The 72,089-nt window shown below is 33.4% G+C and overlaps 3 protein-coding genes across 3 annotated transcripts; 2 read left to right on the plus strand and 1 right to left on the minus strand.

The window, feature by feature from the left end:
* The first annotated feature begins 243 nt into the window (after positions 1-243).
* LOC110698841 (uncharacterized mitochondrial protein AtMg00810-like) lies at positions 244-1,465 on the plus strand. Its single transcript, XM_021876360.1, has 5 exons — positions 244-360; positions 444-629; positions 690-733; positions 880-1,189; positions 1,271-1,465. Exons 1-5 carry the CDS (start codon positions 244-246, stop codon positions 1,463-1,465), a joined length of 852 nt encoding a protein of 283 aa, XP_021732052.1.
* Positions 1,466-25,748: 24,283 nt separating this feature from the next.
* Positions 25,749-30,450, plus strand: LOC110698768 (sulfite exporter TauE/SafE family protein 3-like). The gene is made up of 12 exons (XM_021876291.1): positions 25,749-26,348; positions 26,454-26,613; positions 26,998-27,198; positions 27,293-27,357; positions 27,449-27,476; positions 27,572-27,624; positions 28,119-28,205; positions 28,285-28,335; positions 28,440-28,661; positions 29,634-29,727; positions 29,809-29,949; positions 30,080-30,450. Exons 1-12 carry the CDS (start codon positions 26,142-26,144, stop codon positions 30,163-30,165), a joined length of 1,395 nt encoding a protein of 464 aa, XP_021731983.1. The 5' UTR covers positions 25,749-26,141; the 3' UTR covers positions 30,166-30,450.
* Positions 30,451-48,675: 18,225 nt separating this feature from the next.
* On the minus strand, positions 48,676-62,236 carry LOC110698770 (protein disulfide isomerase-like 1-6). The gene is made up of 12 exons (XM_021876292.1): positions 61,294-62,236; positions 61,061-61,190; positions 56,742-56,907; positions 56,389-56,507; positions 54,157-54,237; positions 53,988-54,077; positions 53,831-53,902; positions 53,674-53,742; positions 53,062-53,142; positions 52,462-52,596; positions 49,194-49,247; positions 48,676-49,109 (listed from the first exon to the last, which is right to left on the minus strand). The coding sequence occupies exons 1-12, from the start codon at positions 61,794-61,796 to the stop codon at positions 49,014-49,016; spliced, it is 1,596 nt and encodes a 531-aa protein (XP_021731984.1). The 5' UTR covers positions 61,797-62,236; the 3' UTR covers positions 48,676-49,013.
* Between the last annotated feature and the right edge of the window lie 9,853 nt (positions 62,237-72,089).

The raw sequence follows: 72,089 nt of genomic DNA on the forward strand, positions 1-72,089 counted from the left end.
AGCCCACAATCTAATACTACTCCCTCTAATTTTATGCGGACACACCAACAACCCCCTCCAGTTATTGGGCCTTCCTCCCCTAACCAACCCATTACTCCACCAACACATAACACAACTTATACATCCCCTCCATTACGTGGTATATTGCCAATTCGGCCTACCCAACCACCACCTCCTTCACCTCGTGTTACACGGAGTCAACACGAAATTTTTAAACCCAACCCCATATATAACTCTGCAAATATGACCATCACTTCTCATAAGTCACCGCTCCCTAAGTCATATAAAATTGCTCTTAATGATAATGCGGCGATGGAAGATGAATATAATGCTCTTATTAAAATAGGGACTTGGGATCTGGTACCTAGGCCTACGGGATTGAATATTGTTAATTGTATGTGGTTATTTAAACACAAATACAAGTCTAATGGTGACCTTGAAAGGCACAAGCTCGTCTTGTATGTGATGGCAGGTCGCAAAAAGTTGGTGTGGATTATGATGAGACTTTCAGTCCGATAGTTAAACCGGCCACTATTCGTACTGTTCTAAGTAAAACTATGGCTAAAAAGTGGTCGATTCATCAATTAGATGTTAAAAATGCCTTCTTACATGGTGACTTACAGGAAACTGTTTATATGCATCAACCCCCAGGATTTGTTGATTAGCGTGCACCCTCTTTTGTTTGCCAGCTCCGAAAGGCTCTCTATGGTTTGAAACAAGCTCCTACAGCTTGGTACCAGCGATTTGCGAACTTTCTAATCAAATTGGGTTTTGTCATTACCAAAAATGACAACTCTCTCTTTACTTTCCGGTAGGGTGATGATATGGCATATTTACTTCTTATGTTGATGATATTATTTTAGCTACCTCATCTGACAGGTTGCGTGCAGAGATTATATCTCAGTTACAAACTGAGTTCCCTATGACTGATTTGGGTCCTATGAGCTACTTTTTAGGGATTGCGGTGATCCGTACTCCTTCTTATTTGCTACTTTCACAGGAAAAGTATGCACATGAGATTTTAGAGCGTGCGGGTATGAGCTCTTGTAAACCTGCAGCTACTCCAGTTGACACTAAGTATAAACTTAGTGAAGATGTAGGACCACCTTTTCGGGATCCTACTTTATATCGCAGTTTAGCAGATGCTCTTCAGTATCTCATCTTCACTAGGCCAAATATTGCCTATGCGGTATAACAGGTATGTCTTTTTATGCATGATCCCCAGGAATCTCATTATGATGCATTGAAACACATTCTGTGTTATGTTCAGGGTACCATTGATCATGGCTTACATTTATATCCATCTGCTTCTCATCGTTTGATTACTTACACTGACGCTGACTGGGGAGGTTGTCCCGATACCCGTCGTTCTACATCGGGTTATTGCTGCTTTCTTGGGGACAACCTCATTTCTTGGTCATCTAAGCGTCAGCATACATTATCTAAATCGAGTGCAGAAGCATAATATTGAGGCGTCGCTAATGTTGTCTCTAAGGCATGTTGGCTCCGTAATCTCTTACTTGAGTTACATTGCCCTCTTCGACAGGCTAATATTGTCTATTGTGATAATGTCAGTGCTATCTATCTTTCTGGCAACCCGGTACAACACCAACGCACCAAACATGTGGAGATGGATATTCATTTTGTTCGAGAAAAGGTTGCTTTGGGAGAAGTTCGAGTTCTACATGTTCCTTCTAGATATCAGTTTGCGGACATTTTCACGAAAGGCTTACCACGGAAGTTATTTTTGGATTTTAGATCCAGCCTTAGCGTACGACCTCCTCCCGCTATGACTGCGGGGGTGTGCTACATATTATAGTTATGATAATATTTGTCGCAGATTAGGATAATAATTGTATGTATTTTGTATCCTTATCGTACTAGGTTTACGAAATTTGTAAAACTCTATATATATTGATCAATGGTACACACTCCACATTGAGGAGTTTTCTCGAAATCTAATACAAATAAACAAACCAATGTCCAAATATTAAAAATACATAAACATGCAATATAATACTAAGAATTATCATCAACAACGAAACTGCGTATCAAGAAGAGACGACAAGTCGACAACTCTACAAAAAAAAAAGAAAAAAAAAATAGTAAAGTATACAATTAATATAAACAATAAAATGCAGAAATTATAACATAATAAAAGTAAAAAAAAAATGCAGAAACTATAACATTAAAAAAAAATAATACAAACCAATAAAATAGTATTACCTCTAATTCTAAAAATAATCATCGACGACTGATACCGAGGGAGGATCAACAAGAGAAGACAACTCTACATTAAAAAAAATAGTAAGTTATACAATAAATACATACAAATAATTGTAGAAAATAAAATAGAAAAAAAACAAAAACATTTTGTAAATTTCAGCTTAAATAAATAATAGATATTAAAAAAAAGTTTCTTCAAAAAAAAAAAAAAAAAAAAAAGTATTACCCTCTTCAATTTGTTGAATATCATCAATACTTTCTTCAATCAAAAGTGAACCACGTGTACTACGCATACTATCTTGTGCACATATCAAAGCTTCAACCATATGTGAAGAAAGAGAACTACGAAACACATCAAGTACTCTCCCACCAGTGCTGAATGCAGATTCGGATGCAACCGTAGAAACCGGAATGGCTAATACATCCCTGGCCATAAGACCAACAATAGGATATCTCTCCACCCCTTTTTTCCACCATCCCAAAGCATCAAAATTCTTACCCGTGATAGGCTCTTTATCATCCATTAAGTACTTGTCCAAGTCACTTTTTTTTTATCAAAAATCTTTTGTCCACCAATATCCTTTTAAAACTCATAATCAGCCACATCATGCCAATCATTACAAGTTTCCAAGTCTCTTGCACTCAAATCAATATTTTCAGAAACATTTGGCACATTTTGACTTTGTAAAGAAGCATAATATTCATACAACGAAGTCAAAGTATTCATGACCATATCATGCAATTTTGCAGCCTTCACAGAGTCATATTGATCATTAATAGCCCACTTCACATAATGCACTTTGCGTCTAAGATCAAGCACAACAGCAACATACAACATCATGTTAATGTTATCCACATTTTCCCAATAATTTTCATGCTTTTTCTTCATCCCATAGGCCATTAACATCTCACCACTATCAACACTTTCACAATTTTTTTTAATCATCTTCCAAATTGTCACAAGTTCAAGCAAATACACATTAGTAGTAGCATAAAAAGATCCAGAAAGTCTCAAAGTGGCATCATAAAATATCTTAAGGAAGGGAAGCAAAGAAGCAACACGATCCCAATCATTATCAGTAGGAACACCAGAAAGTTTTGTTAGTTTAGCAAGAAATTTACCACCATCAGAATTTTCCAACAAATCAAAATCTTTTCTATAAACCATAGCATATTCTAACATCAAATAAGTGGAGTTCCACCTAGTTTCAACATCCAAACAAAGTTGACGTTTTGATTCAATTTGTTCTTGATTAACACAATTTCGAAACTTTTGCAATCTAGCAGGGGAAGATCTAACAAATCTCACAGCATTACGTACTCTTTTTATTGATTCATCACATTCTTTCAAACCTTCCCTCAATGTTAAATTAAGAAGGTGGGCTACACATCGCATATGCACAAATTTACCATCTAAAATAGTCCCATCTTTCCATCTTTGCAACCTCCTCCTCAAATATTGAACACCTACATCATTTGAACTTGCATTGTCTACGGTAATGGTCATTACCTTGGTGATACCCCACTCGAGCAAACACTTTTCAACCGATTTACCAATAGCCTCACCCGAATGACCACTAATTGGACAAAAATTTAAATTTTTTTGTGCAAGTTCCAATTATGATCAATAAAATGGGCTATTAAACACATGTAAGACAAATTTTGACAAGAGGTCCATGTATCGTAGTGAGACAAAAACGAGAAGAACACTTGCTAAAGTAGCTTTTCAGATTTTTTTTTTCATCCAAAAACACACGATAACAATCACTTGCAACTGTGAAACAAGAGGGAATAATGAAATTTGCTTGAACAACAGACATAAAATGGCGAAAACCCTCACGCTCAGAAAACCTAAATGGCATTTCATCCATTATTATCATTTTAGCAAAAGCTTTTCGACCATCCTCTTGCCTAAACTTCCAAAATTCTAATTTCCCTTTCTTTTCACATTTTTTTATTCATACTATCTACTAAAGTTTGTTGACTTTGCTCACTAGAAAAAGTAAGAAGCCTTTGTGATTGCTCAATATTAGGGGGATAATCCTTACACCTTGAAACATGATTTTTCATAACACTTGTACCACTTTTAGAGTCACCACACACATCAACATGACAATACCAACATTTTGATCTTTTATCCCCACCTTTTTTTATCAACTCAAAATGATCCCAAAGCCAAGATCTTTTTTTCTTACCTTTATTTTCAGCTCCTACATCATCACTAGTCCCAATTGAAGGTCTTTTTGCTGAAACTGTTGATGGTGGATTTTGATCTCCAACAGGCTCGGCAGCAACAGCACTTGAAGCCAAGGGATCCTCACTTGACGGGTTAGTTGGGGCAGCACTTTCAGCAGTAATATCATGATCATCCATTATCTACAACACAACATTAACATTTGACCACTTCAGAATTTAAATACCCACATATTGTAGAATATTCACCCACAAAAATTAAATATTAAAGCATACTAATTATAATGAACAATCAAATATCAACCCACAATATTGAACACTAACGCCACTAAGTCACTAATTGAACACAAATCAGCATATAGCAGTAATTGAACACTAAGTCACTAATCAAATATATTGGCAGTATGAACACATGCTAATTGAACCAGTAATTGAACAAAAATCAGCCTATATTTATACTTACAAAAACGAATTGAAATCAACAATTTATACTTAAAAAAACGAATTGAAATCAACAATAGAAGGTGAAAATGAAATTCAGCCTTTATTTAACAAATTGAAATCAAAATCAAAATCAAATGACCTAAGGGAGCAAAAAGAGGAGAAAATGAACAAGAGAGCAAAAAGAGGAAGAAACTTACCGAAGAGGAAGAAGAAGCGAGGAAGAGAGGGGAAGAACCCAAGAAATGGAGAAGCCGCTGTCACCGCAGTCGATTTGGGAGTGAGATGACTGAGATCTGAGAGGAGCGCATTCGATTTGGGAGTGAGATGACTAGATCTGAGAGCCTTGAGACTTTGAGAGGAGAGAGAGAAAGGCGTGAGTGCCTAGTGGTGGGAAATGGGTTTCTGTTTAGGGAATTAGGGTTTCAATCTCCAACCTTTTTTTTTTTTTGAGAAGGCTGAGAAATAGAGAATATTCGAGAAAAAAAATTGAAAAACAAGTGATTTTTCGGATATCGGATCAGATGTCCAACATCCAACTTTTTTCGGATATCGAATATCCGAAATCCAAAATTTGGATATCTGATATCCGAAATATCCAGATTAAATATCCATAATTTTCGGATCGGATACGGATCGGATCATCGGATTTTCGGACTTTCAAATAGTTTTGCTCAGCCCTACTAAATAATATAAACTTTAATGTTGAAGAAGGGAGACAAAAACTCGGGTAATTGTTTGTACGTGTAGTAGACTAGTAGTTGCTAACATGTTGCATATTCAAACATGATTTATTTTTGTAGTCTACCAAGTGCAATTTATTTGTCTCCCACTATCATATTTTCAAACATTAGTTTATTTAATTACAGAGTACAACAATTTAGGTTTTGCTTACACTTATTACACCAAAATTTGAGAGGCGCACGCAATACGTGCACGATTATCCTCCACTACTAGAAATAGGTCGATTTTCGACGGACTGTTTTCGACGGACACATAATTCCGTCGGAAACGTCAGAAGTTCCGATGGATTTTTTTCCGTCGGAAATTTCCGACGGAATTAAAATTCGTTGGAATATAAGGCTTTCCGACAAAATATTCCGTTGGAAAATTACATTTTCGGCGGAATATAAATCCCTCGGAAGTTTCCGTCGGAATGTTAACATTTCCGACGGAATAAAAATCCGTCGGAATCTTCCGACAGAATATTACGTCGGAAAAAAGTAATATAAAAAAAAAACCCTAACATCTCTTCTCTTTTCTCTCTCCTCTCCCCTTCTCTATGCGCCTCTTTTCTCTTATTCTCTCCTCTCCTCTCTTCTTTCCTCTAATATTTCTCTCTGAACTCCTCCCTCCTTCTCTCTCCTCCGCCATTCTCACATCTCCTCTCTTCACCTTCTCCTTTCTCACTAACAAGACCCACGCACCAATCGCCGCTACGCAACACCACCACAACCATTGTCGTCGTTTCACCGTACTTCTCCATCTCCTTTCTTCCTTCTCGCCGGCGTTCCATGGTAATACGGCCAAATTCGACCATGAAACCTCTAGATCTAGAGGTTTCATGATCGAATTTGGCCGTATTAAACCAAATTCGTGTGACATTCGAAGCAAAATTCACCGTTTAAGGTATGTTTTTTTTTTCTTTAATTTTTCATACGTTTCGTGTGGTGGTTGTGATTGTGGGTGGATTTTGGGTTAGGGGGTTTGGTGGGTTCGGGTTAGGGGGGTTTGGTGGGTTAGGGTGGTGGTGATTAGTGGATGTGGTAAAACGGTGGTGGTGGTTAGTGGATGTGGTAATTCGTGGGTTAGTGTGGGTCTGGGTAAAGGGGTGGGGTGGGTCTGAGTAAATGGGGTTAGGGTGGGTCTGGGTAAAGGGGTGGGGGTGGGTCTAGGTAAATGGGGTTAGGGTGGGTCTGGGTAAAGGGGTTAGGGGTGGGTGTAGGTCTGGGATAGGGGTGGCGTGGTTAGGGTGGGTTTGGGTTAAGGTGTTAGGGTGGGTGTGGGTCTGGGTCTGGGTCTGGGTAAAGGGGTTAGTGTGGGTCTGGGTCTGGGTTAGGGGTGGCGTGGTTAGGGTGTGCGTGGGTTAGTGGTTAGGGTGGGGGGTGGGGGTGAGGTGGGGTGGTCTGGTGGGTGGTTAGGGTGGGGGGCAGGGGGTGGGCTGGTCTGGTGGGTGGGAAGGGGTGGCGCTGGGTGTGTGGTTAGGGTGGGGGGGCAGGGGGTGGGGTGGTCTGGTGGGTTGGAAGGGGTGGCGCCGCTTGGTGTGGGTGTGGGGTGGGGGGCTGCTTTTTTTTTTAATTTTTTTAATTGACTTTTCCGACGGAAATTTCCCTCGGAATATTCCTTTTCTGACGGAAATTTCCGTCGGAAAATTGCGACGGAATTTCAATTAAAGTAAAAAACGCCGCCGACAGAATTAGATCCGTCGGAATCACCTGTTCTGACAGAATTTCCGCCGGAAAAGGTCGAATTTCCAACAAGGGGTGCTGCGACAGACTACTTCCGACGGAATTCCGTCGGAAGGCTTGATTCCGACGGATTTTCCTATGTTTCCGACGGAAAAATTCCGTCGAAATCCAGCTGTTTTCTTGTAGTGCTCCATGCTCTTAATACTTCATACATAAAGTTATTTTTAAACTTTACTTATTTGCATAATGACATATTGATATAATTTATTACTCCTTATTTTTTATGATTGGTAGATGTAAAAATCCATTTAAGGGATGAGCTAAAAAAGAAAACCATGCAAAAAAATCCTACTCCATCTGTCCCTAAATGTTCGACCCTTGTGGCCAAAATTTAGCCCAAAATGATCATCCCATTTGCAATAAAATAACCTCCAATTTGCAATAATATTTGTGCAAAATTAACTTCCCCATGTAAACTTTTGTGTTTCCATGTAATTTATTACTTTCTCTCTCTACTTTTTTGCAAATCTCATGTAAACTCCTATTTTCAATGTACTTTTACTTTTCATTTAACTTTCTTAATACCCGTAAAAATTGCCCATAAAGGTCGATCTTTTAGGGACGGAAGGAGTATATTTTACTTTTACACGTGGTTAAAATTTTTTTTTAAGCATTACACGGGCTTAAAACAAATTTCATTGTATTTATGTATCATTTAAATCATACATACTTATAAAATAAGTTTCAATATAATTCTATCATTTAAATTAAACATTCTTGTAAAATATGTGCACAATATAAATATTAGTACTACTAATTAAATTATACTACTAACTTTTAAAACATCAAGTGTGAATTTTATATCACCAAATAACTACCATGAGAAGAGTTATCATTATAAATTTATGGACCAATTTAAAATGAAAGTTATTTTTTAAAATTAGACTTTAAATAAATTTTAATTTTTTTATTAATTATAATAAATTTTTTGAAGAGGGGTAAAATGGTCCACTCAAAAATTCCCAACCAAAAACACTTCTTCTCTTTATATATTATATTACATAGATAACTCCCAATAAGGCAATAATCCTATGAATAACTGAATATGTAATTGGCTTCCTTACCATTAATTTAAAAAAAAAAAAAAAAAAAAAAAAAGGTAACTGGATTCCTATTTTGAAATAATGAAAAGTTATTGGATTCCTATTGAGAAATTATGAATAGTTTATATAGTGGCAGCTCTTGAAAACAAACTAAGTGTATACTTCGTATTTTTTGTTCAAGGTCAAGGTCTAAGTGTATGCTATAGGGTCAAGGTCTAAAAATTTATACTTTGTATTTTTTGTTCAAACTAAGTGTATTGCCATATAGCCGTATAGGTGTATCTTGAACATGAACATAAATATTTTTAGGGCCAGGTTCCAACCCATCTCATGAAAATTCTGCTCCTATTAAGATTTTTTTTCTATTTTTCTTTTTTTAAATAACTCATAGTTCTTTCGTTCAACAAATATTGCAAGTTTGCAACAATTACCATTTTAGTTAGTTTCACAAATATTGCAATATGTCCTTTTTTTACGGGAATATTGCAATATGTCCTTTTTTAACGGGAATATTACAATATGTCCTTATTTGGAACATCATGTTTTCTCTCCTCATCACATAATTCCCTATTTTTATTTCTCTCATGAAGTATGATATTAAAATAGAGAGTGTATGAAATACTCATATGAATCTGACATTGAAAAAAAAAAAAAGGCATAAGTTGATGCTATCTCATGTTGTGTATTTAAAGGATTTGTGTTGTAAGATGACTTATATTGGTTCATGCAAATGATGTATTAAGCCGGCCCAATATGGGATACAAAACAAGGCCGAAGGAACCTATTAGACTAGGGTGTTTGATTAGGTTTTTTTTTTTTTTTTTTTTTTGACAAATAATTAGGTGTATGTTAATTGTTAAACATTTTTCAAAAAAAATCTTTTTTTCTCAAAAAAAAAAAATTTTGGTATGTAAAGCGGTGGAAAGTTCTCCCAGTGCTAAAAAACATTAAAAGAAGGCCCATTTGGGTAGCTTAACTAAGGTTTATTAGTTTCTAATTAAAAAAATATATATAAAAATAAAAAATAAAAAAAAAACATTAAAGGAAGTCATTTTCATCAAACTCCTTACTGTTTTTACTCCTTATTCTTTCTCCCATCCATCATCTTCCTTCCACTATAATACTTTCTACAACTAATTTACAATTTTGTTAAAATTGGAAAAACATTTCCGAGGATAACATTTTCCGTCAAACCAAACCGAGCCTTAAGCACAACTAGGCATTTCCTTGGATTTTGACTGGAAGATTAGTTAAAATGTTGGTGAACTGGTGTTAACAGCGCTGCATGTGAATGGGCTTTACGTGGACTTGGCTTGGTGGGGCTGTAGATGGGCTGATTACGAGTTAGCTATGGGCTTGCCTAAGATTTCTCAGGTAAATAGATCTTGGGCCAGGGAGAAAAAACTAGTATTAGGCCTAGCAAAACAGCATTTAAGACTTCAAAGGGTGAAGTAAAGGGTATAACAAGCCTACCAACCAAGTGAGAATAGTTCATGGTGAAAAATGAAAATGCTGAATGTGTAACCTTTAAACATAGAGTCTTTTAGTTAGAAACTAGTAAAGCTTAGTTAAGCTACTCAAATGGGCTTTAAATTTAGAGTCCAAATTGATATAACATAGATAAAAAATAAAATAAAAAAAAAAAAAAAAACCCAGTGAATATTTGGACTAAAACAAAATTGAACATTAAAAAAATAAAAAATTTAAAACGAATTAACACAAACTCAAAAGAGACAAAGAACATATAGTCGATTATTCAAAAAAAAAAAAAAAACATATAGTCGATCTAAATTTAAAACATGTCTAATCTCCACGCATAAATAAATAAATATTAAATTAAATTTATATGGAAAGCAACTTTAACGTAAATGAACATTTACCTAAAATCCAACTAACATGCCTTTCAAGCATAAGAAGTTAAGAACATAAGAAATAAATAAACAAATTACTAACTAACTAACAACAACAATAATAGTAATAGTTTTCATTTTAAAGTCCGTGGCCCGAATTTGGGCAAGTTTTGGGTATATTTTTCCGGCACAATTTTTAAAATTTTTGGGTGGGCTTGGGAATGCGTTTTTATGTAATTTTAGTTGGTTTTTTTTGCCTGACCTGAAAAGCCCAGATGATCCAGCCATTTTGGGCAGGTTTGGGAACGTAATTCTAGGCTCGAAGCTTTGCCTAGCCCAATCCCGCCAGAGAAATGGGTTGGTTTTTTTTTTCGCCTCGGCCCAACCCGAGGAAATGGATGTTTTTTTTTCTTTCCTCAGCCCGGCCCACCCAATGATCACCTCTAGGCTGGACACACCATATGGTTAGACCTGGCAATCCTAACCCAACCCGTGACCCAAAATCATCAATCCGAAAATTTACCTAAACCCGAAATTTACTCGACCTGACCTGAAACTGATCCAATGCCCAAAGCGACCCGACCCGAAATTGTCCTGATACCTGAAGCGACCTCACCGAATTTGATTGACCCGAACAGACCCGATACCCAAAATGACCCGAACCAAAAATAATTGATACCCAATATGACCTTACTGATTACTCCGTATTATTTAGATACATAAGTTTGTCTATTTCCTTAATTATTAAATATAAGAAAACACAGTTTGGTAAGAATGATAATAATAGTAAATTTTACCGATTTAAGCTTGACCCAGAGTATCGAATCGAAGCGGAATGACCTGAATTGACCAGACCGGAACTTGACCCGACAATTGAACCTGATAATTGACCCGAACCGAACTTGACCTGATAATACCTGAGAATTGACCCGACCCAAAACAACCCGACCCGAGCTCAACCCAAAGTGTTGACTCGACACCCGACCCGAACTCAACCTAAAGTGTTGACTCGATACCCGACATGACTCGATTATTTGTTGACCCGAAACCCAAAGTGACCCGACCCAACTGGAACTCAACCCGATTCTTTAGTGACCCAAAATTGAACCGACCCGAATGACCCATTTGCTAGGTCTACATGTGGTTGCTTGTAAAACAATAAAGTAACCCCCATAACACTAACCGAGTAACCTCTACAATATTGACCGAATAACCTCTATCATTGATAAAGTAACCCCTGTAACAATGACCGAATGACCCCTAGAACACTAACAAAGTAATCCCCATGGTAGTTGACACCGTGTGGCCTGTCACATATAAAATTGGTAGTGATCATTTTATATTCATTATATTAACACATACACACAAAATCACAACATATAATAATAGTTCATAATTAATAATCAAAATATATGTCACATATTGAAATCAATTCTCCCGTTGTATCACTTAGATTGCAACACTACTTCACCTTTTACGTTTGTCATTACATTACTCATATTTATTTTTTTTGTGAAAACCAATGCATTATTTTAATTAATCAATAATATCTTTAATTATTAATAAGTAAAACTTAATAAATTTTGATACTCCATAATAATATAAAATAATAAATTGAGGAAAATCTAACAATATGACACATAACAACCATACATAATTCATAAAAGAGTTTTAAAACAAAATACGTGAAATTGTGAATAGTGTATAAATCAGAATGTTGCAATAATAATGAAACGAACGAATGAAGTATAAATTAAAAATAAAAATATATATTATTGCATATAATTTATTCCAAAAAATATATAGTTCAACCCTATTGAACATCTAGTAAAACCACAAATGAATGTAAGTTATTATTTGACTAGTGTAGATATCTAAAAATGTCTCAACAAAACCAAACCCGATGATGAACAACTTTTCACCGCCATTGTTGGTCAGGCCGATTACTTAATCTCAGGAGTGCTTAAAATCCTTTTTCAATCAATCACAGTTTACAAATCAGTCCACATTTTTAGTCCAAGTATTTAGTCAAGCATTGTCCAATCCTCATTTTAGCCCAAACCATTTTAATCCATTTTATTTATTTATTAATTGAGCCCGATTAATGATTATTATAAAACACTAAACCTAAAATGAGTCCGGAATAAATTAAACGACACCCAATTGTCACGTGCTTTTAACTAAAATAAGATAAAAATGAATTTAAAAGAATTTTTCATAAACACAATTGCCGCGCCACGGCAGTTTCTCCCATGCCACAACAATTTCTTTGACCCGGTTTTATCTTTTTACGCGTTTTGACTTTCAGAATTGATAAAATTTACTGCCGCACTACGATACAACTACCGTGCCACGACGCTTTATTCTGCTGCAGCGCCTCATTTCTAAGATTCCGGACCTCCCCTCTCACATTTCCTCTATAAATACGAGGCTGATTTCACAGTTTTAGGGCACCAACAGACATTTTCTTTCTTTCATAGTACACACACATTCTAAGCTTTAAACCTATTCTCCTAATTAAACCAATTCAGATTCTCTCTTTCTCTCTTATGCTCTAGCCTTTACACTTGCCTTCCCTAATCTCACCATTCATTCCCTAAGCACTCCCCGGAGTCCGTACTTTACCCAAAATTTTGTTCTTAAGTCAAGGCGTAAAAGGTAGAACTGTTTGAGGGTTTGGCCCCAAATCAACTTTACTTTCATTTGATTTAATTTCCATTTTATTATTTATTTTCCTTGAAATTACTAACGTGTTTATTGTTTTATAGTTGCAAACAAACGTAATCAAAGTAGTTCCTATTATATTTCTAACGATTTTTGTTATGTTTGTCATACATTAAATAGTTAGATTTATGGTTGAATTGCTTCCAATATTAGTGTTGATTCTGTTATTATTATTGATCACCATATTTCATGTTAAAGGGAATATGTAATTACACATCACAACTAATAAGATAATTTGGACGACCGGTTTAGGATCCTTTCTAATCTTGTTGCTAATTAAAGTGGTCACTAATATTTAGGATTACGTGTTGCATTAACATTCAACCAATTTAGCTTAATATTAGTTTGGACCAAATTGAATCTTTGTATTGTATGCCTTTGAGATCGCAAGATTGTTTTTCGCTATAAGAATCGAGTAGAGGCCAATACGGGCGAATGTGACTCCATGACTCAATTCGTGCCATCATCCCTGTTCCTCCTTTTGTGGTTTTGAACCATATCGAGTTAGTAATTAATCTCATGGATTATGAATGGAGTGTAACCTTCACAGGTCAATCGTTGTTGCCTATTGTTGTCCCTTTAATCGTGGTTACCTTAAATGATCCATGAACAGTTTACATGTTCCTTAAAACTTGTTGGCGGCTACCTACTTTGCTTTGTCCCTAATCGTATAATGTCAATTCCCACTTCCTATAATTGCCAAGCATATTCACAACATGCTTAATTAGGCGCGCTTCGAATGACGCCTACAACTAAGAATACGTACCATGAACATTGTGCAAACGGGTGTACCATATAATTTGCACCTTGATGGTTGTTTAAAAAAGGTTTACTAATACAAGACATATTATAACATCATACAATCGAGTGCACCAATTAATTTACACTTTGATGGTTGCTCAAAGAGGTTTACTGATACAAAGCATATTCTAATTTATTAATATATTATTATTATAACATGCATCACCATCATCACCATCATCATCATCATCATGGGCTTCCAACTATACAAGCTCTTAACATGCTATATATGCTAACCACTATAGACAAAAATTAAGGAGTATTTGACCTCCACAATGTACAATTAATGCAATTAATAATAGTAACTAATTAAATAATAACCCACTCAATTTGTTAAAAGTTATGTTTAGAGAAAATGTGATCATACGAAGTATATCAGAAAAAACAGGGAAATTATCATTGGTATACCCCAGGTTTGGGCTTTTATCAATGATACACCTGTTTATGTTTTTAATTATCAGCGGTACACCTGTACTTTCAACTAAGTAAGCAGTCCGTTAATTAAACATTAGTAATAGGTTAATAATTGCAATTTTGATCAATTTTAACTCCCTCCTTTTTTTTCCCCTCCTTAACTTGTCTCCTATATTTAAAGAGGAATTAACCAATGATAATTTCCCTTTTTCATTTAATAGAAAGATCAAATTTCACTCAACCTTGGCAAACAACCAAGAAATACACCTATGGTGCGGCACTTGATTCTAATTAAACTAGCAGCACTTAGACTACTTCAGCTTGGGTAGGAGACGAAAATTTACAGATTACAATAGATTTCTTGATTTCATAAAAGACTATTTGACAAACCAAATATTAAATAACTACTGATAGAAAAATAGATAGATACAAAAGATACCAAGATATTGCTTAACAGCTGCGGAACCAATCACAAGATCTGTCTCAAGGAACATTGAGATTGCTGTACACATGAGAAATATAGGTGCGAAATTAATGAGGGAAAAAAAAGGAGGGAGTACTTAAAATTACAGTCATTAATTAATTACTAATGTTTAATTAATAAAATACTTATTGTATTTAATTAGTTAAAATTATAAGTGTATCGCTAATAATTAAAACTAAGCAGGTGTATTATTGATAAAAGTCCAAACTTGAACTGTACTAATGATAATGTCCCAAAAAATTAAATTAAATGATGGCCCTCCATTCATACTTTAGTTCATTTTTGTACGAAATAATGACGGCACATAAATAACGCGGGAGTATTATAATTATAGAAGTACTGTAGTAAAAATTACGAGTAGCCGTTGAATATAATTTCAACTCATTGGGTCCTACACGGTGGAGGACGGCGTGATGGCTTCTAATTTCACGCACGTGAATAACTCAATTTTTTATGAGTTTTTTTTTTTTTTTTTGAATAGATGTTTTTTTTAATGAGTTTTAAACTTTTAATGCTAATAATAAGTTCAATTTGATGATGTGTAATCTTAATTATTTGTTGGGCTATATTCTCATTTTCTTAAATTTATTTTAAACAAATTCACCATGTGTGAAATTATTTGGCTTTGATTCTAGATAGATAGACATGTAAGGATATTGTTAAATTTTGAGATAATAAGAAATGGACCTAGGCAATTCGAATGAAGAGGAGAAGAGTTTGAACCACAAACCAGGCAAAAGAGGTTCCATACTAAAACCCATTGGTGATGTAGGATTAACTCCTTTATCTTATAAAGTGAAATCATCTCTCCTCTTTCTCCAATACGGAACACTCACAGGTGGGTTTACAATGGGTTTCAACACTCCCTCTCACTTGTGAATGTCATTGAAAATTTAGAAATACAGAGCTAACTGGAAAGGCTAGATTAATGATCCTGTTAGGGGTTGGACATCCTGTCGTGGTAAATCTTTATCTAGTAGCGATTTATTACCCAGTTTAAAAGAAACCCACAATCCAAGCTCTATTTCCATGTTAAAATTTTGAGATAATACGAAATGGGCCTGGGCAACCCGAACGAGGAGGAGGAGAGTTTGGTTCACAAACAAGCTAAGCCAAGGAGGTTCCATACTAAAACCAATAAACTGGCTTAGGGTTTGTTTGGCATCGCTATGTTTTTCTTTTTTTGGGTTTTGTTTTTCAAAATCATATGATATATATCATATAATGAATAAAAAATTAGTCAAATCTATTAAAATCGTGATAATTTTGAAAACAGACAACTGAAAAGTAGAAATACCTTTTTCTTGTTTTCTGTTATTAATTTTTTAATTTTTTTTATTAAAAAAAAAATAAATAATAAAAAAAAAAAACCAACCTGAAAAAACGACGCTAAACAATCCCTTAGTTTTTATATTTGACTCAAAAGCTAAACCTATATAACAATACAGAGTATGATTTATTGTTAACTATGTGATTGTCTTTATTGATACAATCCATACCTTTATAGTACTACTATATTAATTTAACGTCACAGAACTGTAACACTATATAAGAAATGTTGGTGTAGAATTGAAAAAGATAAAAGTTATGGGATCGCATGTAGTACCACAAGTTATGGGACAAATTTAAGGGATATATCAAAAAAGAAAATTGGGAAATACAGCCGATTAAGGGCTAGATGTAGTAGTTATTACTCACAAATTATATTAAAAACTTGTACCACTGCATAAGAAATGTTGGTGTGGAATTGGTGTACAAATTAATACATCAATAATAAAAACAACTTAAATATAGTGACACAATTAAGTTTTCCTTATAATTTATGGTTATGATTATGATATACTTCTTATGTAGGCTCATAAAATTAAATATAATCTCTAAATTGGTTTTAGTTAAGAAAATTTTATGGCAAACTTTATCAAGCATTAATCCGGTGTAATTTATGCTTAATAATATTCCTATCTATGTTATATTTTCTTATGAATTATGATCAGATTTTGAGAGTAAATCAATTAAATCATTTTGTATAGAGTTAGTATTATTTATGAAAAGTATATTACAAGAAATCAATTAGATCAGGACACTAATCTCTTAACAACTACCAATTACTTAATATAATTATTCCACCTGAAAGTGGGGGTAGATGAGATCTGAACTTGTGACCTTTGTGTAACGTTGGCTCTTGTATCATGTTAAAGGACCAACTCAACCAAAAGTTTAAGATAACTAATTTTTAAAATAAATATATAAAATAAAGAAAGAAAAGGAGAACATAACACAATTAAAATCACTCATTTAAGTCATTCCTAATGTACTTAATGTAGGATTGTTATTTCTTTAGTTGCAAATTACGCAATATTGATTATACTCTAATTATTTATACTTTTTTTTTATTTGTTAAACTAAAAGATTGATTCATAAATAAAAAGTCATGCGCAATTACAAAGAAGTTTATAATTAATAAATACATGACAATGAGAAACATCATTTCAGCAAAACTACGATCATTGTTTTTTTTTCATTTTTCATACCCTCTTTCATATTGGTGTGATTTACAGCCTTCTTTGACGAGGGGTCTATCGATCTGTAACAGTCATGAAGAAAGTTTCCGCCTGATTCATCTTATTGTAATCGAAAGATTAACCTTTTTTTTTTTCCCGATCCCACACAAATCTTTATCCATGAAACAATTTTATAGCAATCCATCAATTAAAAAAGCAAATCCACCCTCAAAAGAGAGAAGAAAAACTTTGTCTTTCAAAAAAGAAAACTCCTCCCAAAGAAGAAGGGAAACCCTTTCTTTTGAGGTAAAAATGTTCCTCCTACAAGAGGAAAAGTTATTAAAAACCTAAAAAACAAACAAATAAAGAGAAAAAATGTACAAGAAACAAAGATTAGGGCTTTTCACCGGTAAAAACCGATGAAAGCCCTTCCAAACTTCAACAACTAAGGCTAAACTAGGGTTTTAGGGAGAGGAGAGAGGAGAGAGAGGCTAGATATATTCAATTTATTTCTATGCTGTTAAACTATGTTCCTATTTACGAATTACGAGTACTATTCATTTGGTTTTGGTTTTTTTTTTTTTTTTTTTTGGACGGGCTATTCATTTGGTTTAACTTAAACAACTTTGATTACATTTTGTAAATTTATATATAAGAAATAAATTACCATGAGGAATGAAGTTAGATTCGTCTAAGTACAAAGTATGTACGTAGTTTCATAATATCAATTCTTAAATTTTAAAATATGATATGATATTGTATTACAAAAATTAATGGACAAAGTTGTACAATATAAAAAGGGATTATTCTTTTTTTTTAAAAAAAAATGAAAAATACGGTCCAAGTGTGTATTGTCACTCCAAAGGCGTAGAACAGCCTTAATTTGATCACTTGTTTTGATTTGGACAGGTGCTTATAATTTGATAAATGATTGAATATAATTTAATTAGGTGCATTGAATACTCTGCTTGTCTAGTTGCCCAAAACGTTTCTTGTGGAGAACTTAGAATTGACCTCTTAAATTGCTGGGATGTCATGGCTCTTATCAAGAAGAGGTTTTCCAATTAATTTGGGATAAATGCTTCGCTCAATCATCACTTCTAATACGAAAACTATGATTAGACATGTAGATGAGACTGATTCTTGTGGTATACCCGAGTTTGATTCCTCACTCACCGTCTCGATCTCCTGTTCTTATTCTTACGGTTAATAACAATACTCTCTCTGCCTCTAATTGTTTGCTTTTCAAGTTATATGTTCCCCCCCGTCTCACAATATATTTTTTGTTTTCTTATTTTAAAGACCCAAAATGTTGTTCCTATTTCTATTTTAGGATAGTATGTAAAGACCTGATACCCTCATCTTTTTAACTCTATTCATTGAACTTCCTAATTTAAATTTAATTTATCTACTTGCATTTTAGATTTTTCCACTTTCTCTCTCTAACTTTTGTTTGTAATTGTACTTTCTACTTTTTTCCCCCTTAAATTATTCACTTGCCTTGTACTTTTGTCTAGCTTTTTTCCACTTTTAATGTACTTTTTCCACTTCTCCTCCTATTTAAATATCATGAAAAAAACACAATAGGAACTATATTATGGGACGGAGGGAGTACAATACTTGTTACTTTGTTAAATTTTGTGATTGAAATAAATAAAAGTGAAATTTGGTTGGACCAACCGATTAATAATAGTAAACCCAACTCCTGTAAACATTTAAACTCTGTAGTATAGAGCAAATTATAAGAAATGAATAGATTAAAAAAAGATATAGGGATAAGCAAAAAGGGACGAAGGGAGTATTAATAATTTTCATACTTGAGGCTTGCCCCTCTATTGCAACAAAAAAAATATTTTTCATACTTAGCTATATTTTAGTACCATAATAAAATACATTTTTGATACCTCTTATAGAAAGTAATCCATTACCACGTGAAGGTTATACTTCCTTCGTTCTATTAATATTGCAACAATGGACCTTTAGTACTATTTATCACTCTTGTTTGAGCATATAATATGATTTATACATTAAGCAAAATACAGCATATGGGATCTTGTTGGATTCGTCTTATAACATACTTTCACAATATCAACTTTTTATAATTTTTACTCTTACACAATTATAGATATTTACCATATAAAATGTGTTTTGAAATGCGTAATTTCATCCATAACATGTAAAATACCAAACACCTTATAATGAATGATACTTATAACTAACTATAACTCTCTAAGCATTGTACTATGTATGAAAACTAAAACAAAAAAGAAAAAAAAAAGCTCTCTAAGTAGACAGTCAAATCATTGAAGTATAATACTTGTGCTTTTCTTTGGATAACGCTCTCTTGTTATGAGAAAAACTCACAAAAGAACATTTGAGCTTTATCTATTAAATTTAAATCAATTATCATTTTAGAAAAGGAACATTAAAAAGTAATGACGTCAAACATTTCAAGTTTTTCTTTTTTTTTTTTTTTTTTAAAGAAAGGAACATTAAATTAGTTGAGTTCAAACATATTAACTTTTTTTTAAAAAAAAATTATATTAAAAATAAAAAATTTGAAAATTAATGACCACCAACATTGTTCTCAAACATAAGTTATCTTCAATAAATTAGTTAAATTTCGATCATTACAAATTCAACGAAAATCAGCTCATCAAAGATTAATTAAACACAACGGAACCTAGTAAAATTTCATCAAAATACGGAGTAATTAATATGGAGTAATAATTAGCAAAGTTATCAGATCAACAAAAACTTTTGTATACATCATATTACTGTACATTGGGGTAACTTTTGTTGAATTTAGGGTAACTTTTACACTTTTTATGGTAACTTTTATTAATAAAGCATAAATAACTTTTATTTATATTAGAGTAACTTATATATATTGGGTAACTTTCATTCATTAAAGGGTAACTTAGTAGCGGATATATAATATTTTATTGTATATCCGATTTTTTTAAATGTTTGTGTTAGATCAATTAGTCCCGGTTGCATATTAATGAACTAAATCTTCAATTCCCACTCTCAACTTTTTACTTTTATCGCTTAATTGTTGTCATTGTCAATTAGTGCTATTAGATCCAAATCAAATTGCATGACAAGAAACAAATCTATGAATCTCATGATTTTTTTTAAGTACATATGTACATGGGGCCAGTGCCAGCTTAATTTCTAGTTAAAAGGGAAAAAGTTCATGTACATTATATATTTATATTTCTGATAACAGATCTGGTTATCCACTAAACAACTTGGGTTGCCAGCTCAAACAAAGACTTGTTATCGCATATTCACACACCATCATCATTCACCAACCATTATGTATAGACGTATAGTATTCGCATATGCAAATTGATGCAGATAAGGTTAATTACCGCGTAATCTCTATGTCCCTATTTTTTTGCCCCATAGCTAATATTTGAGTCAATTTTTAATAACTTTGACCATAAATTCTCATTAATTTGTAAGCAATAATATATCTCTGTTCTATTGTTTATTTCATTTGAAATATTGAGATATTCTAAAATAAATGAAATCTTATGGTTTAACGGTTTTTTTATGATTAAAAAAATAGTCACATTTATATGGAATCCTGATAAACTCGACTCAGATTTTTTTTTTTTTTTTTTCCAAACATATAAGTTTGTCTCTTTCTTTTTCTAATTTTTTTTTTTTATTAATCCTCCTTCTATGGCTCTATCAACAATCGACTATGACTTTGGTCCTAATACAAATTGTCCATTAGTCCTAGACAAAATGTATCTTTCAATTGTTTCAAAAAAGAAGCACCACGTACATCGTATTTCTGTAAATTTGATTCTCACCCAAGCCGTCCATACTTTCTTTATGCTCTATCGGCTTTAAAATAAATGCTTTAATCCAACTTTTGCATTATTCATGTACACTAATTTATTTTATATTTTTAATTTGTTTTTTTTTTTGGATGGGATATACACCAATTTATTACTTTAACCGTCGATGGTACTTTATATACGAAGTATAAGATTAATCATGTCGTCATCATATGGGTACTTGTTAGAATCATTTAAATGTATAATTTTTAAATATAAACTTTTTATAGCTTATAGTAGTTGATATTTAAAGAATTTATTAGTCAAAGTTTCGGGTGACAAATATATCAGTTAAAACATACATCTATACTAATATTTTAAAACAGGAACTTTTGCAAATTATACAAAGTGCCACGTGGCATTTCTCTAATATCCATCATATTTTTATATTTTTTTTATTACTTTAAATAAAACATTTTCATTCATTCCTTTTCATCATATAATTTCCCATTTTCTTGGATAAATGTACTTTCAATGCTTATCATGATTCTGAATAGCCTCCAATAATAATTACTGAAAACTTCAGTTTCCAACTCTCATTCCAAATGATAGTCATTATATATAAATTCGAAATTCTCTTCCTTTTTCCCATTTTATTTTCATGTCTAAAATTTCTTTTCCCTTCCTATTTTTCTAATTTGAATTATACAACCTTACACCGCAATTGAGTTGATTTCCTTCCTTCCTACGAAGTATTTTTCTAATTTGAATAATACAACCTCATATCGCAATTGAGTCTATTTCATAAGTTTATAAGTCAATTTGACCAAATTTTGTATTGATCAGTTTCATACTTTCATCAAATTTGTCATAGAAAGGTTTGTTTTCTCTATGTTTAACTCCCACATTTTTAATTTTTTTTTTTATCAATTTGCAATTTTACAATTTTAATTTCAATTATAAATATTGTGATAAATTAAATTATTGTATGGAGTATTCAATATTTATGACTAAATGATGTTATTGTTTTATAAAAATTGAATATTTGTTGGGTCTTTGAAATCGGTGAATATTATTTTTGCAAAATCAGTCATGTGCATTATTTTTTTTTTGTTGGAAAATTCCTAAATACTACTTCGTATATGACCAGACTCCTAAATACTACTTCAAATATAGAAGTTGGTCAAATCTATTATGTTTTTGCAATTTAAAATTTTAAAATTTATGGGTTTTCAAGTTTCTTGTATTATTTCATTGGTTGTTGGATTTTTTTTTTTTGTGTTTTTGGAGTTCAAATTTGCTAACTATTGGATTTTAATTTTATGTTTCAAATTTCTTTTTTATTCATAATTTTACACTATTCGAGCTAAATTAAAAAATCCAAAAAAATAACCTTCCAAACGTTTTCATTCCCCTGAAAAATGATGAATTTTCATTTGTGTCTCTTCATCTCTTGGTTTTCCTCTATGTCCCAAACGTTTCGATTTTTTTGTGTGTTTTTCAATATTATATTTGCTAAAATTTGAAATAAATTGGTGAAACAAAATTTTATTTATTGGTAGAGTTTTAGTTTTTTTTTTTTTTTTTTTTTTTTTTTTTTTTTTTGGCTTGATGCAATTTGTATTACTTAATGTTACATTTCATATGATGTATTTCTTTTCCTATTAAAAATATATTGCATTACATTTACGTACGTAGTATTACATTTTAATTTACTAAAAAAGTGTGATTTGTATCTACAAATGTTTTTTATTTTCTTTCAATAAAAAAACTTTTGATTAAAAAAAGTCTAAATGCATATATATTTAGACAAAATGATTATTCCGTGCATCGAGCTAAATACTAGTTTTATTTTAAAACTGGGAGTGTACATGTCCATACAATTTTGTTTTTTGGTGCAAAACTTGCATGTACACAACACACACTATCATCCAAATAAAATAAAATAAAATAAAATAATGCAACCTACCTACTAACCTTCAATCATTATTCTCATTTCTCACGGTTCGATACTAATAGTACTCCTGCGGTCTGCGGAGTATTATTCAATGTGTCTCATATGTTTATAATCTGTGTCTACTTCAATTGTTATATTCAAAGTTTGCAAAATTTATTTCAATATTTGACACTTACTAGTTACTATTATAGGTGACAAAATCGAACCGATCCGAAAAAAATCATCCGTTTCGAATTGTAACTGATCCGATTTGACCCAAAAAATTCATAATCCAAATCTGATCTGTAACCGACCTTAACTTAATCCGAATCCGAATTTAACCCGACTTGAACTCAACCTGAACCCGATATGACCCGACTTGAACTCAAACTGAACTGATTTGACCTGACTTGAACTCAACCCGATTTGAAAATGACCCGACAAATAACCGATTTAATCCGATCTGTTATAACTCAAACTGATATTAACCCGACCCGATTTTAAACCGATCCGATTTTAACCCGTCCATAATTTTAAACCTAACCTATTATAATTTACCCTTTTTTTTTTCAAGTTCTTATACTACTGTAGATTTACAAATGTACTAATTATTAATAAGTTAGAAAGTCTAAAATTCTAACAAATATCTTATACAAATTGAATTAGTAATAAAGCAAATTAATAGTACTTGTAGCCTCATTAAACAATTGAAGATTGGTACCTTAAAAAGAGGACATTCTTTTTTGTATATCACTATATGTGAGTATGTGACTATCATCTATCAGTCTATCACTAGTTCATTACTAATCGTCTCACATATGTACGTCGGTATGATAATTCATCGATAATTATTCAATTTAATTTGGCTCCAAGATAAATATTACACAAGAATTGATTGAATGAGAAAATTAATTCTTCGCATTTTGTAATAATTAACCACACAATATGAAAAATGACACATGAATGACTTGATATCAACCCAATAATAAGGTAAAAATTCAATAATTTCTCTAGTTTAAAAATGATCTTATTTGGATATTGAATTTGGTCAACTCGATCAAAATCTAGACAAACACGGAAAGGATTTGAATCGAAATTGACCAAATATTGAACCAACCTTATTTTAATCAAATCGAACTTGACCGAATCGAAATCATCTGAACCGAAATCAACCCGACCCAAATTCATCCGACCCGAAATTAACCCAGACAAATCGTTTTGAACCTGATTCTAGAGTTGACCCGACCCATATTCGACCTGGACTCGATATACCATGACCCGTATTTGACCCGACCCGATTTTGACCTGACCCGATCCGAGTTAAAGAATAATTTTGATCCAAACATATCCGACCCGAATAAACCCGACTCAAACACCATCCAGTTATCTGAATCAACACCTCTAGTTACTACCGTGTAATAAAGTCTATTTGTGGTAAAAAAATGTTGGTTAACTATGGCCAAACGAGGGTTAAGGTTGATTCTTGACGTTATTTCTGATTTTATTGTTGATAACTATGGTTAAATGTTGGTTAACATAACTTTATTTGATTCATGTGATTTTGTTTGAATTTATTATATTCGAACAATTTTCTTAAAAATCATAATTTATTTCATTTTGTTTACTTAGACCCTGTTCACTTCACGTTATTCAAGTAGTATTAAGTTAAAATAATTTATGTTCAGTAAGACTTTGTTCACTTAATAATAATATGTTATATTTCTTCTTTAAAGTTACATATTTTTACTGAATTGAAATTAAATTTATTGAATTGAAATTATTGTTATTGAACTGAACTTAATTCGAAATTAGTTCTATTGAATTGAAATTATTTTTACTAAACTGAACTTAATTCTATTGAGCTGAAATTATATTTATTGAACTGAAATTTTGTTCACTAAACATTTTTTTTGAGGTGAAGTGTATAGGGCCTGAAAACAAATTTATATTAGTAAAAATAAGTAAAGTTCAATTCATTAAAAAAATTTTAATCAGTTAAAATTAATTATTTTATAGAACAAATATAATAAGAAATCAGTAAAAATAAGTTTTAATCAGTAAATATAATTAAGTTCAATCAAAGTAATTTAAGTTAAGCAAAAATAGTAAATTTCAGTTCACTAAAAATAATTTCAATTCGGTAAAAATTAGGTGAAGAGAACAAAGCCTTATAGTACCTTATTTTATTTGAACTTATCAGAACATATATATTATTTTATCTAAATTTTTTTTTTGAATTTCCAAACTTTAGTCTCTTTTGATTTTTGCTAAATTAAAATTATTAAAGTTACGGATTAAAAGTTTTTTTTGATAAACTGGACTTATTTTAACTCATTTTTATTGAATTTAATTAATTTATTTTTACTGAACTTAACATATTTTCACGTACTAAAAATTATTTGAATAAGGAGGACTGTTGGAGTATATTGTACATACTTTGTCTGAAATGTTTTCATCTGAACTTATTTATTCTTATTTAAACTTATATATTTGAAATAAAATATATGCGTAATTAATGTTCCGTAAATAAGATGAAATAAAAAGACCTTTTTTTTTTTTTTTTTTTTTTTGGTATTCCACTCGGTTCACCCTTTGAGCTAATCCGGATTTGGGGATCAATTACGGGTGATTAGGTTCCAATTCCCTCTCAATTATTGTTGCTGGAAATCGAACACGCGATCCTCTAAAGTGCAGTCCCATCACCACTGCACCATAGGTCAATTGGTTAATTATTTTTTTTGTAAGTAGTTGGAACATTGAATAATAATGCCAGGTCATCTTGATCTATGTCTTTGTTTTTATCTACTCATCATAGTTAAATTTGACCCAAGCAAGTGAAAAAAATCGAAATAAATAGGGAGGATTGCAAGAACCACAGCACCCATCGACCCAGAAATCTAGAGTGAGAGAGAAAGAGAAAGAGAAAGAGAAAGGGTGGGTCAAATTTTAGAGAGAGAAATAGAGAGCGTGATTGCGATCTCTAGAAAACGTGTATTCACAATTATTTACGTGTCATTTAAATTACCCTCTTTTTCTCTAAAAATTCTCCACCTTTTAATAGTTTTGTTGTTTTAGATCACTTTTTGTTGTTTTGCCCAGAAGGTGTTTGTATAAATTCCTCACTGAAACAAAGAGGAGAAGAAAAACAAGCAAACAAGTTCCTGGGTTAGGCAGGAGCATCAAGAAAAGTAAAATATTTAAGGGTTTTAGATTTAAGATTAAAAATTTTTGATTTTCGTTTCTGGGTTGATTTAATTTTTTGAAAAATGGGTAAATCTGGGTTGATGAAGGTGGTTTTGTTCAGCATATTTTTGTTGGGTTCTTTGCTCATATTTGTTTCAGCAAATGAGGAGACTTTGAAAGAAGTTGCTTCTGCTGAGATTGAAATTGAAGAAATTCATGTTAATTTTCTTAGAAAGGCGGTTAATTTCCTATGGCAAAGTGGTCAAAACACTTATGAACATGTTTGGCCGGTAAGTTAGTTTTTTTTTTTTTTTAATTATTTGGGTGTTCATAAATTGATTTGATTTGAATTGGGATTGAATGAATGAATAAATTTATATGATTGAATGTCACAGGACATGGAATTTGATTGGAAAATTGTAGTGGGGTCATTGATTGGATTCTTTGGAGCTTCATTTGGGAGTGTTGGAGGAGTTGGTGGGGGTGGTATCTTTGTTCCCATGCTTACTTTGATTATTGGATTTGATTCCAAATCTTCAACCGCCATTTCAAAGTGTAAGGATTCTCTGACATTCATCTTTCTTAAATCCTTCACTTTTCAATAATTTCCCAGCACCTTTTTATGTATATTATTATGTTACCTGAGCTACTAGCAAAGGATCTGATTTTCATAAAGTTAATTTTTGCTGATTCTGATTATTATGAGGTTATAATAGTTTTTCTTTTACTTGAATTTGTAACACGGATCGGGATTCTCTCCAGTAACTAGGTGGTCAAGTTCTATGAGTGTTGTGAATCAATCAATCTAGTAACTCGATGGTCCAGTAACCGGAGAGGATCCTATCTCGTAGATTGTATTCGAATTTTTAAAAATAGTTGAATTAAGCAAAGTGTCTTTAGCTTTTGTGTAGTTTCTGAAATGTTGGGTTGTTTGTTCAGGTATGATTATGGGAGCAGCAATTTCAACTGTTTACTATAACCTTAAACAAAGGCATCCAACTATGGAGATGCCTGTTATTGATTATGATCTTGCACTTCTCTTCCAACCAGTGTTGGTTCTTGGGATCAGTATTGGAGTTGCCTTTAATGTTATTTTTGCTGACTGGATGATCACTGTTTTGCTCATCATTCTCTTTTTATGTAAGTAAAGAAATTGGTTAAAGTTTAATTATACAAATTAAGTACTTCGTATTAAATTTGAGAAAGTTAATAAATTATCACTTTGAATATGCAGTTACATCTACAAAGGCATTCCTCAAGGGTGTTGATGCTTGGAAGAAAGAAACTATCATGAAAAAGGTCCTCCACTTTAGTGATTCCTTCAGCTTTAATTTTCATTTCTTATTTTTTTGTTTGTTTCATTTACTAACATTGAACCTTATGTTTTCAGGAGGCTGCTCAACGTTTGGTGTCAAACGGTAGCTGATTTCGCCCTTTTAAAAGTTTCGTTACTTTATCGAATTATTTGTGCTTTTTTGTTTCTTTTTAATCAAAAAGTTTATCTTGTTATCAGGTGATAATGGTGATTACAAACCTCTTGCAGCTGTTCCCAACAAAAGAGAAGAGGTAAGATTAGTACCTCATAAATTAATGAACCCCCTTTCTCTAATATTTATAGTCATATGTACTTTGTTTATGTAGTACTCGTATATCTTTTTAAGATGCTGGGAATAATTTGTTATCTTTCCTTGTATATAGTACAGAGTAATGGTCGATGATCAAATTAAGTGATGAGGAGAGTATTGAAATGGTTGACACATAAGTATTATCAAGGGTCTTATTGTACAAAAATCATGTTATATTTTTATTGTGAGGTCTTTTTGACACTAAGAAACTTAATTCCGAATTTAAGATGCATTATGGTTGCAAACTTGCACATAGGTAGTTACACTTCTCCTGAATTTGCAAATCCTTGGGAGTTTTACTTCCTAGGAAGTGAGTAAAATTGTTAGGTTTATAACTAGGTGGAATGTCCTACAAAGTAGAAAATGTTGTTTACAATTTGAATCCTGAGTAGTTTCTTAGGAAATATTGATCTGATTCTTCTGCAATTAACTCAGGTATCCATCAGAGAAAATGTACACTGGCCATCAGTGGCCATATTGTTTGCCGTTTGGTTTGCGATTTTAGGACTTGAAATTGCCCAGGTTTGTTCTGAACTTTTACTGATTTCTTAAGCATTAAATAAAGTCCATGCAACTAAACAATGAGTTTTGTATCTTGCAGAAGAACACCTCTACTTGCTCCCCTGCATATTGGGTAACCAATCTATTGCAGGTACCCCTCCATACTCTACTTTTTATATGTCTACTAAATCAATTATTTAATCATCTCATTGTCAACAATATCCTTAGAGCTAATTTTTTATTTCATTTGTGAAGATTCCTGTGGCACTTGGAGCATCAGGCTATGAGGCATATTTGTTGTACACGGGAAAGAGAGTGATTGCTTCAAGAGGCGATGCAATCGGTGCTTGGAAAGTGCACCAGTTGATTCTCTGCCTCTTTACTGGAGTGGTTGCTGGAATGGTTGGAGGACTTCTTGGTCTTGGTGGAGGATTTATTTTAGGCCCTTTGTTTCTAGAGTTGGGCATCCCTCCTCAGGTCAGTTTACCCTCAAACTTGGAAATATGTGGTATTCTTTGCCTTTTATTTTAATGTGGACCTGCCTCCTGATTTGTCCTGCATTAGGCTTTAATAGCCAATAATTGTGGGTAGCATTATAAAGGGAAGGGAGGGGTGCTTAGTCTATGTCATTCTTAGGGGGAGAAAAAAAACCTGTGATGAGCTCTCAAATACAGGTGGACTTGCACTACTTGCTTAATTATAGTTAGTGCTGTATGACTTAGTATTTAGTAATGTCAATCTTCATGCTTCCCCGTCCAAATTTGAAAGTCACTTTTTCATGTTTAGTAAATGCCACATTTCTAAATGTTGTCCCAAGAAGAAATTCTTTCCTAAAGGAAATAATTCAACAAGATTTATTATTATGTTAGAGATGAAGGATGACGTAGAGTCGTAAATATAAACATTAGCTACACTAATGGGCGTCAGTTTTTTTTGTAAATATTTTTCGCCTTTTCATAAACTTTAGCTAGATAAACCTTTAGTAATTAATCAATTAATTGATAATGGGCAACGGTTTTGTTTTGTAAATATTTTTCCTAATAATGTTTGTCAATTCTTCAATGCTGTATTATAAGAAAAAATGAAGTACTAGTGAACATAATTAGGTGTTGTTCGTGATAACTAAGATAGTTAGTAGGATGATTGCTGACAGATAAATATTTGGTTCAGACATCACTCATCAATGCTTTTTTAACCTTTCCTGCCAAATACTAACTGCTCCAATTCCTTTGCTCATATCTTGATGCAAAGTCTCATATTGGGAAAATATTAATGAGAATTTAAGGATGTGGTGGACCCTTGTGGTTGTCGTGTTACAATAGTCGTCTTTTAAAAAGAACCATTGTAGAATAATTGTATCTTTATCTGTGTAATAAAATGCCAAATTATCAATTATTGGACTCAAGTTGACAATTGCTGCAATATAATGTTTGTTCCCTTTTTTAACAGGTTTCAAGTGCTACAGCTACCTTTGCCATGATGTTCTCTTCATCAATGTCCGTTATAGAATACTACCTTCTTAAACGATTCCCAGTGCCATATGGTAAGCTCCGGCCTACAATCTCTTAAACACCGACTGAAAATTTGCTTAGTCATTTTCTTAAGCATATGGTTCTTCTTGCAGCTGCCTACTTTGTTGCTGTTGCTACGTTTGCTGCCTTATTCGGGCAGATTCTTGTGAGGAAATTGATTGCTGTTATTGGAAGAGCCTCTCTCATCATCTTTATCTTGGCATTCACTATTTTTGTCAGTGCAATTTCACTTGGTAAGTATCGAGTATAACTTGTCATGCCATTCCTTTTCTTCCACATTGATTTTGGCTTCGTTTATCTCACTCGAAAACCATTTTGTGAACCTATCTGAATTCACGTGCTGAATCGTTTCTACCTCTGCAGGTGGTGTAGGCATTTCAAACATGATAACCATGATTCAAAATAACGAGTACATGGGATTCGACAGCTTGTGCGCATATGATCCATAGTGAAGCAAAATTATGAATTTTTGAATTGTTTTTGTGCAAGTAAAAGCTCTACAAGGAAGCGAGTGGTGAAAAAATCATTAGTATGCTGTTAAGAATAGTACCTCCTCTTGCTGTCAGAGCGAAAGTGAGTTCAGAGTGTTTGGTGTAATTTTTTAGCTCCTCCAAATGTTTGTCGTTAGGTTTTTAGCAAAATTTTTGTGCTCAAGTCAAATGCACTTGTACTCCTCAGCTTATTGATTCAATAAATTTACAGCAGAAGCTAGCTTTAGCTGTCATTTATACCTATCCTTGGTGCTATTTTTTGTAAAAATCTATCTTTCTATTAATCTATTGCCCATCATTTTTATCCCCCACGCTTTACCTGAAATTTCATTGTTTTAAACTTTTTATTTTTTTTTTGAAACAAAAAAGCAGGAAATTATTGCATATCGAGGTCCACCAAAGTAATGATATTACTTTGGGGGAACGGTTTATACAAACTAACTCATCGTTACCAATAATACTCGCCACTTCATCAAAAAAATTATCGTATAACAAATTAACAGTACAAAATTATAAGTATGAGAGATGCTACACCAATCATTATCATCTCTTCGTACAAAACATCAACATAGTATTGCTTACTATTGTATTATGTAGTATCACCCTCTATGTTTGGATTCATACAAGGTACGATTACCTTTACACGCAGTAGTTCCAATGCTATTCCAATCATTGTTTGAATAAGATTTTCTTCATGTCTTTTACTAATATTTTCTCTATTTTCCTTACTTCTAACATATATTCGACCCACAAATTAAGGAATAAATTAAAGAAAGTTAAATGACATAAATCAATTAAAAATCAATTTTTGGACAAAATTATGATCATTTTAAACCCTAGTAAGAGGATCATTTGCTTAATAAATTCTAAATTATTTTAATTAACTTTTCAGGTTACTTTTTGAATCTCTTCTTTATCATATGTACCAAAAGAATATATTGCCCATATTATTAAAAAAATAATCCGAGAATAATATATTACATCTATTGTTTAAAGTCAGAAATTTAAACAATAACAACACTTATAAGCCTAAGCTTGACTTAAAACGACACAAAGCATGCATATTGTGAAGAAACCTTTTTAATTAATTAGAAAAAGGAATATTTTACCATCGATGAACTTGTATTATATCTCAAAAATACATCGATGTTGAAATCACATAACTAAAATCAAATAATTATTTTCTTAAAAAAATCCTAAATTTTGTTTTTTTACCCAAATTTCAAATAAACCAAAAAAAACAATTGAAAGTTAGTACTTGACTACTTGTACAAGGAATACTGGAATATGGATCTTTGGCACGGAATCGTTGTAGTATACTAGTATCTCTATGTCTCACATAATTGTCTTATATAAAACGAATCAAATTATGAATCAATTTTATAAAGCTCAAATAATTATATTTAAATAAAGGAATCATATTCATGGTCTACATTGATTAAATAAATTAATTTCTCGATGAGATCTAGAAAAAATTGTTGACGTCACTAAAAAAACAATAGAAAGTATCTTAAGGTAGGCGAGAAGCATGTCTCCAAGATAATTTCTGAAAATTTATATAAATTAATCAATTGACTGAAAAACTAATAGGAATTAGTAATAATTTATTTAAAAAATATAGAGTCAATTTTTTTGATAGGAATATATTTTCATCACATGAGATTAATGAATATTATATATTGTATGATCCAACACGGCTTGATTAATTTATGGAGGCTGATCGATTTGATAACTTGTGTAATTCTATTTTAATTATTAGTAGTTGACGTTTTTGTCATTATTGATCAACTTGTGAATTATATTATAATGTATCGTTTGTATTCAAATAGAGAAGTTCTTTTGTCTTTAGATGTAAAAAACAATGTAATATGTAGACAACGTATTATTAATAGATGTTAAAAGTCTTGAAGTTAATACTGTAAGTAGCTAAATTGATGCTTACAAAGTTTCCAATGTTGTAATGTAGGAGAACTAATTTCGAATTAAACACAACAAAAACCGACTAGACCTGAAATGCAATTAAGATATGGTTTATAACCTTGTTTATGATCATTGTTATTTTACACAAATTACATTGTACGTAGTATATGCTATTAAGATATGGTTTATACATATATCACGCTAACTAGTTGAATAAGCGTGTTAAATTCTTTTAATATGTAGGGTGCACCTCAACTCGAAGTTGCTGTATTATGAACAGGAAGAGTGATTAATTATAAAGTCTATTAAGAATTGCATTTTGTTAAATAAACATCAATTTTGTTATACAATTTAATTCCAATTTTAATTTGTACCCGTAATAATTAATAATAATAATTATTTCGATAAGTGATAGAAAGAGAGGGATGACCAAAATTTATGGTCGTTGGTGTGTAAGGTTGATATGAAAGATCATGCTAATTGTGTTATAATTGTGTCAAATTGTCAAACTAGCTATTAATATTGGAATAATTGGAGTATTCAATAGAAAAGAAAAGAGAATAATTTTAAATCACATGGTCCTTCAAATCAAGTATGTAGTGGAGTAATTTCTGTAGAAAAGTTCAACGGTGAAGAGATGGGAAGTTTAATATATGTTTAAAGAATCCAAAGAAATTAATTAATAATTACTGCCTTGATTGAAATTGTTGTCTTTAATCTCATCCTAGCTTCAATCTTGTTCCGCACCATTTTGCATGATGTGGATTGGAGTAATTGTTAGTACGTGCTAACAGAAAGCTCAATAAGAGTTTGGTCGATCATTAATGATTATTACATGCTCCTCGTTTAATCAATAACCTCTATACTAAAAGACATATCAGCAATGACATGTGTCATTTTCTGGTGTGTCAAAAAAAAAAAAAAAATTTAGGAAACAAATCTTATATATAAATATAAGATTAAAAGATTTAATGTATCCTTGCACTATATATATTGATACCATAAGTTAAAGTTAAAAAAATGAAAATTAAATTCTTAACATAATTTGTGACATACAAAGTGCTATATACTACTCTTACCATTTTTACAATAAGGATTTTTTTTTTAATATTTGTGTATTTAATTATGTTTGAAAAGCTTGCTAGGAAAGATATGAATTTTTTTCTAAGCCAGTTGATTATTGAGAAGAAAAATAAATACCGCGTAAGAGGGAATGGATTAATAGTGTATAAAAGGTAAATCTATTTACGAATTAGATACATAGTTGTAAGATATTCATTTGGTTAAAAGAAGAAATGATATAAATTAGTTAGTGAAATATATATAAATATACATATATGTGTATTTTAAATTATCTATTTTGCTAATAATAGACTCTTTCATAATTAATACATTTTATAAAGTAGTAACTTAAATAGATTTTTTTTTATAATTAAATATAATGTTAATAATTATAGAGTAATAAGTCTCGCGAGTCTAGGGTCTTTTCGCTCTAGGGTTTGTCGAGTGGCTTTCTGGATTTGGTCGAGTGGTTCGTCCCGTCGAGAAGGGGTGGTTAGGGTGATTGTGTCGTGGTAGGAGGATATGGTAGATGAATTGTCGAAGCGATGGGAGAAACTAAGTATTACAGAAGAAGAAGATGATGCTACAGTTTTAGAGAAGAATGATGTAAATTCGATTCCTAGTAATATCAACCTATCGGTGGTTGGGAAAGTTCTATCCCTTAGACCGTTCAATTTTGAGGCATTGCAAAACACCCTCAAGAAGGTTTGGTCCATTGCTCGAGGGGTTGTATTTAGAAGAATTGAGAATGATCTCTTCATTATCCAATTCTTTCATTGGAAGGATAAAGAAAAAATTTTAAATGGAGAACCGTGGAGTTTTGATAATAACCTGATAATCTTGAAGGAGATACATGGGGATGAACAGCCTGATTCAATTCAGATGAAACTTTGCCCTTTTTGGATTAGGTTATATAATTTACCTCTAGATTGCCGATCAAATGATGATATAAAAACAATTGCGGGTAAGGTGGGGATGGTGTTGGAAGTCGAGGAGGATGTTCTTGGATGGGATAAATCGAGGAGGGCTAGAGTCCTGGTGGACACAACAAAACCTATTAGGAGGGTTCAAAAAATTCGAACCAAAAATGGAACGGAGACTTACGTACAATTTAAGTACGAAAGGCTCCCGAATTTCTGTTTTAATTGTGGCTTATTAGGGCATACCCAAAGGGATTGTCCCAAGGATGAGAATGTTGAGGAGAGTTTAGAGAAACAATGAAGAATGTGGCTCAAGGCATCACCCAGAATAGGTTTCTTTCAACGCTAAGATGAAGTAGAAAATCTATGCAAGGGAAAGAAGCTGATATCTACTCATAAACCTCAGCAAGATGGAAAGCGAGATGTAGTAAAGGAGGGGTCGTCTGACAGTAGGAGAAAAGGGTGTGATAAGGAAATACAACTAGTTGCGTTATATGATGATACGAGCCAGAGACGAGTGCTTCGTCCTTCAAGAATTGGGGCTAATGGGGAGAGTGAAAAGATAGGTTATGAGGAGGAGGAGGATACTGTGAGGGAGGAGGGGCATTGGGTGAGGGGGAAGGGGTTTGATCAGCTCGAGCTTTTAAGCAGGGGAAAGGGAGAGAATGGGGTGAATGAAGGAGGGGAAGGAGTGGATAGTAGGGAAAATGTGTTGGAGGGGAATGTGACTAGTGGGGGGGAGGGTGAAGAGGATCACGGGTTGGAAGTGGGAGGGAAGAACAAAAGATGGAAAAGGTTGGATAGGATGCTATTGGGCTACTCTTATGGTGATGCAAATACGGGTGGGTTGGTGGCTTCGTGTGCAGGTCAAAAAAGGGTGGGAGGGGGCAGCTGGGGGAGGGAGACATTGAAGCAGTAGAGAAGAAGGATGAAAAGAAGAGAAAGGTGGGGTGTAGTGCTAGTACCGGGGACGGCTATATCCAAGTAAAGGTGGATGGAATAAACCATCCCCTCGAACGACAATGAAAATTCTTAGTTGGAACGTCTTCGGGGCTGGCAACTCGAGGATGGTGAACACCCTCCGGAACTTGTGTTGGAGGAATAGGCTGAATGTGGTTTTCTTGATGGAAACCAAAGTAGATAGTGGGGTGATGGAGAGATTGAAGCATAGATGTGGGTATGAAAATGGCATATGTGTTAGTAGTGTGGGAAGATCGGGGGGGCTGTGTATGTGGTGGAGGGATGTCAAGGCAAAAATAGTCTCCTACTCAAATCACCATTGTGCTATTGACATATGCGGGGAGAATGGTTCGTTCTCCCATATGGAGAGCTATGGGCATCTATGGATGGCCGAAAACAGAGAACAAGTATAAAACTTGGGAACTAATGAGGACCTTGAAAGGTGAGTGTGCTTACCCTTGTCTTTTCTTCGGGGATTTTAATGAAATAGTGTGTGCGAAGGAGAAAGAAGGGGGAGTCCACAGAAGGGAGTGCATGATGCAAAATTTTCGAGATGTCATTGATGTTTGTCATCTTCGAGATCTGGGGTATAAGGGTTGTATGTTTACATGGCAAAGAGGAAAGACTGTCAAAACCGTGACTCGGGAGAGACTTGACAGATTTTTGGGAGATACGGAGTGGTGTAGTCTTCATCCACAGTATGGGGTTAACCATTTACCTCGCATTTCATCGGATCACGCACCCATTATGATGGATACTGCTGTAGTTTGCGATAAAGGGAGGAAAAATAAACTCTTTCGCTTTGAGGCGTGGTGGTTATCTAGTGAGGAGTGTGAAGGGGTGGTTAAGAAAGCGTGGGCTGAGAGTAGAGGCAAGATGGCGCATAGCAGGCTGAATGATTGTGCAACAGCTCTTACAAGGTGGTCGGCTAAAACCTTTGGGGCCTTGAGAAAGAAGATTAATGAGAAGGAGACCGAGTTACAGGAGGCTCAGGGGGCCGTTCTTGATGGGTTAATGTTGGAGAAATGTGAGAAGCTGTCTGAGGAAACTAATTAGCTTAGACGAATGGAGGAGTCATACTGGTATGCAAGGGCGAGGGCAAACGAAATGAAAGACGGTGATAAGAATACCTCGTACTTCTATTGAAAGGCATGTCATAGACAAATTCGAAATCGTATTGATGGGATTTATGATGGGGCTGGTGTGTGGAGGGAGGATGAACAAGGCATCAAAAATACGGTTGATGACTACTTTGTGTCCCTTTTTTCGTCGGACAATCCCACGGAATTCGAGGAGGCTTTGGATGGGGTTCATACGGTGGTCTCAGAGGACATGAATGCGGTGCTGGACTCTTGCCCATTAGACGAGGAAATCAAAGTAGCTCTGTTCCAAATGCATCCCAATAGGGCTCCTGGTCCGGACGGTATGCATGCTCTTTTCTTTCAAAAATTTTGGCATGTTGTTGGTTCTGATATTTGTTGGGTGGTTAAGAACTGGTGGGAAGGGAGGGTTAGCATTGCCGATTTTAATAATACGTGTATCGTGCTAATCCCGAAATGTAATGAGCCTAAGCATATGAAGGATTTCAGGCCTATTAGTTGCTGTAATGTGATGTATAAAATTATTTCAAAAACTCTAGCTAATAGGCTCAAACCTTTTTTGGATAGTATTATTTCTGTAAATCAGAGTGCGTTTGTCCCGGGGCGCCTTATTACTGATAATGCCACAATTGCCTTTGAGATATTTCATGCTATGAAGAGAGGGAGGGAAGGTCGAAATGGTGTCATGCCCATGAAACTTAATATGAGCAAGGCCTATGACAGGGTGGAGTGGTGTTTTCTAGAAAAAGTGATGTGTAAAATGGGATTTTCTGCAGGGTGGTGTAATCGGGTCAAGGAGTGTATTTCAATTGTGTCTTTCTCTGTCAAGCTGAATAATGTGATATACGGTTCTATTACTCCTACTAGCTACGGGCCTTAGACAGGGTGACCCGATCTCTCCGTATCTATTTCTCCTTTGTGCTGATGCGTTCTCATGCCTGTTATCGAAAGCTGCAGGGGACAAAGACATCCATGGTGCCAAGGTCTGCAGGGTGGCTCCAAGGGTTTCCCATTTGTTTTTTGCAGACGATAGTTTGCTATTTGCTAGGGCTAACATTCAAGAATGCTCGAAAGTTACTGATATAATCAGAAAGTATGAACGAGCTTCGGTCCAATGTGTCAATTTAGATAAAACGGATGTTGCCTTTAGCAAAAGAGTTCCATTGGAAAGGAGGGAAGCAATCATCAATTTAATGGGAGTGAAGGAAATTGATAGGCACGAGAAATACTTGGGCCTTCCCACGATCATCGGAAAAGCAAAGAAAGCTGTTTTTGAGGGACTTTGTGAGAGAATTTGGAAAAATATGAGCGGGTGGAAGGAGAAGTTGCTATCAAAACCGGGTAAGGAGGTGCTTCTCAAAGCCGTTATTCAAGCCATACCGACATATATCATGAGTATGTTTTGGATTCCAGATATCATTGTGGATGAGATTCACAGAATGATGAACAAGTTCCGGTAGGGCTCGACAGATGGGCATAGGAAAATACACTGGCGGTCTTGGGAGGCTCTTTGTTATCCGAAGGGAAGAGGAGGGCTAGGCTTCCGTGATCTTAGGGACTTTAACCAAGCTCTACTGGCGAAGCAAATTTGGAGACTCCAAGTTAACACGGGCTCCCTAGCTCATGCAATAATGAAAGCTAGGTACTTTAAACATTCGGATGCAATAGTGGCCCTGAGAGGTCATGACCCTAGTTATTTATGGAGGAGCTGGTGGGGGCGCGAAGGGGATTGTGCGTGATGGGATTGGCTGGAAGATTGGGGATGGCCGTGGCGTTAGATTATGGAAAGATCCTTGGTTATTCAAGGAGGGAAAGCCAATTATCCTCCAAGTTCCGGATGGGGATACAATTGAGAACATGTGTGTTTCAGACCTTATAATGGAGACCATCCTATGTGGAATGTGGAGCTGGTTAGAGAAGTTCTGGGGGAATATGCTCCCATTGCATTGTCTATACCCCTGCCTCAACATAATACGGGGGATAGGGTATATTGGAGATTCACTAATAATGGCCAATTTTTTGTGAAGTCGTGCTATTGGATGATTAGGGGGGTGAGAGATGAAAATAGAGAGCGTGGTGATTGCTGGAAGTCAGTATGGCAGTTGAAAGCTCCGCCCAAATTAAAACACTTTGTGTGGAATGCGTTGAAGGGAAATATGGCTGTAAAAGCTCGTCTCTATCAAAAACATATCTCTGAGGATAGCTAGTTCCAAGTTTGTGGAGATGCTCCTGAAACGGTAATGCACTCTCTGTTTTTCTGCATGGCAGCTTGTAGCATATGGAGAATGAGTATGTTCGAGAACCTATTAGAGGAGGAGCCTCATGAGTCTTTCGTGGAATGTTGGAAATGGCTGCTTTATAAGGTAATAATGGATACTATGGTGCGTATGGCAGCATTGATGTGGGCAGCATGGAGGTGTCGAAACCTAATAATTTTTGAAAATGCGAGCCCGGATGCGGTGCAGGTGGCTGTGGGTTTCTGTAAGTATGTGGTAGAGTATTCTACCTATGCGCAACGTGTGTTTGGTGCGAGTGTAAATCATGGGGTTCGATCAAATACAAGTTGGCAGAAACCTTCGGAGGGATGGATGAAAGTGAATGTGGATGCTCATATTAGAAATGCGACTACTGCAGGCTTGGGAGTGGATGTGCGTGATCACCAGGGCACACTAATTGTGAGAGCTACGAAGCACATCCATCATGCTCCACCAGAATGGGCTGAGGCGCAAGCTGTGAGGTATGGGCTAGGGGTGGCGAGGAGGTTGGGATTCAGGAGGATTTGTGTGGAGTCTGACTCCTTAAATGTGATAAAGGCGATTTCATGCCCAAGAAATGGTAGGTCTCCTATATATTCTGTATATGAGGATATTTCGGTTGATAGAGCATACTTTGATGCGTGTACTTTTTCTCATACAAAGAGGAACGGTAATACCCGTTGTAACGTTAGGGATGGTCTGGAAACTATTCGTTTTCCTCCGTTCTCCGAAAGTGTAGAAACACTGGTTGCTTTGGATTTGGACTAGTAATATAATTGCTATATCTTTCCTTTCAAAAAAAAAATAAAATAATTATATAGTAATTATTGAAAATTATCGTGCATGGCACGGGACCTAACCTAGTTTATTACTCTAAACTTGTTCGTTAAAGTGTCATTTATACTTGATACGAAATATATACTCACTTTTTTTTTTTTTTAATTATTTTTTTTTTACTTGCAACGCTTGACCTATACTCTATTTTAACTTGATTGGTTGATTATAGTTTATAAAAAATAAATATATTACCTCTATTTTATAATCATCAGATCTATACCATCTTGAAACTTGATTTTAAAACCCACGATAACATAACCTCAAAAAATTTATGAAATGTTTGGGATACTCGTAATTGACGTGAAAACAAAATGATACGGAGTACTCCGTAGTAATTAAGATCAAAAGAAATTCAATCAAACAAAGTAAACATCCACAACACATGTATGGATATTTTTCCCCAAAAGTTAAGGAAATTGCTCCAAAATATGAAAAAAAGTGACGTTATATGCTTTTGTTACAAGTGTAGGATACGATATAAAGGAGAATTGAAAGTGTTACAAATCAATTGAATTTGTAACACGAGAAATAAAAATCACATAAAGCCATCGTCTCTCTATCAATTGGGAAAGTCAAAAATGATGAACTAGCTAATGATGTACTTCTATAATTGTATAAACTAAGGCCACGTTTATCCTCATTATTATGCTCACACAATAAATAAAGTTACTTGTACTATTGTTATCAACATTACTAGTAACTCTAAGCTACCTTCTTTATATCTGTGGTCTCTACTCTATCAAGTAGACTAATTATTGATTCCATAGATAACGACTGTTTTTGGATGTCTTGATAGGTATGAATCTGTATTATTTTCAATTATTTGATTTATATATGATTTATTGGAGTTGATAAAGGTTTATTCAACCTTTAACTTGAACCAAGCTAGTGGGTTAAGGTTGGAAATCTTTAATTAAATTGAAAATTCTATTGTGGTCGTTTGAAATATGACTATCATAATATTCTAATGATTACGTAGTTCATAATTCACGTATTTTTCTCCAAGTAATTAATTATATTACTTGATTTTTGGTATAAAATATTATTATTAACATTTTTTTAATTTATCAACATTTTAGTTTCATTTATATAATTTTTATTCTTATTTTATAGTTTCTTGAAAAATATATATTTTATGTTGGATTAAAATTTTCAAAAATAATATTTGCATTGTAGATATTAGAGTACTAATTATGTCCATTTTATAATGTGAAAAAAATGAATCGCTCATATTTCAAACAACCATGCGTAGTAGGGGTTGATTTGAGAAATGACTAACCCATTTGGATAAATGAGTTAGATAGACACAACTTGAACTTACCCAAAAAAAAAAAAAAAAAACATTTTCAACTTGAATTTAGCATTTTAAACTATTTAAACTTTACATATTGTCTACATAGGATTGGTTAAGAGTTTCGACTTCTTTTGTTTTTGGTTATTTTGTCGATTTAAAACTACAAATGATACTAGAGATTTTAATAGTAATAAAATCGGTAAAATAAAACCGTTAAAAAAAAAACTCTACTAGAGTTAGGGATGGCAATGGGGCGGGTTGGATGGTACCTCCATACCCATACCCGCCTAAAAATCTTATACCCATCCCCGTCCCACCACCCTGGCGGGTACAATATCCACATCCATACCCGCCCCACCGGGTACAAGATAAGATCTATCTCCACCCCACCACCCACTTGGATATCTATACCCATCCTAAAACCGTCCCAAACCCACTGCCATGATGTTGTATTGTATCACATTAATGACAATTATATCAAATTAGATTAAAAAATTCAGGACCCTTATTGTTTGGGCGAATTGGACCTTAGGGGGTATTAAGTTTCATAAATTCTAAACTCTTATAAAGGAAATATGGGGCGGGTATAAGACGGATATGGGGCTGGACGAGTATAAGGCTGGTCTACTCTAAAACCTATACCCGCCCCATCACCTATGGCGGGTACACATTTTATACCCATCCCCACCCCATCACCCGCCAAACCTTTCTCCATCCCCGCCCTATCATCTCCGTCCCATTGGGGCGGGGATGGGGCAGGTTTCTCATATAACCCGACCCACTGCCATCCCTAACAAGGGTATTATGATTTTATACATTAACTAAAAATAATGGAGTATTCACTCATGACGTGAGAAAAACCGATTTCACATGTTAAATGAAAAACGCCAATATCGTTGGCAGATGTAATTAATGAGTTGCTAAATGTAGTACCAGTCTTAGCAATTTTTTGTTTTCGGGGAAAAAAAAACCTTCAATTGATCTTACATGGAAGGTCAGTTTTGAGACTAATGCAAATAAGGATTAGCATTATCTTTAGAAATTGCACTCATTTATTATTCATTGTTGTGTCCATATCCTTTATTTTGTGGATTGCAACATATTTATCCTCGTGTTCGAATTCATTTAAATGCCACGTATATCTTCACCCCCATACTATGGGCTTCATTTGTTTTGGTGGAAAACATAATTCTAAAAATAATTTTTCTTCATTTTTCATTGTTTGTTTTGTTTTAGGGTGGAAAATAAATTTCCCCGGCCATAATTGAAAAGTTACTTGTTAGAGAAGGAAAACTAATTTCCTTTTTATAAAGAAAGTATGCCACATTTTCCTCTTCATTCCTCACATGTAGGGGCGGAATCAAGAGGGGGATAGGGTAGACCATGGTCACCCCCTTAATTTTGTATAAAATATTTTTGTTTGTATACGTGAACAATTTTTAGTATGTAGATCAGTTGGCTTAATTTTTAAGGAAAGACATTATGAGTTTGTGACAAGGGTTCGAATCTGGTTGAACTCATATATTTTTTTTAATATCTTTTTTGTAGTATAGTTGGTAGTACTCATTTTTAAGTTTTAACTCCTTCATTCTTATTGTATTTTGCTACAGGCCTATAGTTAATACGAAGTATTTTTTAGCATGGTTTTTGAACTTGTATATTAAAAAAAAAAAAAAAAAAACTTTTAGCAAACACTTTAGTAGCTTATTTTTTGGAATTGGTCAAAATCTTATGTGTTATCCAATGAGAAATTAGAAATTATATTGATATTAAAATATATATATAGATGATCTTGGCCCCTTGATGTAAAATTTTTGGTTCCGCCACTTCTATCTCATGTCTATTTTCTCTCTTATATCCATCCTTTTTTTTTTCTCCATAAGTTTTCTTATCATCAAACGAACAAAGAAAAACCCTTTTCACAATCATGTTTTCTATTAAAATTATTTTTCCGTAAAAAATGTTTTCCTTTAAAACAAACAGAGCCTAATTAAAACGACACACAACAAGAACTAAAAAGGTTTGTACATTGCAAGTAAAAATTTACCATAATAATGAATGAATGAAGTGATGTTCTCGTATTTTGAACTTCAAATATGAGCCACATGGTTAAAAATAAGGTGATAAGAAACCCTCCTTATATAGAGATTATTATGACCATCATGAAAAATTACACTTTTCATAAAAGTGGACCATGTAGTTTTAGATGAATGGTCAACATTAATAGTGAGGGGTCCAAGAGCAATAACCAATTCCAAAACCCAAAAGACGTCAACTATGAACCACTAGCTAGCTCAGAGAACGTACGAGGCGAACATACAATATTTAGAATTGGAATCCAAACTGAATATTCATGCATTTAATATATGAAGTAATTATGAAACATGACAGATGACAGCCAGCCTAGCTGTATCTCCAAATTATTGATGGGGTTTCATGGGAAGATCCAAATATTATTCCAATTTATGTTGGAGACTTGTTTTTCCATGATCATTTCAAGCCATATACAATTATCACTTTTAAATTTTAATATATATATACGCCTAATAAATACTCTTTCTGTTTTTAAATAATTGACTCAATTAAATTTGATCTTAGGTATATATGATTATATTTGTAGTAATTTGTTTTTAGATTAACGAGAATTTAAGCTGATGGTTGATGCCCATAAATATGTTTTATACTCTATCACGTCCTCTCACATGAGAACACAATGCAGCATGGGCCCTCCTCATACCCAGCGCTTGTTATTCCGCTTGAAAGTGGGGGGGGGGGTGCATGAGATTCGAAACCGTGACTTTTGGTGTCACGTTAACTCCGGTATGAAGTTAAAGGACCAACTCAACCAAAAGCTTGAGTTGATGGTTGAGGCCCAAAATATGTTTTATACTCTATCACTTATCACATTGACTTTATATTCATCTCACAAAACTACAAAAAGATTGCAAATAAAACGAACAAAAAGGATCAGAGGGAGTATAATGTAATTTGTTCATATTCAATTAAGTTGGCACTCATAAATGTTCTAATAATTGCTTAATTATATAAGTTTGACACGATAGAGTTAATGGTTAATAAGCCGAGTCTTGCGGTAGAACAATAATGAAAGATTATTGTAAGATACTCCGTAACTAGTAATTAGCATTGAATTGAATAAGACATTGCTATAATTATGATCATGATGATTCACAAGCTCAAATTGAATACAAACTCTTAAATAGACCCGGTTCACATTAATCTATTGTGGACCACTTAGAGTAGTGTTACTATTGTCGTTTTATTAATTAAAAAAAAAGTCACTATGTTAAAATAATGGTTTTTATGTTAAAATAAAAGTGATTGTGTTTTTATAGATTAATTTATTTGATGAAAATTTTAAAATAGCGGTCAATATGAATAATATAAGTCACTAGGTTAAAATTAGGATCATAACGTCATACTTCAAGTTTGCAACAATATTAAAAATCACACAAATTTTATTGAAGGTTACTATGTTAAAATTAAAGTTACTATATTTAATATAAGGGTCACTATGTTTAATACCAAAGTCAGTTGCAAACGTGAAGAATTTCGGGTTTACAATAATATTATTGTGAACCAGGTTCACACAAGTTTTTCTGCAAACTGAAAGCGTATATCATAATGATATAACCTATCAATGCTAAAGAGTAAAGACAAACATGTAACATTGTCCTCTTTTTCTGACCATACAAAAATCTGACTAGAGTATTGGCAGTGACAAAAATGTAGATTATGTTGTTTCTTTTGTTTTTGGTTGTTTTGATCTAAATTTATAATGACAATGACGAGCAGGGTTGTGTGGACGTGGATGTCGTAGTCCTTGCTTGATCGGAGGGGATGAGGATGCGGCTGCAGATGCAGATGTCGTAGTCTTAGTCGTTGGTCGTCGATCAGATGTATTGACGAGCGGATGCGGATGCGGATGCAGATGGTCCTAGATGTTGCTTGTGGGGCTGGCTGCTGAGCTTGCAATTACAATTTAAGCATGTGGACGTACCATAAATAAATTTGTAGTACTATACTACATTGACATAATGGACGTACCACATATAAATTTGTAGTACTATACTACATTGATACTTCTAAAGAGCATTGTTGGTTACGTTTTTGATTAGTTTGCATTTAGAGTAGACATCATTGTGACTTGTATGGGACAAGGGAAATGACAAGAACAAAAGTGAGTGATTTTATGTATCTACTACCACTGTACTCTGTAAAAGGAATGTTTCATGGCCTCCGTCTTCAAATAAAAGGCTCGTTTTATGCGTTTGTCTAAATAAAAGTTTTTATTCATCTTATATAGTTTTTCTTTTATTTTCTATCAATCAAACACAATTATTTTTTCTAATGCAATTTTAATCAACCAAACTCCACTATATTACTTTTTATATTTCACAAACTTTTATGTGGCTGGCCACATCGTGTGGCCAACTATTATGGGGGTTACTTTGTTAAAAAAAGGGGGGGGGGGATTAGTGAAGCGTATCTAAGACATCAATATCATCATTTTATTATTTTTATTGAGTCGTCTATTAATCATGAGGTTGAATGGCGTCAATCCTAAAGTTACGCGTGATTAATCGAATTGGAGTTGGAGTAGAATTAGTAGATTGATAAGATATTATTTTCTAATGTTATTAGAAGATAAATTTTGTTATTTAGGATTAGTATTTAGTATTTATATCTTATATATTTTATTTTATCTTTTAGTTATCCTAACGGCATGGGATGTTTGCCTATAAATATTCTTTATTTTCATTAATGAAGGCAGAGAAGTTTTGAGTTATAATTGATCAGTTCGTATGAATTGTTTTAGCAAGAGAGTTGCATATGATATTTTGCTGAGAAAGCTACCAATATAGTTGTTATTTAGTCTTGGTTAGATTAAATAGCTTGATATCCCCGAATTTCCTGAAGAGCCCATAAAAATACGCATCAGTTACTTACTCGGTCAGGGGATACAAAGTCGGCCAGGGGTTACTCTATAATACCCCGTATTTTCATACGTATTTTAACTTAAATAAGTATTTCTTAAAGTATTTATATAATTCGAAATGAATTATCTATGGTGTTTCATTAATTTAAAAAGAATTATTTTAATTAAAAGTTTATTTTTTAATTATTTAACAATCTTGGAAATATTTTATTTCATGATTTGGAAACTTTGGGGCATATTATTTTTATAAAAATGTAATTTTTAAGGTCAATGGTATTTAAGAAAAGTCAAAATACTAGTTTGAATAGGAAAGGGATCATTAAGGGTAGTAAAGGAATTTTAAATAGGAGGGTTATTGAGAGAGGGTATAAATACCTATCATATGAGCAAAATCAAATTTTTCCAAGGTGAAGAATACCTAAAGGTAAACTCTCTCTCTCCTCTTATTTTCTTTCCCCTTAATTTTTCCCCTTCCCCTATATTTTAATTTTAATTTTTTTTCACCACCACCACCACACACACACCACAGTGGCCGGCTGCCACCACCACCACAGCCGGCAGCAGCAGCAGCCGTGGGAGGTGGCGCCAGCCACCCACCCTTTCCCCCTTGTGCGTGCGTGTGTTTTGTAAAAAAAAAAAAATTCTTCCTTTTGATTTCTTCTATTTGGGTTTTGTGATGATTTTTATGATATTTGATTTTAAGTATGACGTATATAAATTTTCAGATTTGATTTTGAATTAAAAAGCCCCAAATTATAAACCCTAGGTTTCTAAGTTTATGTATATTGATGAAAATTGTTTATAGGTGATCTAAATTATTGAAATAAGTGTTTTAAAACACAATTACAACAATTTTAGATGATTTAATAAAGCTGGAATTTTTATATATAAGCTATAATTATGTTTCTTGAAAGGATTTTTAATTACCCATTAATTGGGAATAAAAGTAAGGGTTTTAAATTAAATTTTAGCTTGTTTTAGAGGGTTTATGAGTGATTTAAAGAGTGTATATATTGCTGGAAATTTGGGTGGAATATCTATTAATGCCTCTTTGTAATTTTGGTTTGTAGGAGGTTTCCAAGTGAGTGATTTTATTTTATTCGTGGCGATTTTGAGATCATATTCAAGGTATGTTCACGTACTTGGTAATTATTTGAATATGTAGAAGCATGCTAGGCTTTGATAAATTAATTCCATGTAGTATCATGATAGGTGTTGGTTGGAATTTGTTGATTGGTTTGATGTTGGTAAATGATTTGTGAGGTATGAATTACTTATTATGAATTGGTGATTGGAATTAAATATGTTGCCATGTTGGATATGAACCATACTTTTATTATTATCATGATGGAAGACATGTTTAATTAAATTAAATGTTTAATTTGGTTTGGAATATGAAAAGGAAATTTTATTATGGTTCATATAATTTTTATTGATGCTATAAGCATGAGGAAGGAGCTATTTAAGTGTCTATGTACACGAGGATTAAATTATGTTTTGGTGCTTAAGTGCACTTAAAGTGTTCGAAACACCGAGGAATAGGATCTGTGGTGCTTTATGCGCTTAAGGTGTTATTTAACACCGAGATAGTTTAAAAAGGATTCAACATTTAAATTTATGTGGTCACTAATTATTTAAGAATTAAATTGGTATGTTTGATTGCTTGAATGAATTATAATGTTTGATTGTGTTATGGTTTGTGAGTCATCACCAAGTATAGTAATATGTAAAGCAACGTAAAGTGAAAGAGATTACACACCAAAACTTTTGGAACGTATATACCTTGAGTATGAACATACGAGGGGAGTTATGCGACTTTATATTTGACCATAACTTCTACTGGAGTACAGGATGCTGTATATTTTTTTTTATTATGCGCAGGAATTCCGCCACATACGAGTGGTTCTTTTATAATGGCACGGTTAGTTGCCGTGTTAGTATTCCTTTATTGGGGCAGGTTAGGGGGAAACCCGTTTGATGCGTAATCAAATTAAATGGACATTGGTATTTGTCTAGTTAAGTGTTGAATGTCTTGTATGCTTGTTTACAGGTGTAACAAGGTAAGTTGTGTGATGATAGGATGAAAGCATGATAGTGTGTTTTATTACGCTTATATACTCATCATTGTCGATTGTGTATTGTATGTTTGTTTGACCTTATCTTTACCTTAGCCCTACGACGACCCATTTCTAATGGCGAGTAGTGGGGACAAGTAGAGAGAAGTTTTTCAGGTGATGAAGCATTTTCGTGATGGGCATGAGTAAAGAGCGAATCATCTTAGTTTCCATAGGAATATGATGTGTTTTATTCGCTTTGAATAATATTATTTTATTATGCTCATGAGACTAACGTAAAGGTTTTCAGTGTTGTTTAATTTTAAGGGCTTACAATGGTTCCAAGCTGTAGGTTGACTTTGTTTGACCTAGTTTGACTTTACTTTCATTCAGCTTGACTTTTAAGTTGACTTGTTTTGAATGATTTTAAAGAAAGTCTTCCGCTGTGTGTCTTTGATATTTGCTTTAGCCGTTTTCACGATGACGGTAATATCTTAGATTTTCCTATTTCGTATTTTAAAAAGGATAAAACAGGTATGTTAAAGGAAAAGAATTTCTAGGATGTTACATACTCGGTCGGCCAGGGGTTATTCTAGATACAGGGTTATTTGGTGTGTGTCGGCTGGCCACACTATGTGGCCAACCGCACACAAAAATTGCGGTTTTTATTTACCTTTAACTCTTTAAACAACCAAATCCAAATATTTTTTGTTTATTAACCATCTTTGTAAAAAAAAAAGTGTGTAAAAAAAGCAATTAAATTTTTAACTTGGAGATAAGAGGGAGTTTTAAAAATCAAAAATTTGCAAAACTACTCTATATATTTCTAGTTTTTGTTTGTTGTAAACTGTAGGGGATCATCTCAATTCAAACATTGCAGTTAGGAGTTACAACCACAAGATTTTACTGGAGTACAAACTACAAAGTACACAAAAACTATAATTTATAAAAAAATTATCAGGAATAAAATCCATATATATCGTATATAATCAAGCAAGCTTAGTGAAGTTGGGGAGAGACTCATGTTGTGACTTTGAGGTCACGAGTTCAAATCTCACCAACTCTACTCTCAAGCGTTAGCTTTATGTTGAGACATCCTGGACCAAAAATAAAATAAAAGGGAACACATTTAGACTTTCAACAAGATAATCTGTTCAGGTATGGACAAAAGAGCCAAAGATTGCTATTGATCTGTCAACCCCTTAAATTAATGGGTGATGGACCATTTTACATGAATCGAATTCAATATTCCATCTATTTTCTTTATGAATACTCAAAACTGGAAATCAGTCTAAAATATCTGTGGTTTATGTTACAAAACTATCGTCATTAATTTCATCCTTAAATCTACACACGGTTTCTATTCCTCTTTCCTGTTTTGGTTTTTGACATTTCGTTTTCTGATTCCCGACGGTCTGAAGAAACTGAGAAACTAAAAGTAAGGTATTTATAATTCGTCGTTAGCTGGATGTTCTTCAGCTTTGACATTTTTCTTAATAAATGCTCCCAAATCCTTCAAACTGGACTTCGGCTGCAGTTTAATCTGGAATGAGAGATAGAAAATCAGCTAAAAATAGAATTGGGTAAACATTATGGAAATAATAAGATAAAGGTATTCGATGTTTACTGGATTTGATTTATCAGCCGCTGGATAAAACAGTAGAGCTGGGTAGTCAGTAACCTGCGATATATTAAATATCAATCCAACATGTTAATTTCCATCCAAGAGTACAAAGCTACAATATGACATAATGTGCTTATTGAGCGTATTTCTGTATCAGTTCATCACACACACAAAAAAAAAAAAGGTAAATATGACTATATAAACATTCGCAATATTTATAGAAAAATATCAAATTCAGTTTTTACTTGATTCCCTAACTTATTTGTTACTTCGATATATTAGACCAATAATGTACCACTTTCATACATAATTCACTTGAATCTTACAGGGTTTCCTATTCGCAAGGTTCACTATTAATGATCATATGCCACAGAAAACAATCCCTAACAACAAGGTGATTCTATATACAGAGTACTTCCATTCTATATATCTTCATAACCTTTTAATGACAAAACTGTCCTAGTCTTCTCCGAAAAAGCTATGAGAATAAAAAGAAATATTCACAGAGAATATTTTTTTTTAATTCATGGAGAACAAAATTATGCATAGGGAATTTTTTCTTCAATGGGAACAATTTTATAGATTAAAACCAATACTAATCATTCATTGTTCTACTTTCCTTAATTCCCGTGAAAAATTCACAATAAGCTAAACAACATGGGACAAAGGGGATATCGCATTGAATTTTAAATGATTTAGAAAGTATATCTAAGTTAAATATTATTCGCTTTGTCCAATAAAGAGCATTATTTTTTATTTTTTTTATTTTTTTTAATGTGAATTTTTCACGGGAATTGAGGAAAATGAAACATTGCATAACAATTAGTAATAATTTATTCAATGTGGACACAATATTTTTTTAGAAATAAGAACAAATTTGTAATTTTTAGGTAAAGATGAGTTAAAAAATTAGAAAAGAATGATCATTTTGGAAAACCCTTAAAAAAACAAGAAAAAAAAAAATAGGGGATGGAGGGAGCATCTCTTATAATACCTCAATATTATTACGTAGTTAATTAGTTATTTCTACCCAGTTCCAGCTACCTCTTTATGTTTATTAATAGACTGTCATTTACTCACACTTATAGCATTGATAAGTGGTAATGAAAATGATGGAATGAGTCGATTGCTAGTGGAAAGGCAAGTTCATGCCTTTGTCGATAAATTTACATGAAAGATCCTTCTAAATGTCCATGGCCATAGATTGTCATATTCCTTTGCTTTTTTTTTTTTCTTTTGCTAAGTACTACCTATGTTACATATTATGTGCAACTTTTGAGTATTATATATGAAATATAAAAAATTCAAAAGTTGCACATAATATGTAACAGAGGTAGTATTTGTTTCTTATCATTGTTTTTCATTACCATTTACATCTTTGAGGGCATGCTTGACATTGGGGTAATGAACACAAGATAAAGAGAATGAAGATGGGTTTAGGTGGTGGTAAAAGTGATGACGTAGTACATCAACCTAAAAACTAAAAAGGATGGGTTGGTGGGTAGCTATAACCCTCAAAAGGAGGATAATAATACCCCCATTCTCCACCTTATACAATCACTACCTCATCCTATCACCTCCATCTCCATCCACGCTCATTCTCTTTAATATTTATCTATTGCTCTTACCCTTTAAAATACTACCCCCATTCACAGCATGCCCTAAGTGATAATAAGTGGTTATGAAAAAGAAAAGACTACCGGAAAGTCATTAGTATGGACATTGACACAGATCATTATCCGAGCAAAAGCCCACCTATTTCATTACAATTCCTCTATTTAACCTTTTATAAAATGAGTAGTGAAAAGTGGCTCAAGGATTCAAATCCATACAATATAGCAGCAATGTTTGCTAAAAGTCTTCAGCTCTTTCCCAGCCCAATCACTTTTAAATATACACATAACACTAAAGGAATAAAGTCCCGTTATTGCCTCAAAAGTGAAAAGTCAATATATTGAACAATAAAGGGATGAGATATAATATAAAAACGAAAAAGACACATAAGCACAAAAAGGCTAAGAAGATGAACAAACCCATAAAATTCCATTAAGTTAAGTAATAACCTGACCAAAAAGGCAGCTTATACATCAACCATGATGATGTCAGTAAGCTATTGAACTAGAAAATGAATCCAAAACTACTACATTCTTACAAAATTAGTTTAAATACTACATAACAAATACCCCCTCCATTTCAGATTAAAGGTTACACTTTTCTAATTTCGGCACTATAAAAAATGATTACGCTTTACCATTTTCCCTTTTGAGACAAGCGTCCCATATCTTTTTTTAATCATTTCCTCTCATTCTATACATATCATAGCTCTTTTAGGTCCACTACTTGTTTTATTTTTTACTATTGTTTCCTTATAAGTTTCCATTGAAGTGTTAGGCCCTGTTCTTTTGAGCTTCTAGGCAGAGCAGATTTAGGGTAGAGCAGATTATTATTATTATTATCATTAATTATTTATTATTATTATTATTATTATTATTATTATTAGATTTTTACTCTTTTTATAACATTAGAAAATGTGTTAAATAATATAAATATTAATTATTATTATCTATAAATATTAGTTATTTTTATTAAATAATAATTATTATTATTATTAATTATTATTTTTAAGTAGAACAGAGCAGATTTCAGTAGAGCAAAGCAGAGCACAGCAGAACAACTCAAAAGAACAAGGCCTTAGTGTGTTACCAATGATTTAATAAGGGGGAGAGAGTAATTGGCAGTGGCAAGATATTTCAGGTGAGAAGCTTGCTAAAATAGGAAGCCTTGAAAAAAAAAAAAGAAAGAGAGAGGAAGCTGGTTATTAGCACTTAAAAATTGTTTGGCACCCTCAACCCAAAAAAAAAAAAAAAAAAAACCAAATGTTTGGCAAGGAGATATAAAGCTAGCTAAAGCAATGAACTGTGCAAAGCACATAAGTCATACGAGACATACATGAAAATGCAGAGAAAGAGGGCCAAATGCTTATATTCACTATTCTGTTATCCCTTGGTCCCAATGTTTTCCTTTTTTTTTTCTTTTCATTTTTTTACAAGCTGCACTGTTGAGAATTTAACTTGATACTGTTTTCTGGAAATCACATTCAATCTTAGTTTCATAAAACTCCCACACAAATATTATTGTCTCAGATGCACTTACGCTAGTACCAAAGGAACTCAAGTATGTCTGTCACAGGAAAAATGAGGTATATATCTTCTCCATTATCATGCAGACATTTACAGAACATTAGCATATTCCAAAAATTCAAGGTACTGACCTGAAGTTTTGGATGCTCATTTACAGAAGCATCTATCTTTGCAAATAACAGATTTTTCAATCCTTTGAAATGCTTCGCCAACTTCTCTACTTGCTTGCTTACAGCATCACAAGTCATGCACCATGGTGTGTAGACCTTAAAGGTTTAACGAACATCAACACAAATAAATTTAATAAAACAAAAAAAAAAAAAAAAAAAAAAATCATGTGAGCAGAACCAAAATATTTTCGAGTTGACTATTTGCCACAGATTTATCTACATTTGTTATATTATTCAAAAGATATTTGAAACAGAGAGGGGGAGAGACATCAGCCTAAAGAAAGTAAAACTGAAACTGGAAGTGCATGATGAATACATATTGAAACTGGAGATAGACAGTGAGAAGAAGACACAGATGCCAAAGGAAAACTGAAAAGAAATCCTATAGAATTGTACTGTACAACTCTTAGTTTGTAAACATGTTATTTTGTGCTACAGAAAACATCATAAATTTTAAAAATCTCCATGTGATGCACAGCATAAAATGAAAGGAGAGGGTAAAGAGAAGAAACTAAAGGAAGGACATGAAATCACAGGGGCACAGATGGTAGGAGCACTAACCTCAAGAAAAACATTCTTGGAACTACTCAAAACCAGGTCATCAAATGTCTTTCCCACTACAGCGTGGATGCTAGCATTTTCCTGTAATTATCAACAACTTGTAATTAAAGCAACCAATAGACAAGTTGTTTTCCTATGAATTATTACGGGTTTCTACAAGAAAGACTCACCATTCAAGCATCTCTAGAAAACATTCAAATTAATAAGATCTATCGAAGCAACTTTTTTAAATAAAAGGTTTTACTAACAACATTCGAAGTACACAAGTTAGATACAAAATATACCACCATAATTGATGGTTCAAAAAATAGCGGGATCACTGAGAAAATTGCAACTATCCAAGTATCGACTTTAGTTGAATGTTGCAATATTTAACCTAATAATAATGCAATACTGCATCCAAACAATTAAGATCCTTTTCTTCTCAAATATATTAAAGAGAATGTTCTCAAATGAAGTAGTTCATGTAGCAAGATAAAACAATTGTCCTCGAAAATCATAAAAGATGTATATTCACCGTCCTTCTAGATTTGATCATCCTTAGTAGTCAGAGTATCACAAAAATGTAAAGAGCTGAAATAACAGAGGTAAAAAGGATGTGGAAAAACTCACATTATCAGGTATAGTCTGTGACTTATAATACATTGGAACAGTCCCATCTAATAGTCCAGAGCAAAAATCCTATATCATGCCAGAAAAGAAATTATGTGCCATTCTACACAAACTACATGTAGAGTAAATAATTATAGCAAACAATGATTAAACTTACTTCTAATTTGCTTGGAGTAGGTTCTGATTCCAACAGATACTTTGTGCTAATCTTACTATCAAACGCAGCAACCTATCAGTAACAAAGGTCAGTTATGCTCAAGTAAGAATGGCATAATCAGGTAAACAATTGACAAGGCAATAGGGATATAACTTACAACAGTCTTCTGAGATTCTTCTAGTCCAAGCAGAGTCAGGAAAGGTTTTGCCAGGTTCTCCTCGGTAATGTCTACATATATGAACATTATCTGCACCAATGAAGTCCAACGAATCAACTAAGTGTTTAAAATTAATAGGTTAAGGATGACAGAGAAAATGAAATGTTACCTTTGACTTAAACTTCTTGGCAACTTTTTGAAGAGGCACAAGAAGGGACTTAAACTCATCAGAATCTGCAAACACGTAAACCTACAATTCATTTTTGATAGGCATTAAAAACTTGCTTGTTAAATGGTTTGATGATTAATGTGCAGAGTTCGATAACACCAAATTAAAATGATACAAATGTCTGAATTCAGGAAAACCAACTGGAACATATGAAGCTAAGCAGAATTTGGGCAATCTTAGAGTTACTCCACAGAGGAGTGGGAGGTAAGGGGGAAGAAACTTTCCAGCAATCAAGACTCATGGTATGAAAAATAGGCATCCACTGAAAGATATATCAATGGATACCAAACTTAAAACATTGAGCGAAAATTTAGCAAAAGATATACCCTGGTGGACATCTATCGAAATGAAATGGGTTTGGGGTAGAGTCTTAGTACAGAAAGAAAAACAGTCATCATTGTCACTTAAGTCATTCAAGATTATGGTGAAAGACAAATCAAAACATGACCCTGCCCACCTGGCTTTACTTCTTTACGAACAAAGAGCAAGTGAGAAAAGAAAGAAGTCAGGGAACAGTTTGGTTAATATGTCTAACTCAACCCCTTCCCTCCTTCCTTGATTCTCTCCCCCTTGCCATATTGGATGGCAATGCATCTCCCAAGAATGAGGTGATGACATGCATATTATATGATGTTGCAAAGAGTTATTAGTGGTAATTTAACGGCAAACACATCCAAAGCGACCAAAAAGGGCTCCATGAGTCTAACTATGAAGTTTTCCAACAGATTTTCAGTAAACATACATCGGATTGCTACTGCATAATTTGAGACCACAGACTATTACAAAGTGTCACCGGCCGGAAATTTAGGCTTAGGATTGACAGCTTTCAAGCAATCCAAAAATCACTTCATATGATGGTGAACGAATAGATATAAAGTCTTCACCCCAAAATTGTTCACAATAGAGGCATAAAGTAAAATGAGGGTAGCACTTAGAGAGCTCCCTCTTAATTCAAAAATGCTTATGGGAAATGTAGTTTATGCACATGTAGGGCTAGGGATGAAAAAAATTCATATATGCAGATACCCCTGGAGCCTGTGAGAACAGATGCAAGGATGTTTTCCTCCTTGAGCTGTCAAATTAAAAGAGAATGCAAACGTAACTGTATATATTGATCAAGCTTATCTTATTTTAATTAAGTTGCAATTGTATATGGTTAATGTAGCCCTTACAGAAATTTCTTTTTTAAGCTAATTTAAAGCATTTTGAGCTCTTGAAAAAAGACAAACTTAAATGGAGTATACAATAATAGACCTGCAGTGCTAAGTGACCTTAGTCATGCGCCTTTAAGAGTTTAGGTGAGGTAGATGAGGCGCAGCTTGACTCGTCATAATTCTTGTCACTTTTTATGAATTGTACCTCACTACAATGAGACGTGCCTAAGGCATAGGGAATCCCTATCACGTTGGTGCTCTCTAGCCTTTTTATACATTGGAATTGACGAAGAAATATTAACCTCTCCTGTGAAGTTGCCTCAGTGAGTCAGTAGGATCATTTCTTTATCTTATATATCAGAGCAAGTTAAAGGTTTAGGGTTCCTGAAATTTTTAGGTGAGAAGCATTTGAATCTTAGCTTCTAGCTTGTCACAGCTTGGCACCTTAGCGCATCAGATATAATTTAGATTCATGTACTCGTTTTTCCTTTAGTTAAAAAAAAACTAAAAATCCTTCCTGAACTGAACATGCTTCCAGCAAGAATCAAACTACAATTAACCCCTTAATAGGGGTCACGCTTGAAAAATTTGCACATGGATGGAAAAGGACTCAGGAAGTGAACTAGGTTGTAGCATTCCTTCTTGAGTTTCTATTTCTACCAATAAGATGATTCAAGAATAGAAGGAATAGGAAGATGAGTAATTCTAAACTTAATATTTCTTGCCTTTGATGAAGGCCTCAGGAAACCTCACATCATAAGTAAAAAAAAAAAATTGAAAAAAGAAGGCCTCAAGAAACTTCACATCATAATAAGTAAAAAAATAAAATAAAATAAAATGAAATTTCAGGATGCAACTGTTGCAACTGTATATAGTGCACTGTTGCAACTGTATACATGATTTTCATAACTCTGAGAACAATGGATGCCAGTTGAAATTTCAGGATGCAAACATATGAAAGTGAAAAGATGCAACATGACAAGCATGGTAAACATAAAATAAAAGTGTAACAAGAAACCTGATATTTAATTTTGCTTGAGTAGACTTTAACAGAATTCAACTCAGTTAGAGTTGTAATTAATGGAAACTTGTTGTGTTCCAAAAACTGCAATATATTGTCCATCTCTAGGGGCTCTTCTGCAGAAGCAAACATTATTACCTACATCAGAATGATAGTAGTACTGAAGAAAAAGGTAAGAGAACAAAAGGGACTGGACAAGCCTTTTGCAAGCTATTGCCTGAAATGATCAAGATCAAATAAAATAAGGTGCCATCACTGATTTAAGATGTTATAATTTTCTTTATAACCTACTGAATTCAAATACACAGATAGGTTAAGACAAAATATCAGTGACAAAAGGCAGTACTTACCAAATCTAGTATATCTTTCTGGTTCACTCTTGACTAGACCTATAAAAGGTTTTGTGATCTTGGTATCAGGGAAAAGAAATTTTGCAACCTCATCGGATTTAGTTTCAACAAACTGAATTTCATTGTCCGATATTGCGGCGTTGATATATTCTTCATACTGAGGACCCTGTATATTGTAAATTATTTCACACAGATAAATTAACAGCTGCAAGAGGATTTGTGTAGAGGACTAGAGGGGAAGCACCAATAAAATAAACTTCACAGAAAATTCAAGGCAAAACTTGTCAATATGACATGCATAACAGAATGATTGAGTAGTTATAACTTTGAACCAGGTTCTCTTCTCCACCTCTCAAGTTTGTAAAAGCAACTAAAGTATACACAAAACCCCTAATGCAAACAATTCCTTGCAAAACCCTTTCACATGAATGCAGCAGCCATAGAACTACGCTTGGATTTATAGTCATTGCAATTATTGCCTTTTCCTAAAGTGAAATTAATCTCATACCACACAGCCAACACTGAACAAGCATAACTACTTTTAACTCAAGACAACTTGCCTTTTGACCTTGGCATGTACTCACTCCGTATTTTATTACTTGTTCCATTTCTCCATGCGCAGAGTTTTAGGAGGAATAGTAGAAAGTAATAAAGCATGATGGAAGTAGCATTGGTTGAAGAATAAAAAAATTTTAAAAAGCAAAAGTGAGTATAAGTGGGAAGGAGAGATAACAAGAAAAATACTAAAAATTGATATGAGGGGACGGTAAAGAAAATAGTAAAATACTGTTAAAAGTTTCCAAAAAAAGGAAATGGAGCAAGTAATAAAATACGGCTGCAAAAGGAAAGTGGAGCAAGTAATAATATTGGAAGGAGTAATAAAGAAGCATAATTGTACATAACCTTATTTTATGGTCGAATATTAGACAAACATAACCTAGAAAGATCGAGATTTGGGCCTGTTCACTTCATCTTATTTTTGCTGATTTGAAATTATTTTTACTGAATTAAAATTAATCTTGCTGAACTTATATTATATTTACTGAGCTGAAATTAATTTTACTGAATTGAAATTATTTTTGCTGAACTGAAATTATTTTTGCTGATTCTCTATTATATTTTGAAGTTACTGATTTTTACAAAACTGAATTAATGAAATTATTTTTACTAAACTTAACTTATTTTTACTACATTGGACTTATTTTTACTGATTTGAAATTATTTTTTATTGATTATTAATTTTTTTAAGGTGAAGTGAACAGGGCCTTAATCACCTTATCAATGATGATCCGTAATAAAGCATTAAACAACGGATTTTTTAGTAGAGCAACAACTTAACATACATCAATGATAGATCATATATCAAATGGGGGAAATCGGGTGCAATTTTATATCATCCAAGTTCATAGGTAAAAGAACAGAAGGGAAAACAAAAACTTCATTGTAGATAATTAAACAAGTGGTAAATTCTTTATATGCGACTTTCCAAACTCATGACCTTATGTGTATATCTACGTTATTGACCTTGTGTGATTTCTAGATCATTAACGCAGATGATTCTTATGTGTTTGAAGATTAGGTGTTAACATAAATTATCAGATAAATAAAATATTACGGGCCTTATGGAAAACATAATTTTACGTTCAACAAATCTCCCATCCAGCCACACTTAGAAGCCCTGAACATATCTCAAGGACACAACCCATGTGCCATGTTTTGAACCATACTGCACGGTGACTTGACTGACTTCCCTCATTATCACCCTACAATGTTGTCTAGATCTTATGGACATCCTTAGACTTGATGACTTCAACAACATCCATTCAAATGGTAGTTCCAACCTTGAGTACGCTTACATAAATTTGAGTATTTACATTTTTAAGCTCACACCAATTTGCACACAAATAATAATGAGTCTATGAGCGCTTATTTGAAAGACTCCACACACCTAAACCAAGAGTCACTAGATAAATGAAACTAAGTATTCACCTAGATCATCTAACTAGATATTATAATACAACTAGGATATCCATCATCATCCTAATGCCAAATTACAACTGAAATGTAAAAGGGAAATTAACCAGACCTAGGCACTTCTGAAACTTATCCCAAGGTGGACTTCACAACATATTGATTTCATATAGAACTTGTATCCAAGCATTTTGTCACGATCCTTGACAAAGTTATTGGAATCAAAAGTTGCGCTATTTAGCACATGAGGATTGGACACCCACAGTCTTAGCTTAAAATGCTGAATAGGTTGAGATTTGGAGCTAACTCTAAGTCTTTATTAAGATATCATGCTTCTTTCATCTGTCATTGTAATGGTCTAATGGATAACACCCATTGACTCATCAAAACATCTTAGAGAAGTAATGCCGATGTGGCAATAGTCAATGTGGGTCTCTTGTACGTTGTATGTTCCCAAGTGGAAGTGTGGAGCTCCAAAAAATGCATATGCACCCAACAACAATAAGAAAAAGGAGCAAACATTGCTACTTTATAGATTCTAAAGGTTAAGATCAGGAGAATGAGGAATTCTTAGGCTCTAACTATTAGAGTCATAAAAGACTAATAAGGGCAAACAGGTAAATCCAAAAAAAAGCAATTATAAAAAAATCAAGGTAAACAAAAAAGTAAAAGCAAAACAAAATCTGTAAAAAAATGCCCTTTTCAATTTTTTGTTCGGTGTAGAACAAGAATCATTTGGTTCACATTGGAAGTAACTTCCCATGGGAATTTATATTTCATAGGAAATTTTTTCCCTTATGAATTTCCTAGGAATTAAACTAATTTGTTTGGTAGACACTATAGGAAATGCATTCCTAAGAAATTGAACTCGCCAAGGAGGGAGTTGGTGAGTAATTTCCCATGGTTTGTGGGAATTTGTATTTCTCTTGGAATTGCTATTTCTCATGTTTACCTTATTTTCCTCCAACCAAACACACCTTCATTTTAATACTTCTTAGGAAATTCCATTTCCAACCAAACACCACCTTAATTTCTCAAAAATGAAATTCTGGCAAATTGAGTTCTTCGTTATGCTATTTCCTCAAATGGAGTTCTCAACATGTGACAAATTTTGGCGCCAAAACATGGCGGGAACAAACCGTTGATGCTGTTCTTGTTCCATCTTTTGTTGTTGATGGTATTTTTTATGATACCAACGAACTTCATGATGGTATTCGTTTAGATACCAACGGGCCCTTGGTATTCTCCAACAATTCTTGTTTAGATACCAACAACCCTTGATGGTATTATCCAACAATTCTTGATTGTATTCCTTTTTTCTATTTGCCGTTGATGGTATTCTTTTAGATACCACCAAGTACAATAAGCTGTGATTTCGATTTGTTGGATAATATAAATTAGTGGTAATTTGTTGTGTTCTTCAATTACCCAAAAAATTCATTCTGACACTTGCTTGGCAGAATTATTGCGATTTGGGCACAGTAGCGGCTAGGGTTCCAATGAGACAAAGGTGGAGGAAAATGAGGGCCAATAAACACAACAAGAACAACTAGGGTCTCTTACCGCCATTATTTGTTTTGAAGTATTTTCCTTGTAGAGAAATCTATTTAAGGAGTATTTTCCTTGTAGAGAAATCTATTTAAGGAGATGCCTTATTAGACGCTGAAATTGTAGGGATTTCTAATCTGAGCAATGGAGTTTTGTTTTGAAGCTATAACATTAATTACAACTGTCCTTTTTTTACCAAAATTTGTTTTGCTTTTTTACTTTCCCTTTATTTTTCTTAGAATTGCCTTTTTAGATTTACTATTTTGCCCTTATTAGAGTTATTCATGACTCTAATAGTTAGAGCCAGAATTCCTCCACGAGAGTACTCTTATTCAAAGCACTTTTCGGGAGAAACGAATACAACATAAATCGAACAAGAATCTAAAGCAATCCATATAAAAACAAAAGTAGGTAGCTTTGTCATAGAAACATGTCCAAAAACAATAACATCGCTCTAACAATCCAATGCAAGGCCATGATTCCGAAATGATCAATCCAATTCACTATATAATACTCCTTATTTATCAGAACATATCAATCATCCAATCAATTCTAGTATAATTCAGCAGATCACACTACACTAACTCGCAGTTTCGCACCACATTACACAATATTGAAACAAAAATTACTGACTTGTCAATCAACTGCAGTAAGCACACGATAAACAATACCAACGGATACAAACTCAGAAAAACATATTATAGATAGCACAGATTCACCAATGCCGATGATAATACATCGAATTCTCCGAACCAAAACCAAAACTACATAATTGGAGAAATTTACAGAACAGAACATACCTCAAAATTCTCAAACAGCCCAACAGCATACATACTGTATTTCTTAGCAAATGCCTCAGCTTCAGCAACTGAATTCAATCTAACAACAGGCTCACCCGTCTTCTTCCTTGCCCAAATCAGTATCTCCTCTCTAATAAAAAACCCCATCTCAAAAATTTCAGAAATAATCCAAATAAAAAATACCCTTCAAATTCAAATTTAACAAAAAATTAAAATTAAAATCAAAATCTTACGCAGAAAATCCACCAGTATACTGCTGAGAAGTGCCATTGATGAAAAGAAGCAGAGTAGGGTAACCCTTAATACCCAAAGACGACGCCGTTTTAGGGTACCTTTCAGCATCAAGCTTAGCCATCAAAAGGGGGGAACCCAAATCATTCAAAAAATTAGCAGATTCAGCAAATTGGGGCATTAATTCAGCACTTCTAGGGCACCAAGGAGTATAACCCAGAAGAAGAACAAACTCAATTTGGTCAATAATTTTCTGGGTATTATCATTATTCAATTCCACCACAATTCTCTGAGCTTTGCTCAATACTCTAGCTTCTGAAGATGGTGACGATGAACCATGGTCGATTTCATCTTGTTCGTCGAGTGCTAAGAGTTCTTCGAACTCCGATAATTCATCGCTGTCGTCGGCGGCGGAGGAGGTGGGGTTGTCGGCGGAGGAAGAAGAGAGAAGGGGGGTTAAGAGGAGAAGGAGAAGGAGGAGAGAGAAATGGAGGGTTTTGGACATGGCGGAATTAGGAGAGAGAAAATGGGTGAAAATGTGTGTGAGAAATGGAGTGAGTGTGAGTAAGATGCAGAAAGTGATGGCGGAATGATTTGCGTTGATCGCGGAACTGGAAATGGGGACGAAGGAGATTGATGGGGAGAGAGAACTTTTATATAATTTTGACTTGAATGAGAGATTGACTTTTTTTTTTTTTTTTAAACAAGAGTGTGTTCAGTTCATCTTAAAAACATGATCATAAAGACGTATAGTTCGATACTCCGATTTTTGAAGGGTTGCAAATTGAAACAATTTAATTTGGACAATTGTTTTTGGTGCAATAATTTTGAGATTTTGACAATATTGTACTAATATACGACGTAGAAGTATAAAATATAGAGTATTAACTTTGTCAGCGTACATTTTATACTACTTTCAGGTTTACGATTTAATTATGACGGATCAGGTTCAATATAGGGGAAATATGAGGTAAAATTCGTGGCTACTCAAGTCAAATACGACAAGTTCAAATTAATATAAGGGCAGTGAACAATTATTGTGATGAGGTGTAATATGATAAAAAATCTATTAGGATTTAGAAGACAACTAGGTTAGTACATTGCGATATATGGTTTTAACATTAAGAATTTTGCTCATTTAAGTTATGTGATTAAACTAAATTGCTTGGTAAAAATAAAAGTTCCCTCTAGAGTCGTTCTCTTGGGAGGGTTTTCTGCCCTAGTCGCTGCTAGGTTTTGTTCCTTTGTTTTCAAAGGTTTTTCCCTTTGATTGTTGTTTTTTGTTCACGATGAGTACGAGCCCTTCTATACCTAACAACAATGAAGACGAATGCAATGAAGAAGTAGAATGACAAATTGACGGAGAGGAGGACGAAGAAACTAGGGTTGCACTAGTGGTTGTGGGAAAAGTATGGACGGAGAGGAATGTTAATAGCAATGCTTTAATTGCGACAATGAAGCGAATTTGGAACCCTAAACATGGAATGGAGGCGAATAGTATCAGAAAGAACACCTTTTTCTTCCAATTCCACCACTACAAGGACAAGGAATTTGTTATGGATGCTCGACCATGGCATTTTGATCGACATACTTTGGATTTGTGTGATGTCAATGGCGATGAAAAGCCTTCTGATATCCCCCTATATCATTCCCCCTTTTGGATTAGGGTATACGACCTTCCCTTTGTGGGTCGAACCAATGAAGCAAACACAAGAACAATAAGGAACAAAGTGGGAATGTTCATGGCGTTGGACAAATCTGACATCGTTGGGATCAATAAATCTTTGCGGATCCGAACGATGGTTGATCTGAGGAAGCCCTTAGTAAAAGAAATAAGTTGAAGATAAGGGGAGGGGTGAAAAAAACCTTCGAAGTCAAGTATGAGAAACTGTCGCTGTTCTGATACGTGTGTGGGAAACTTAGCCACGGGGATAAAGACAGTGATGATGCTATTCATGTGGAGAACCCTAAAAGAATATTCAATGAAAATCTTAGGGCTTCCCCATGTGTAGGCGTCATTTGAAGCGCGCCTACTTAAGCATGTTGTGAATATTCTAGGCAACAACGAATGACCCGTGAAGGTTACACCCCATTCATAATCCATGAGATTACTAACTCTATATGGTTCGGAACCACGAAAGAGGGATCGGGGATGATGGTATAGCCGAGAAAAAATCTTCCTTAGAGTTCTAGCTTCCACAGGGACATTGACGTAGCCGCTCCCGGAGACACGGTCGAGAAATGCCATTACCAGGGTAACCTGTGAGTCATAAAGTCACATTCGGCCGTATTGGCCTCTACTCGATTCTTATAGTGAAAAGTATCTCCTGCGATCTCAAAGGTATACTGTAACACCCCCAAATCTCCCTCACCGGAAAGACTAGTATAATACGTATATTTATACCGTAGAGATAGACTTAGGCGTATTACCGCCGCGTGATTACGCAAGACTACTCAAAATACTTAACTCAATAACAAAACTTGCAGCGGAAACTCAACTTTCTTTCATATTATCTTATAAAAATAGTAACATTGTTATGAGTACTCAAAATAAAGACAAGACCAACATTTCTAAACTAGGTGAAGCAAATCCCGGGACTCCCGTATGCTCATTCATGACTCCACCTGAAAATAGTTAACACTGCTTACCATTACGGTAAACAGGGCGAACCAACAAATAGGAAATACGGATTAGCAAAATATGCTAAGTACGATAAGTGCAAGATAAGTAAATTCAATTTATTTGCAAACATGCTTGTAAAACCAATTCCAATAATTAATCCAATAAATTCCAAACTCATGTTTCAAAACCAATTCTCAATAATTCAATAATTCGATGAAAGATTTATAAAACCAACTCCAATAATTCAATAATTTGATGAACGATTTATAAAACCAATTCCAATAATTCAATATTTCAATAATCAATTCAATAAAACAATTCTTCTTTTTAAAACCAATTCCTCACCCAAATGTGCACACCCCCCAAGCTAGTCTCCTTATATTGCAAGGCTATTTTTGAGGAAAGACTCGGTCTGCAAAGTCCAAAGTCTTATCAACTAAATCCGCATAGTGGGATTACTAACAACATGCTTGTAAAGCTTTAATAAATAATTCAATAAAATTCCTCTTTGAATAAAATCAACCTATATAATAGGTTAACTCAAAACTCCTTTTTATTTAATTCAACATGCTTTCAAAATTAACCTTTTAATAAATGCCTGAGAATTAAATTTCTTATAAATAACTTTTCAAAATCAATAACTCTTCCTTTGAAAAACCTTTTTAAAAACTCTTTGAAACAATCCAACATATTTTTTTTTATATAAAAAAAAAAACCAAATTCTTTTAAACATAATAAATAATTTCAAACAATTCAAAACATGAAATAAAAATCAATCCTTTAAAAATACATTTATAAAACAAATATTAAAATCAAAACCTCCAAACATACTTTATTTCATAAATCATGATTCAAATCAATTTAATTCAATCACTAATAAAAATCATATAAAACATGCTATTCAAACCAATCACTTTCGAAGGTATCTAGCCACCTAAACATACCTTGATTCCGAATATCAATCAACACTTCGCACTTTTAAAGTTCAATCACGAATACACCTTGCAATTAACATAACCATAAGGTTACCACAACATCTTTAGACATAAACCCAAATCTAATGTGCATGGACTATAAAACTCTTTTAAAAATAATACTTTAATATAAAATTATAACTTTGAAATAGGTATTTATATTTTAGAAAACTAACCATGAAGAAAATAAAGGAATAGGATTAAAAAGAATTGGATTTGCGTTGGAAAGAATAGGCAAAACTTGCAGAGATCATAAATCCTTTGATATAACTCTGAATTGGGTGATTTTTGATCCTAACCCCAATGATTTTTCAAGAGGAACAATTTTTTGTGAAATATAAAAACCCCAAAACTGACCAGAAGTGCCCAAAAATTGGCTCCAAAGATATACGGGCAGATTTTCTTTTAGAAAAGAGGAGAAGAAAAGTAGGAAAAGGTTGAGGGAAAAGAAGAGTAAAAGAGAAGAAGAGAATTGAGTTTTTGGTGTGAAGATTATGAGAGGTATGAGGGGGTATTTATAGGCTAGCTTATGCAAGAATTATGGTAGAAGAATGTAGGAAGAATTATGGTAAAAAGAATTAAGGAATTACTTGGAGAAGAGAATGAAAGAAATATGGAAAGTTTTGATATTAAGGTGATTAAGAATAATAGAATTAAGGAAAGTGTGTTGTCATAAAAAATAATATGGAAAAATAGATTACTTGGGGAATAATCAAGGAAGATATTAGGTAGGAAAATAAGATGATCAAATATTTAAGAGATGGAGAAATAAAATTAAGGAAAATAAGATATTTTAAGGAGATAATTAAAAATACAATTTTCCAAAATAAATCACCCAAAATTTGACCATGAGACCCGAAAATATTGAGCTTCCATAGCTCAAATTTTCAGATCCTATTAGTATATTTTAGGGAGTTATGTTGCTAGATTTAAGGAATTAAAAATAATCGTGTAAATAATATTTATTGTATAAAATAATTAATTAAAAAGATACCAATTATTCACTAAATAAATTAACCTAGAAAATCAGATTTTCCACACTAGAAAAATCTGAAAATCTTAGTCAATAATTAGGAATTTTTGGACCTTATTAATTAAATAATAAAATATAGTTTTTTGTTTTAATTAAAATATCCGAAATATATAAATAATCCAGTTTTTAACATAAAACGAATGGATAATAAATCTTATCCAAAATCCAAAATAATTATTAATTTTTAAAATGTATTTGGCGCCAAAATTCAAATAGTAAAATAAATACTAAGATACCCTTTTTAGAAAATATTAATTAATTAATTAATTAGAAAATACGTTTCAAAAATACGGAGTATTACACATACAAACAAAGATTCAATTTGCTCCAAACTAATATTAAGTTAAATTGGTTGAATATTAATGCAACACATAATTCTAAAATATTGTGATCACTTGATTAAAGAATAAGATTAAAAAGGAACATAAACCGGTCTTCTAAATTATCTTATTTATCAAGATTTTCAATTACATATTCCCTTTAAACATGCAATATATTGATCAATAAATATAATAAAATCAACATGAACATTGGAAGCAATTTAACCATAAAAATAACGATTAGTATACGAAAAACATAACAAAAATCGTTAGAAATAACAGGAACAAAAGGAACATGATTCTTTACTTTGATGGCTTTTGCTTGCAACTATAAAACAATAAACGCGTTAGTAACTTCAAGGAAAATCAATAAACAATAATGGAAATTAAATTAAATTAAAGTAGAGTTGATATGGGGCCAAACCCTCAAACAGTTCTACCTTTCACGCCTTGGTTTAAGTTTAGAACTTCGGGTAAAGTATGGACTCCGAAGAGTGCTTAAGGGGTGTATTGTGGAAAAATAGGGAAGGCTAGTATTTAAGCTAGAGTATAAGAGAGAAAGAGAGTGATTTTTGGTTCCCCGAAACCGAGAAATCAGCCTCATATTTATAGAGAAAATGTGAAGGGTGAGGCGCGAAAACCTAGAAATGAAAAGTGCCGCGGAGAAAACCCTAGAAATTGCCGTGTCACGGCGAAAGCTGTCGTGGCACGGCAAACAGGTTTTCCTTAATTCGGTCTAAATTCATTTTATCTTTTTATTAAGCATTAAGCACGTGATAAATTAGTTGCCATTTCAGTGTTACGGACTTATTTTAGGCTTAGGGTTTTAATATTTATTAATCGAGCTTAATTAATAAACATAACGAAATGGATTAAAATGGTTTGGGCTGAAATAAGGGTTGGACTGTGCTTTGACTAAATATTTGGACTGATCTTTTGACTGATTTGTAAGCTGCGTTTGATTGAATATGGATTTTAAGCACTCCCGAGATTAAATACTTGACCCGACCAATAATGGCGGTGAAAGGTTGTTTATCATAGCGTTTGGTTTTGGGGAGACATTTTTAGGTGTCTACAGAAGCCCCAACTTTTACTGAGTTTGTAGAAACGTAAGTTTCAAAAACGATAGTCAAAGTAGTCGATGTTGGGGATTTTCTAGTAAACAAGGGTCACAAGGAAATGGAAATAAAATTATTGGAAAAATCTTCGAGGCGTGAACGGGATCACTTTCCCAAAAGTATAATTCCGACCCTATACTACAACCGGGTATCACGGAAATTACTTAGGAGATACAACGAAGAAATTTACAATAACTTGTAGCATTATTGTAATTCAATGTATAAAAGTGTTTGTAATTTTGTGAAAATGAACAATTGATTATAACTTCCTAACCCAAAGTGATAAGATAGATTTTATATTTCATCTCTCAGCTTTTGTTTATTATATGAGGAGTTTCTCATATATATAATATAGTAGTATGTCATTACATTTTTCAAATGTAACAATGCATTAAGTCATGCATTAAACAATGCTTTAAGTCATGCATTGAACAATGCTTTAAGACATACATTGAACAATGCATTAAGACATGCATTAAGTAACAATGCCTTAACTGCCAAATGTTATCAAGAAATATGAAACTGAAACAATGCATTAAGACATGTCTTAAACAATGTATTAAGACATGCATTAAACAATGCATCAATACATAAGTTATAATACATTAAGTAATTGCCATACTAATGCAAGAGATATCAAAACCGAAATCTTATGTAGCGGTTGCAACATAATTAGTGACGAATCAACCATTTTCTTTCTTTCTCTTGATTAGTTGTATACTACTACCTTAATCATATGTTGTCTAACTCATGACACCTTAACCAAATGACTTAAACTTAACATAACATGAGTATAATCAACTAAATACTCTAAATTTCTCCAACAATCCTCCCCCATTTAGAGTATTTAAAACAATTGATTACATAGAAACATCATCATCACAAAAACAATCTTATGCATACATGAAAGTGTACAAAGACTTGAACTCCCACTTAGTGCAACATACAATCCAAGAATCCGTATCCATTCGGTATCGTAAAACATTTGAACCAAAAGCAATACATATTGGATACTTGAAGATATTACACACACAAGATTGAATACTTAAATACATATTAACTTGACACTTAATTAAGCCATGTGTCCATATCTATTCATAAGTACATCGAAGCTATACCCATAATAACTTCTTAAAGCGGCTAAACCTCATACTTATATAGGTAGATTTCCAAAACATGTTCCAGTGACAAAGCATAATATCAGGAATTCTATTAAGTTAAACAACCTCTTATACATCACAGAAAATTCGGAACTTTACCTTGGATGAATAAAACAAGTTCCCAATTAGCAAATAAAAAAGTTAATCTTATTGAACTTAAGACCCAACGTCTTATTGGGCGTTAAGTTAAGACTCTCTCATTTGTAATTATTTAGGGCTCCAATCCTAAACCGATTTTCATCCTATTGTTAACATCTCTTGCCAATGCCTATTGTACTGTTAACATCGGCAGGATTAAGATTTGTTCGAACATAATCAATAGTGATCCCACTATCCTTGATAAGTCCTTGGATGTAACTATAACTCACTCCAATGTGTCTTGACTTACCATTATAAATTTGGATATATGCCCTTGCCAAGGTAGCATTGTTATCACAATGTATCACTATTGGTGAAATTGGTTTTGGCAACAAAGGAATCTTAAACACGAGATCCTTCAACCATTCGGCTTCTTTACCGGCCGAATGCAAAGTAATGAACTCCGATGTCATTGTGGAATCCGCAATGCAAGTTTGCTTCTTAGAAGCCCATGAGATAGCGCCTCCCCCATATAGGAAAAACCCATCCACTTGCGGAGGAATGATCTTTATTAGAGATCCAACTTACATTCGAATAACCTTTTACAACTAAAGGATACCCACTATAAGACAAACCATAATCCATAATTTACTTCAAGTACTTTAACAAGCGTCGAACCGCTTGCCAATGTAGCATACTAGGATTACTAGTGTGCCTACCTAGTTGACCAACTGCATAAGCAATATCCGGCCTAGTACTTGTCATGGCATACATCAAACAACCTATTACTTTAGCATATTCAAGTTGTGAAACCGCATTACCTTCATTAGGTATCAACTTTATGCTAGGATCCATAGGTGTTGAATAAAGAGAATTAGAATCATCACTCACATTAAATTTCTTGAGCACTTTCTCAATGTAATGAGATTGTGACAAGATCAACTTTCCTTTTTCCTTCTTTATCCTTATGCCCAAGATGACATCCGCTTCTACCATGTCTTTCATGGAAAACTGAGAACTAAGGAAGGATTTTGTCATTTCAACTTGTGACAAATCCGTTCCAAAGATCAACATGTCATCTACATGTAGACAAGTTATGACACCTTGACCGTTGTCATCAAATTTGCTATAAATACACTTGTCTGAATTGTTTAATTTGAAACCGTTAGACAACATAACCTCGTCAAACTTTTGATGCCATTGCTTAGGTGCTTGTTTTAGCCCATACAAAGATTTAATCAACTTGCAAACTTTTCCTTCTTAACCTTCTACAACAAACCCTTCCGGTTGTCACATGTAAACTTCTTCCTCTAGATCTCCATTCAAGAACGCTGTCTTGACATCCATTTGATGGATCACAAGATTGTGGATTTTTGCTAGTGTAATCAACAACCTTATAGTTAAAATTCTAGCAAATATTGCATATATATCAAAATAATCGATACCAGACTTTTGTGTAAAACCTTGTGCCACTAACCAGGCTTTGAACTTTTCAACCGTTCCATCAATCCTCAATTTCTTTTTGAAAATCCATTTGCACCCTATTGGTTTACATTTTGGTGGTAAATTAGCTAACACACAAGTATTATTTCCCATGATTGATTCCATCTCATCATTAATAGATTCCTTCTAAAATGGAGCATCACGAGACCTCATAGCCTCATCATAGATTAATGGATCATCTTCCACATTAAAAATGTATGGAAATTGTGTCGAAACAGAATTCCTTGATCCTTTAACTAAGTACACATGAAAGTCTTGGCCAAAAGATTTTTCTTTCCTTGCCCTCTTACTTCTCCTAAGTTGAGATGATGATGTTGATGCCTCCTCTAAATGAGTTTGGTCATCAATTTAATCAAATTCAATTTGGTCAAAACTTTGAGCATTGTTATTTGGAGTTATATTCTTTGGTCTAGGAATTGATGAATATCTACTTTCATTAACCAATGCATCTCTAGACTCAATGGTGCAGTGGTATGAACCAACCAATAGTCATTTTGTTTAATTACATAGAATCTATAGGATTTGCTATGGTCCGCATATCCTATAAAGATGCATTCCACTCCTCTTTCACCTAACATTTTACGTTTAGGTTCCGGCACTTTTACAATTTCCCTACAACCCCAAACTTTGAGATGACTAAGTTTGGTTTCCTTTTATACCATAGCTCATATGGGGTCACCTCATTCCTTTTCATTGGAACTCGGTTTAAAATGTAACAAGTGATTAATACCGCTTCCCCCCAAAATCCATCACTCAAACCCGAATACGATAACATGGAATTAACCATTTCTTCTAAAGTCTTATTCTTCCTTTCCGCTACACCATTTTGTTGTGGTGTATATGCCGTAGTAGTTTCATGTGCTATTCCTATTGATTGGAAATAACTTGGATCATATTATTAACCACCTTTATCGGTTCTTAATCTTTTGATTTTACTGTTTGTTTGCAATTCTACTTCATTCTTGTAGATTTTAAATTTGTTAAGGGCTTCATCCTTAGAATGCAATAAATAAACATAGCAAAATCTTGAAAAATCATCAATGAAAGTTGCTAAATACTTTTTTTTGCCTAAGGAAGGTGTGCTATGAAAATCACATAGATCACTATGCATTAAATCAAGCAATGCATTATTCTTTTCTACAACATTAGAAGATGGTTTCCTTGTGATTTTTATTAACATGCATGTCCTACACTTCTCTATCCTTGGATCAAAAGAAGGAATTACATCATTCTTTGACATAAAATATAACTTTTTATAATTAACATGTCCAAGTCTTACATGCCATAAAAAAGAGCAATCATTAACAACATACACATTGTCTTTCAAAGTATTATAAATACTAAGCTTAAACATTCATTACATAAATAACCAAGTACTACAAATAAACCACCTTTAGACAATATGAATTTATCTGACTCGAACACCATTTTAAATCCTAAACGATTCAAGATAGCACCAGAAACAAGATTCCTCCTAAGTTCGGGAGCATACAACACATCCCTTAAAATAAGAGATTGCCCGAGCTAAACATTAACTCTACTTGTCCCTTGCCTAGTACTTTTGAGGTGGAATCGTTCCCCATGTAAAGAATCTCTCCATTGGTCACCTAAACGAAGGGTTTAAACAACGAACGATCCTTGCAAACATGCCTCGATGCTCCTAAATCGATGTACCAAGAAGTATCACCCTGTATGTAACACCCTAGAAATTCCTTTCCTTTAAATACCTATTTTGCCCTTTTTAAAATACGAAATAGGAAAATCTAAGACATTACCGCCACCGTGAAAACGGCTAAGGAAAATATCAAAGACACACACAGCGGAAGACTATCTTTAAAAACCATTTAAAAACAAGTCAACTTTAAAAGTCAAACCCAACGAAAGAAAAGTAAAACGAAAGTCAGTCAAACAAAGTCAACCTACAACTTGGAACCATTGTAGGCCCTTAAAATCAAACAATACTGAAAACCTTTGCGTTATTCTCGTGAG

Source organism: Chenopodium quinoa, unplaced genomic scaffold, assembly GCF_001683475.1.
Source record: "Chenopodium quinoa cultivar QQ74 unplaced genomic scaffold, ASM168347v1, whole genome shotgun sequence".
Classification (NCBI taxonomy): Eukaryota; Viridiplantae; Streptophyta; class Magnoliopsida; order Caryophyllales; family Amaranthaceae; genus Chenopodium; species Chenopodium quinoa.

Coding starts and splice junctions, on each gene's coding strand:
- LOC110698841 (XM_021876360.1), top strand. CDS start 244: ATGACCATCACTTCTCATAAGTCACCGCTCCCTAAGTCATATAAAATT. Junction 361..443: donor AAATAGGGACTTGGGATCTG/GTACCTAGGCCT, acceptor TGACCTTGAAAG/GCACAAGCTCGTCTTGTATG. Junction 630..689: donor ATGGTGACTTACAGGAAACT/GTTTATATGCAT, acceptor TTTGTTTGCCAG/CTCCGAAAGGCTCTCTATGG.
- LOC110698770 (XM_021876292.1), bottom strand. CDS start 61,796: ATGTCCAAAACCCTCCATTTCTCTCTCCTCCTTCTCCTTCTCCTCTTA. Junction 54,238..56,388: donor CAAGCAAAATTAAATATCAG/GTTTCTTGTTAC, acceptor AATGAATTGTAG/GTTTACGTGTTTGCAGATTC. Junction 53,143..53,673: donor CACAGACTATACCTGATAAT/GTGAGTTTTTCC, acceptor TGATAATTACAG/GAAAATGCTAGCATCCACGC.
- LOC110698768 (XM_021876291.1), top strand. CDS start 26,142: ATGGGTAAATCTGGGTTGATGAAGGTGGTTTTGTTCAGCATATTTTTG. Junction 29,728..29,808: donor ACGATTCCCAGTGCCATATG/GTAAGCTCCGGC, acceptor TTCTTCTTGCAG/CTGCCTACTTTGTTGCTGTT. Junction 29,950..30,079: donor TGTCAGTGCAATTTCACTTG/GTAAGTATCGAG, acceptor CTACCTCTGCAG/GTGGTGTAGGCATTTCAAAC.